The following is a 72,089-nucleotide window of genomic DNA, read 5'->3' on the forward strand; positions in this document are numbered from 1 at the left end:
ATACTTGGCCTGATGAATGAGAATCCCATCCTCCTTTTGCTTTACTTCTAGCCCTAATAAGAACGTCAGCTCTCCCATCATGCTCATTTCAAACTTCGCCTTCATGACGGTCTCAAATTCTCTACACAACTCCTCGTTGGTTGACCCAAAAATGATGTCGTCGACGTAAATTTGAACCAGCATCACATCTTCTCCGATTCGTTTAGTAAAGAGGGTCATTTCAGTTGTTCCTCTGGTGTATCCACACTTCAACAGATAAGTTGACAAAGTCTCGTACCAAGCACGTGGAGCCTGGTGAAGACCATAAAGAGCTTTGTCCAACTTGAAATAACGACCAGGAAAATAAGGATCTTCGAACCCTGGGGGCTGACATACGTAGACTTCTTCCTTTACCTTCCCGTAGAGAAAAGCACCTTTTACATCCATCTGAAAAACCTTGAAATTTCTGTATGATGCATACGCCAGGAATATTCTGATTGCTTCCAATCTTGCAACTGGAGCAAAGACTTCTTCATAATCAATCCCTTCCTCCTGACGGAAACCTTGCACCACCAATCTAGCCTTGTTCTTGATTACCACTCCACAATCATCCATCTTGTTACGAAAGACCCATTTACTACCAATCGGAAACTTTCCTTCAGGTAAATCTACTAACTCCCAAACTTTAAGTTTGCGAAATTGAGATAGCTCTTCCTGGATGGCCTGGACCCAACTGGAGTCTTGAATAGCTTCTTCGATGTCACGTGGTAGGGATTGCGAGAGAAGGGCTGCATAGAGACCTTTGTTGATACTCGACGACTAGCCACGTGCACGTACTCCTTCTTTGACTGCACCTATGACATTTTCAAGAGGATGATTGTGATTTGTCTTGTATCTTGCATTTGTCTGAGACTCAATCTGCTGCGGATGGTTAGAGAAGTGTTCGTCCACGTAAATTACTGGTAGGTCATCTTCTTGAGTTGGTTCATCCACATTCGCCTGTTAGGAAGAAGCACCGTTTTCTGGGGTGTTCTCAGGCGAAGTGTCACCAGTTGCTTCATTCACAGAGAGAAGTGGATCAGCAGATGATGGAGAGAAACGGGTAGTGAACGGAGTTATACCAATGTCTAAAGAGTCAAACAGAGGTTCAACTTGAGCATCTTCAACAGGTTCTACTTCTGGAATATCGAAAGTGTTGAAAATCACACCCACATCATAGAACCAATCAGGGGTACTTCCAGTGTTGGTATAGTTTCCTTCTTGAAAATCAACATAATATGATTCAATCACCATCTTCGTTCTTTTGTTGTAGACTCTGTAGGCCTTCTGTGTGGATGAATATCCCATGAAGTAGCAGATATCACCCACTGCTTCGAACTTGATGAGATTTTCCTGAGTGTTTAGAAGAGTGCACGAACATCCAAATAGTCTGAGGAAGTCAATAAGCGGCTTTCTTTTGAAGAGAAGTTCATAAGCTGTTTTTCCATGTGGTTTTACAATGAGAACCTTGTTCAGAACGTAGCATGCTGTATTTACTGCTTCTGTCCAAAAGATGATTGGAAGCTTAGAATCCACCAGCATGGTCCTTGCAGCTTCGATCAACGTTCTGTTCTTGCGCTCAGCAACTCCATTTTGTTGAGGAGTTCTGGCCGCACTGTATTGGAGATGAATTCCCTTTTCTGCACAGAAGGATATGAAGGTTTGATTTTTGAACTCGGAACCATTATCACTTCTGATCGACTTCACTTTTAATCTGGTCATATTTTCAATCAACGGAATGAATGACTTGAGAATTTCAGCTGTCTCACTCTTTGCCTCAAGAAAATAGACCCATGAAAAATGAGAGAAATCATCTGTAATCACCAAAAAGTAAGAGCTTTTAGCAAGACTTTTAACACTTATTGGACCAAAAAGATCCATATGCATCAACTGAAGAGGCGCAGTAATCGTATTCACTGCTTTGGAGTTGTGCGACTTCTTGTGTTGCTTTCCCTAGGCGCATGCTATACATTTTTCAGAAAAAGGAAATTCTTTTATCGGAAGTCCTCTCACTAAGTTTAACTTAGAGAGTATATTCATATTTTTGAAATTTACATGCCCCAATCGCCTGTGCCAAAGCAGTGACTCTGATTCTGAATCCTTTGAGATCAAACACGTCAAGTTGTCATTAGTCTTGGCATTTTTCATGTTGAGCACGTATGTGTTGTTTTGTCTTGGAGCAGTGAGCATGATCATTTCTATAGGAACGACATATTCAGGCTTGAGAAACAGGCATTCCATGTCATTGAAAAGCACAGATATTCCTTTATCATAGACTTGTGATACACTCATGAGATTGTAGCACAATTTTGGAACATAATTGACATTTTCCAACGTGAGGGCTTCGGACACCACATCTCCTATTCCAACGATCTTCCCTCCCTTCTCGTCTCCAACGAAAGACACGAAATCACCATCAATAAAGCGGAAGTTCTTCAGAAGTTCCTTCAAGCCTGTCATGTGTCTTGAACATCCGCTGTCGACATGCCAGATGTACTCCATGAGCACACAGAGCCATTTCTGGAGTTTATTCTGAAATGCAAGAATATACACAAATTAGTTAGATTTGGGAACCCAGATTTACTTTATCTTGGATCTATCGTGGTTTTGTCCCACAATATCTTCTTTTTGTTTCCAAAAATAGGGTTAAGTTATTCTACAAAGACTTCTAATTGTAAGAATTGTAAGAAGGATTTATAGAGTGACAAGTGTCCAATAACCTAAACTAAACCCATTACATCACCACCCGAAACCTAAACACTCACCCCCACCCCACCCCACCACCACCCAAAAACCTAAACCCCCTCCCCCACCACCACCACCCAAAAACCTAACCCCCGCCCCTCGGGCAAAAAAAAAACTATACCTCACCAAATAAACCCCCAAAAAACCTAACCCCCCCACCCCCACCCCCAAAAACCTAAAAAAAAAAACCTAATCCCCCCACCCCCCAAAAACCTAAAAAAAATATAAAAGAAAAAAAAAATAAACACCCACCCCCACCACCACCCAAAAACCTAAACCTCCACCCCCACCCCCAGGTAAAAAAAAGTATTTATTTTTTTTTTTTGGGTGGGTGATGGGTGAGGGGGTGGGGTGGGGGTTTAGGTTTTTGGTGGTGGTGGATGTTTAATTTGTTTTTTGTGTAGTGGGTTTTTTTAGGTTATTGGACACTTGTCACTTTATAAATCCTTCTTACACTTCTTACAATAAGGATCCTTTGTATTTGATCCTAATCCTCCAAAAATAAGCTGTTGAATTAACCAGATTTTTAATAGATTTCTTAAGATAATCAATTTGATCTATGAGATTCTTAACAAAATCATATTCTGGTTTAGAAAAATTCTTGTTTTTACAGTGTTTCGCTGTATGTCCTAAATGACCACAGCGAAAACAACTTTTACGTCTGGGTCTTTTGGTGTTAGAAGATGATGTATGTGATGAGAGTCTTGAGCTTTTTGCTTTCTTCATTTTCTTGTCAACTCTACTTTCATCTTCTGAGCATTCTTCATCATTATCGGAATCAGATGAACTTTCAGACGTTTGGTATTCATTTGAGCTTTGCTCTTCACTTGCTTCATAACTTGAATCATTGCAACTTTGATCTTCGCTTGAACTTTCTGAGTCTTGGTCTTCAATTGTCTCTACACTTGAACATTTAGAGCTTTCATCATTTGTTGTTTGATCTTCACTTGAGGTTATTGGGGTTTCTTCACTTGAGAATTCAAGGGTTTCACCATCTGATTTTTGCTCATCTTCAGGATTTGAAGTCTCCTTTTCATCTTCTGAGGCAGCGATGCTTGAATCTTCATTACAGTGATCTTCAGTGACTTTCTTTTCTGAATCTGTCATACCTGTTCGAGATGGAATAAATTCTGGAATTTCCTCTGTGAGGAATTTTCCAAAGCTATTCTTTTTCAATTCTGGCAAAAATACAGGAGATTCACAAACAGTTTTATCATCACAAAATGCGGAATTTAAATCATGACATTCAGACATAATATGTTCATGATCACGGGTCTCAAATGTAGGCGCATGGCCCTTACAGTCATCCGAAGATTTAAATTTAGGCACACGGCCATTACAGTCATCTGTCCTAATTAAATTATTACATTCATCCCGAATATTGTTTTCTTAGAACAGTTCCAGGCTAACCAGTTAACAGTGGAATAACTGTCGCCTGAATAACCTATTCCTATTTTTGAACCGCCGCAGTCTCCATCCTCATCGCACACATCTTCTTTACACATAATTGGATCTGCATTACTTTTAGAAAAGTTAGCGGTTGTGTCGTTTTCGCAAAAGTTGTTTTGTTCTACAGAGGCCTTTTCAACGATGAGATCATTTTCGGGATGAGGACTTGGAATAGGCACATAGTTTATGCTATGAGGTGGAAAGAAGAGTTTTCTTTCATTTCCTTGCCTGTCCTTATACCCAATCCCGTCTTTCACATACGTTGGTCGTTGGCAGTTTTTGATGTCAGTAAAGGCCTTTTGACTGTCATTCCATTTGTCTATGATAATTTGCAATTTATTCTTTTCGTTGAAAGCTTTTTCTAGTCTATCTATCAGATCGTTAATGATAAAATCTTTTCTAAACACAAATTCTTTTAGAGTTTGCATTTCAGCTAAAGTCGAGTTCAACTTTCTCTGATATGCAACCTCGTTCTGTTTAAGCTCTTTGTTAAATTTTAAAACTTTGTCTTTTTGTCTCTCAAATTCTAGATTTAGAGACTTGTAATGTGCCACGACATCAACACATGCTGGTGTACATAGCTTTACTTTAAAGCTATGTGGAATACTATTTACCAAGTCTTTGTCAGCTTTTTCTTTTGAAGATTTTGTTTTCATTGCTACGGCTGAGACTTTTTCTTTATCTTTCTTCTGGTCAGATGCATCCTTAGGAATCGGCTCCTTAGCTTCTTCAGACTTCTTTTCTTTCTCAGGCTCTGGGGAGGTGAGAATGCTTTTTAGACCCTTGTCAGCAATGTTGTCACCTTTTGGAATTCCAGCTGTTGGTTTCTCAAACTGCTTTGATGAGGACCCGCTTGAGATCTTTGCCATAAGAGCTTTGTTGACTTGTTCCGTGGCTTCAACAATTTCTTCACTCCAATCATAATCTTCAACAACTAAAGCTTTTGGCGTGCTAGGAGACGCGTTGTTTTTGTTTTCTTCGATAGTGATTTGTTTTACAGTAGGAGTAGCTTCATTCTTTCCTTCTTTCAATGAGGGGCAGTCACGCTTGAAGTGGCCCAGATTCTTGCAGTTGTAATATCTCAGTTTGGATTTGTCAAAACCAGCCTTTCCAAGACCCAAACGTTTCCCGGTCTTGTCCTGAAATTTCTTCAACCTTAAGGTGATCAAGGCCATCTGCCTTTTCAGATCCATCTCCTCCATGTCATCTGGATCAACTTGATACATGTCTTCAGCAGTGAACATCTCCTTCTTGAGCTCTCCTGACATCAAAGCTTCATAGCTACTCAGAAACATGTTAAAAAGTGCCACGTTTTCAGTAGACACCTTCAACGCTTGTGTATCACCAACCGTGACAGACTTCTCACTAGGTTGTGGAGCTTTTGATGCGCTTGCGGAAACGTTAGTGTAGATCAAGTCAGAAGCTTGTTGACTGATGCCACCTGTAGCAAGGAATGCCACATTCTTCATTCCAGCTGAAATTTGATTGGTCTTTGGGGTGTAACCAGCAGTGTTCATTTCTCGTTTGTTGACATCCATTTCAAAAGCTCTTAGAGTGTTAATTAAGTCGGACAGAGTGACAGGATTTGGATTATTGAGGAAATCCTTCTTGATCATCATGCATTGCAAACTCCATTCCTTAGGGAGTGAATCCAGCAGCTTCTTAATAGCAGCACAGTTAGTGACGGGATTTCCTGCCTTCTTCATTTTGGTCATCATATTCAGAAAGCGACTGATATGATCTGAAAGACTTTCTCCACGAACTCCACAAAACATGTCGTATTGTTTCTGCACCATGTCTCTCTTGCTTTCAATCAGCTATTCATTTCCCTCGTAATACTCAATCAATGCATTCCAGAGTGCATTTGCAGTTCGGTGTTCTTCAAACATGTTGCAGTCATCAGTTGATAGAGCCATGGTTAAGGCGGCATGTGCACGACGATCGCGCTGAATTAGGGCCTTGTCTTCGTCAGTGAAGGTTGTGGCGTCATTGTTAGCAAGTACCACATCTCCTCGAACCACCGTTGGAATGTGGGGCCCAGCGGTGACTGAGAGCCACAGATTGTAGTCCGTGTATTCGAAGAACGACTGGATGCGGGTTTTCCATGTACTGAAATCTTCAGCTCCTTTCAACGCCTAGTAGTGGTTCCGGTCTCAAGTTCAGCCTGAGCAATTGGACTTAGCTGATTCAATGACATCTTGGCTTGTTTTTGATAGGGGAAAGTTGATCGGAGGTTTATTTCACTGATGAGTCTGCGGGTGAAACAATTTCGCCAGTGAATGTTGTAAATTCGCCAGAGATCTTTGCTGGTCTTCTATCTTCGCCGGTACACGGAGATGTCCTGCACGAGCGAACAAGCTAATTCCGCTGATACAAGTAGCACACACGTTAGTTTGGCTTATTTTGCCGTATACCGTGATAACAATGCTGTGGTTCTATATCACAGTTCTCGAAGTCGCCTTCGATAATTTCGCTACAGGGTCACTTGACACTATTTCGCCGACAATCAATAATTTCGCTCGAGTTTTGATCGTCGAAATTAATGATTATGCGATGTTCTTCAAAAATTGTTCGCTATATTCGCTATATTCAAAAATGTCGTCGCAATATTCAAAATCGATTTCGCTGTCTTCAAAAATTGTTCGTTGTATTCAAGTTAATTTCCCTGGACAGAGGGTCTAACACGAACTAAAACCCTCTAATCACTCAAAAACAGCTCAAAAACCATGTTTTGATGCATCAAAATGTCCAAAATGACTCCCTAATCATATATTAACAACATCCTATCGATTAAACACACCAAATCAATCCATTTTAAGTCCAAAAATTTGAAAAACCTTAAAACTTTGAAAACCTTCAAAACTTTGAAAAATCTCAACAAGAACACAACAACCAAGAGCACTAAGGCTCTGATAGCAAATTGTAGATCCCAATATCAATCCGGATCACAATGGTTGGTTGTTTTAGTCCAAAACACCTATTGATTAAGTGTTTGAACTATGAAAAAGTTAAGAACAATCAAGAATGAAGATGAAGCTAATGGATTGATGAATACAACAAGTGTTGTATTGAATCCAAACAAGTATATAGATTAATAAAGCACCTTGGAATACAGATTTGAGCACAATATCAAGAGATTTAATGTAAACAACACTTCATTCACCAAAGAGCCAAAAGCTTGGCTAGTGTTACAATGCTTGGGCTATATATAGTGCCTGACTTGCCAGCATAATTATAATTATGCTGGAATCTTAACTACACCAAGTCAGGATTTCTACTTCCATGAAATTACAAAATAAGCCCCTATACTATTTAATTAATTACAAACAACTATAAAACTAATCCAGTCCAAGTATGAACGATCTCAAAAGTTCCAACAAAAATTCAGAAAACACCCATCCAAAATTAATGAAAAAGAAGCTTTTTACATATATCAAAAGAAAACACATATAGTTACCGGAGCCTAGATCAGAAACGGTGGACCCCCCGGCCTAACACCACGACCACCGCCACCGCCACCGGAGACGGAGGCAGAAGGGGAGGAGCAAACTGTAGGATCGATTTCGGACCCAAACGAGTCGTTCAGAAGAGTTCTCGGATCAAATCAAAGGCGGAATATAAAGATTTGATCTTCGTTTAGCTTGTTATACACTTTACAAGTTTCTTTTATTGATTAACGTGACGATACAATGGCTGGAGACAATTTGGCAGCACCTTGGCTCCAAAATCACAAAGTTACAAATGAAATGACTAAGTCACCTATTTATAGGCCAAGGCTTATAAGGAAGTTCACCTTATTTACAATAATGTCACCTTGCCTTTTTCTATCTAATATTATAATATAAAGTCTCGTTTTCTTCAATTTCTTCGAACTCCGTGACCTAGTTCTATCATTTCTATTACAAGACACGACACAAGACGAAGTCAACAGACATATGCACCAACAGTCTCCCCCTTGGATGTTGACGGAGTCTTCAGTACGAGATGTCAGTACGTCAAAACTTCAGTCTTGATCAGTCTTCTTACATTCTCCAAAATATTTGACGCTGAAGCATCCTTCAAACTCTCTCTTTTTCTTTAAATACCATTATCAGCTATTCTTTTAGAATCTGAGTCTAGCTCTTTCACTCTTCAATCTCCCTTTTTGCTAACAGACTCCCCCTTAAGTTGTTCCGGGATCGCAGTCTGGAATTAGCTATCGCCTTGAGATCGAATCCTGTCTCAAACCTGTACACATCTCTACCAATTGTAAGATAAACAATTTTGACGTTAATAAATTCTACTTAACCTCTTGAATTCATATTATTCAAAAATTTTAATCCAAATTAATGAACCATTTAAACATATCAAAATCATTTCTAATCTCAAATAAAACTTTCCCAATCCAATGTCGTTCAACATGTTTAGCACTTGGGATTTTGAAAATCAGCTCTCCAACCTCAGTTGTCGAAAATCTTTTTGAATTTTTCAGAATTTAAAACTAAAACACAATATTTTTGGATTTTTGATTTTAAAAAGAAATGCAATAAAGAAATATATACAAACAATATTTTTGTGAGTTTGTGTAAGAGGATCATATCAGTTCATGAGACATATCACTAGCACTGTTAAGCTTTAATCATTTTAAGTTCTAAACGATTTACGTTGATTGACGATATATTTGTCCTCTTAAACTCAATCTAAGAACTTTCGAAATGCTTACCGATACGTTAAGGTATATTAATTTTGCACTAAATTCTTATGGACCCCACAATCTCAGCATATCCCCTCATCATGCAATACACTAACGCAAGTAATGCCTTTAAACTTTCATCAACTGTGATATGTGCGAAAACAAAGCAGAATGTTTAAACATTAACAATTAGGTCGATACTTCCGTATACGCAGAGAAAGTCCAATGTTTAAACAAAATAAGAAAATAAAAACAAGTTGAAATTGTTTAGGCTTTAACCATCAGGTCGATACTTCCGTATACGCAGAGGTGATCCAAAGCTTAAACGAAACACCAAAGAAAATAAAGCAGAACATTTAGGCAATAACATCCAGTTCGATACTGACGTATGCGCAGAGGATGTCCAATGCTTAAACAAAATAAAGAAATCAAACAAGTTTAAATCTTTGTAAAATGAAATGCACAAACACAGTGATTTTTCAGCAAAATTGTGAAAGTTCACAAATTTAACCACTTTTTATGCTCTTTGCATTCAGCGATTACTGAGTAGGCACACAATCAAGAAGGACAAAACTAAGTACTATGCTTTCAATCATGTTTCCCACTAGAACTAGGCTTTTTCATTTAAGTTTGTATCGTTATCGCAAATATACTAGTCTAGCTGAGCCTATTGTCACATCTTTAATGAGACCGTTTATCACATTTTAACTTTCCATTTCTTTAGCGTGCTGTGATAGTCCACTGATGTACTATCATTTTCACTTTTTTTTTTACAACAAAACTCATTTTTGAATTTTTCCAATGTTTTTGACATTTTCAAATTTTCAATTTTTTTTTAAAATTTTTCTCCCCCTAAAATCAAAATATGTTTCAATTTTGATTTTTCTGGGAAAATTTGAAAACAAACTATACAGATAAAGTGACAACATGATATCGAATCGCTTTAATTCGCCATCCACTTGGCATAAACAATCAGAACTCCCCCTGACAACAAACTATTTTCCCATTATGATTTCAAAACACTTAAGTTTATTTTAATCAAAATGGTTTTTCCGGAAAATTAGTTTTGTATGTTGTTTCACAAACATGGGGTTTAATTCATCACACTGTTTTCAATCACATGTAGGTTTATCACAAAAACAGTTTTCAATAATCATACCACTTGTAATATAGTCAAATCAAGTACAACTTAATGTCCTTGATTAACCACTTGTAAGTCGAAATATCATAGTTACCAACCTGTGAATTTCTCAAGAAAGATGCCGATTCCTACTCTCCAATTACCAACCTGGGAGTTCCGGCAAGTCAGGTTTTTCATTTAAACAGTTTCACCCAAGCCTGACGGTCCTTGGGTGCTTTTGAAATTCCTTTTGACAATGATGAAAAATTTTCATCATTTATTGTCAAACCGGAATCACCACTTTTTACCTCAACCAATGGCTCCTCTGGTTTTGACAAACCAGATTCATTACCTGAACATGGCTCCTTTGACTTTGATGAGTCAAGATCATTGCCAACAACTGGCTCTTTCAGAAGAAACAAATTCATCACCAGGAACTTTTTCTTTCTTCACACTCCATTCTGTCCTCAGATTTGCATCTGATGAATTCGTTTTGCTTGATTTGTCATTCTTTGGAGAGCAAGACGATTTATCAGAACTCTTCTCTGATTTTCTTGTTATATCCGAGAACAAAATCTTTTCAAGTTACTCTCGTGCTTTCTTCCTCTTCTTCCTCAGTCTGTCTTTCTGCCCTTGTGAAAGCTTCACTTTCTGTTCTGGAATTTTCAGTTCCTTGGACTTTTCTTTGACTTTGACTGGTTTTTTTGCCATTTTCTGAGATTCAGCCTTGGATCTTTCATTTGATCTCATTGGGCAATCTCTAGCAATATGTCCTTTGATTTGGCAGTTATAGCATCTCCTCATCTCAAACCACTGATTCTGGCAGTTAACAGCAATGTGTCCTTGAACACCACAAGTGTAACACACTCTGTTATCGTACCATTCACCACTTTCACACCAAACGCTCAGATCATAACATTGTCTGGCTTTATGGTAATACAAAGAGTTCTCGGATCAAATCAGAGGCGGAATACAAATATTTGATCTTCGTTTAGCTTGTTATACGCTTTACAAGTCTCTTTTATTGATTAACGTGACGATACAATGGCTGGAGACAATTTGGCAGCACCTTGGCTCCAAAATCACAAAGTTACAAATGAAATGACTAAGTCACCTATTTATAGGCCAAGGCTTATAAGGAAGTTCACCTTATTTATAATAATGCCACCTTGCCTTTTTCTATCTAATATTATAATATAAAGTCTCATTTTCTTCAGTTTTCTTCGAACTCCGTGACCTAGTCCTATCATTTCTATTACAAGCCTCGACACATGATGAAGTCAATAGACATATGCACCAACACAAACGATGACAAACTTCGTCGCCGGAGCACACCTGTGGGTCACCGGAGCACACCCACGACAGCGACATCACTACCGACGTTTTCTGATGGTGGTTGACGATGACGGTGACGGGGGCATCACTACGGCGACGGGGCATAACTACCGACTGCTGTAGGTGGCCACTTCTGCCGTGAGCGGCGGCACTTCTGGGATGAGAGGAGAGATGAAGGTTTCAATTGTGTGAAGATGATGAAGATTTGAGAGAGATGAGATGAGAGATGAGGGTTTCAATTTTGTAAAGAGAGAGAAAGGTCTGCACATTTAAAATAGAAAGAGACAGAGATTGAGATGGATTTGACATTTAAGTAAATTTACCAAAATAACCTTGGGGTTTTAAAATAATAGTGTATAGGTGTTAAAGTTTGGTTGGTGGAGAGGAGTTCTCGAGGTTCTTACAACTGGGGATGGTTTTCATTTTAGCGGCTCCCTATATATCTATACTATATATATAATGCATATTGGAAGGGCAGAAATGGTCATTTGCCACTTTTTCAACATGTATAAGCGTTTAAAGCTTATTGTACAATCCGATACAGATGAATTTTCAAACCCCCTGAAATATGTTGGGCAGGATTTTGAAGCTTGCACAATAAAGGCGAGGAAAAGTATTTTTGAAATTTAAATCACACCATATTCTATGTCTTCTCTCACCTCTTTCTCTGTAAACATCAACACCAGATCCACAAATTTACCCATTCTTATTCTTGTCTATTGATTCCAAATTGTTGAGCAACGATCATTAGTAAAGGGTGTCGCAAGTTCAGTCAGCAGCAGTACTATCTTAGGCAGAGGTGTAACCGTCGGTTATATGACAGATCTGGTGGCGGCTATGGTAGATGTGGTACGATGGTGGAGCTGTTCAAGAGTGATGTCAATATTGATAAGATTTTGGTTCGGATTCATGACTACATGTTCGATTTCATTCAAACTAGGCTTTAGTAAACGGAGATTTCGGCAATCTAGGGCTTAAACAAGCTTTCTCCGGCAACGAGGTAATAACACTCAGTGGTAGAATCGTTTATTTTTTCTGATTTCATGAATTCTTGGCTCCAATATCATAAATATGACGTTTGATGGTGGTTGTTCTTTACTTTTCAGATGCCGAAGGGGGATGTGCCTTTTTTATTACTTTTCTCAAGAAATTAAAAAGAGTTTCTATAAACCCTAATTTTGAAGAAAATTTAGTAGTTCGGTTTGGATACAAGTTTTAAAGTTGGGGTTTTGTCATAAACTAGCTGTATATGGATATTTGAGGGTCTAAATTTCTAAGCATTGGTAAACTCGGAAGATTACAGAGGCAGTAAGTGTATATTTGCATGTTCATCAGTTTACAACTGATGCTCAGTTGTAAACTGAGCTGATTTTGTGGTACCTTGGTTTTGGAAGTGATGCTCTTGTAAGCTCCTTAAACTTTTTGATAAAAAACAAGTTTAGTGAATCCAAGGGTTTTGTTTTTGATTTGGTATGTCTAAATTAGATGTTTCATATAGTGTTTTCCTGGTTGAATCAGGGGTTTTGTTTAGCTTCGAATGTGATGTCTTCGTTCTGCAGTTATAGATCGTTAAAGCTAAATGGCTCTCTCCTTGCAATCGAATGGTCAACAATCCGACTGATGATAAGATTAACCAATCTTTTACTGAAATTACTAGCAAATCTAACCAATTTTTTGTTTTAGTTTTTGCCTCGTGAGTAAATTGGATGCTTGGTATGGTACCGCTTTTGAAGAACCCAATGTAAGTTACCCTTTATAACTGAACATTTAGATGTGGACATGTGGTTATATGTTAAATGGTGGTCCATATGTTGAATGGTGGTCCTCATGCTGATGGAGATTTTAACAATACTGCAGTCAGTATATATATTTTTAAATTTTTATATATCATGTGAAGTTGAATCAAATTGTTATTTTATTTTATTCGCGGCTAACCCTTGATTGATTGTAGATGTTTGTTGGAGGGCTAGACCTAGCCATAAGTGGATTTGTAAAATTTGTCAACATGTACATGGTTTTCTTTTATTATATTTGCTTTATTAATCAAAAGGTCGCTGAACTGACCCATAGAGTTAATAGCTTGTGACCAAAAGGCCATTATTTGTTTTAGAGAATTTTTACCATTATTTGTTCTTGGATTGGGTTGGGCTATATAAGATTGAGTTAAAATTGTAATTGTACTCGGCTAATTAAAAAAAAGAGTAAACTGTCATTTTGGTCCCTGTGGTTTGGACACTTTTGCCATTTTAGTCCAAATCTCAAACTTTTTATATCTGGGTCCCTGTGTTTTGCATTTTGTTGCCATTTTAGTCCAAAATTCAAAAACCCCATTTTTTGACTTTTGCAACCTCCTATTTTGTCTTTTAGTTCAGGGGCATTTTGGTCATTTTGCTTTTCATTTAACATTTTCTTAATTAACATTTTCTTCCCCAAATAAATCATCATCATCCCCAAATAAAACCCTAACTGACTCTCTCTCTTCTCTCTCTCTTCTCTCTCTATAAACAACATAAAACCCCAAATAAATCAACTACCGGACAAGCTGGTTAGATTGAAAATGTCCATCCGTGATACCGCGTGAAGAATATTGGCTGTCACGTATACATACATACATACATACATACATACATACATACATACATATCCTGGATCTATCTGTTCTCCACAGTATCTCATCCTGTAAAAACCCTAAATTCAATCCATTATGGTTTCTTCTTCAACAAGTATGAAGATGTTGATCTCGTTTCTCTTTCTATGCTGCCTCTCCACCTGTTTCTCCTCTCCTGTTTCCATTTCAGGTTTGTTTGTTTGTTTCTGGTTTCTGATGTGGTTTTATACTGTTTTTAGGTCAAATCAACTTCTAATCTTCGATTTGTGTGTGCAGATGGTGTCTTCACATCTGACCCTTCAATCGGACGGAATCTTCTTCAGGCTAAGAAACGTTTGTTCTTTAATTCTTCTTCTTCTTCTTCTTCTTCTTATTTGTAGTTAATTTTGTTTCGATTATTGTTTTAGTCTGCTATTTGTGTTGGCGGCATTGGGATGGTGGTGGTTGGGATGATGCGGTGGTGGGGGTGGGGGTGGTGGTGGTGGTGTGGTGGTAGTTCAGAGAAGAGAGAGAGTAGCGATTTTAGTTCAAAGATGCGGTGGTGGATGATGATGAATCGCTGAAGTTCAGAGATGCGATTTTAGTTCAGAGTGGCGGTGGTGAAAAGGGGGAGGAGGTGGTGGCGGCGGTGGTGGTGGTGCTATAGAGAGAGAGAGAATAGAGGGAGAGGTGGGAGGTGGTGGTGCTATATATAGAGAGAGAGAGAGAGAAGAGAGAGAGAGCTGATTATGCAGATCTGGGTTTTATTGTTAAAAAAAATGAAATTTAAAAAATGATCAAAATGCCCCTGTACTAAAGGACAAAATAATCAGTTTTCAACAGTCAAAATATAGGGTTTTTGGATTTTGGACTAAAATGGCAACAAAATGCAAACCACAGGGACCCAGATGTAAAAAGCTTGAGATTTGGACTAAAATGGCAAAAGTGCCCAAACCACATGGACCAAAATGGCAGTTTACTCTAAAAAATTATGTGATATTTGGCTCAAACCAAATTCAGATTTTTGAAAACCGAACAATTTGGCTCGAACCAGATTCAGATTTTTGAAAACCGAACTGAATACCGAATACCTAGTTTGAAAAACGGTTTTAAACTGAACTGAATACCGAATACCCAGTTTGAAAAACGGTTTTAAACCGAACTAAATACCGAATACCCAGTTTGGTATAACCAAACTTTCGTGTTTTTGACCTGAAACGCTTTTATCCAGTTTTTTGACTTTTCTATGCAGCCGCCTGCATAAGAGCTTTGGCCAGAGATTTACATGACAATGCGTGGACGTTTCGCGATATGTATCGTGGTGAGTCGAGCTTGTTTTTTTTCTTAAAGCAAGGTGATCCATCAATAGTGTATCTAATAAACGCACTAAAGAAATACTGAAACTTTTTTTTAATAGAAACCCCGACAATATCATTCCACACAAAAATGGGCAATTACAAAGCAATAGCAGGTAGTCGGGCAACAAGTTGTCTGTTAGCTCGTCTAATACCCAAAAGAAGCTGCTGTTTTTCATCCCTGTTGTTATATAATTATAGATTAGATTAAAAGTCTACTTTTTGGTAAATTTTAATAAGTGTAAGCCTTTATTCACGCAAAAGAATGTTTCGGTACTAATCTGCAAAAACTCAGATGGTTTTATCCCTTTATCAGGTATTAAACTGTGATTGATTGATTGATTAAGGTTCTGTTTTTTTTTCAGTTTCTCGAGGATTTTATCAACGGGGCAGAAGTTTCATCTCTTTTGGACTGCATTTGTCTGACAGCAGGACCTTTGCATGCTCTTGCTGTTGCAACACGTCCTGCATGGGCTACTCCGGTTTCTGCAGTTTCTAGTGCGGCTTCATCTGTCCCGACACTATCAAGAGCAAATGTTAATGGGCAGATGCCAAATGGTACAAATCCAAATGTTGGTCATGTCTCTGGTCCCGGTACGGGTCCTGGTGGAAACCCTGGTGCATCTTCCATGTTAACTGCTGCTACTGTGGCTAGCCGAGGTGGCCTGGGAATCGTTCCTAGTTCTCTGTTACCAATTGATGTATCGTTTGTTCTTCGTGGCCCGTATTGGATTCGGATAATTTACTGGAAAAATTTTGCGGTTAACATGAGGTGCTTTGTGGGTGATCAAGTTTGGTTGCAACCTGCAACGTCATCGAAAGGCGGTCCTACAGTTGGAGGCTCGTTACCCTATCCACAGTTTCGGCCCTTCATCATGGAACATGTTGCTTAGGAGTTTAACGGTTTAGACCCGAATTTCGCTGGTGGTCAACCATCAGCCTGACCAACTAATTCCAACAATTTGGCTGCGTCTCCTGGTCCGCAACTCTCAGCCACAAATGGCACCCGAGCGGGCCCTACGGTAACGTCTCGCCCAGGAAACCAATCTGTGGGATTTAACCGTTCTACAAATGCCGTGTCAGCATCACCAAATTCACTCTTAATGCGCAGAGCTACTGTGACAGTTCCTGCTCATGTTAGAGGAGAGCTGAATACCGCCACTATCGGGCTTGGGGACGATGGTGGTTACGGTGGTGGTTGGTCCATCTGCTGATAATACAGTTGACAGTCACAATACACCTACAAATACAGAACATCAAGAGTTGCAATTCATTCTATTTTGTGACTAAAGGTATTATGTTGACTGTAAATGATGTATATACTTTGTAAATGATATTGTATTAAATGATATGCACATGTGCATTATACTTACTGTAAATGATGTTGTATTAAATTATATGCACATGTGCATTATGCTGATTGTAAATGATATTGTATTTAATTATATGCACATGTGCATTATGTTGTAAATTAGACTATGTCGTTGATTTATGGATTCTGAACAAGAGCCTTATGGAGAACTATCCAATTATGTGCAGAATGTCAGCAAACAAATTGTCTTGGGTGGCGGACAACTACAAAAAATAGGGGAGGTGACTGTGTGGGATTGGCAATGGAAGAACAAGCCGACAACCGGGGAGGCATTGGTGGAGTTTATGCAGCTTTTTGCACTGCTGAGAGACACCAGAATGAAGATGGGTCAAGATGGGTGGGGTTGGCACTCGGAAAATAAGTCGACTTTTAATGTTAAAACCGTTAGAGAGGATTTGTGTGTCACAAGCGGGGACCTGTCGAGTGGCTTTGTAATGACCTGGAACGACTGGGCTACACCTAAAGCCAATATTTTAGCATGGAAAGGCGTCGAAGGCAGGTTACCGACAAAGACGGTGCTGGAAAAAAGGGGTAATTCAGACCAGCAACACATTGTGCCCGGTTTGCGAATACGAGCAAGAAACTGTTGAACACATTCTCATTACGTGTTTGATGTCCATAACGCTATGGTGGATGGTTGGAGCATGGTTGGGAGTAAAAGATTTTCCTGTAAGCTGGAGATTCATAAGAAGAAAAAAAAAAGGCAGTTAACTGCATAGTGATGGCTACATTATGGATCATATGGTCGAGCAGAAATGAGAATGTATTCAAAGTCGTGCAGATTTCAAATGCTAGAAGACTTAAACAAGTCAAGGAGTGTACTCTGTTGTGGATGAAAGTCATAGCCAAAATGGAGAATTAGAGCCAAAATGGAGAATTTAGTGACTGAAGAGTGGTACACTAGTGGTGTGAATGTAATAGAAAATTAGGAGTTTATATGTTTATCGTAAGCGTACTTCTTGAGTTCCTGGCTGGAGTCCTAGTTTGAATATATGGCATTTTGTTCTGTTAAAAAAATGTCGTTATATATAAAATGATAATGCTCGTGTGCATTATATTGACATGGTTACTGTTTCGCACAATGCATATGTGCATACATGTTTACTGTTTCACTCCACGATAACATCGTTGCTGTTTTGACCAATGCACATGTGCATACATGTTTACCATTTCATTACACATGGTTATTGTTTCGAACAATGCACATGTGCATGCATGTATATTTTTTAATTACATGTAATCCATTTTCCTTACATATACATCAACATATGTAATGTGGTACCACATACGTAATAGGGTACCACATATGTAATATGATCTAAACAAAAATACAATATTTCAAAATGTACACATGCATTACCGACATGTTTATTGTTTTTTATTAATGCACATGTGCATTACTAACATTAACACAGTTACAACAAGTAAATATAACACCCTCATCATAAGAATCACATAATCCGATCAACAATCATTATTGCACATATGCACCACCAACATATATTATACCAAACAACATAGTACATCCTAAATTAACAAATATAACCATCTGTAATACATTATACAATACCAATATGTATGTTATTTCAAACTATGCACATGTGTAGTACCAACATTCCCTCTACCAAACAACATAATACATCATATATTCACGAACGTGATCATTCGCCTCTGATAACGACAGTTTTTTGTTGCTATCTTCACCCTCAGGTTCTTAGGTTGCAAGTCTTGAATTTCTTTATCTTTGTTGAATATGCAATCAAACTTCTCACCACTCCCTTTATACATCTCCATATGTCGCATAGCGAACAACCTGCAATATGTGAAGTAATAAAGGGATTTCGTTTACTTGTTCAATTTTTTCACAGTGATTTCGCTCACTTGTCCTCCTCTTTATGCTTTTTTTTCTTCTTGTGCACCTACATGTGATATATTTAATGTGTTTACATAAATGATATCATTTAACATGAAAGTAATAAAGGGATGCACATGTGCATAAACTCCCAACTGCATCATCGAATATTAGTCAACCTTTTTACCTCTTTGTTTAACCGTTGCGTAATCATCTTCCATTGCATTCGGCATTTATTTGACTCTTCATCCCTTGATTTCAAAACGTAAGTTACCTTCTTTGATTTTTTTTCCGTTATCGATCTACGATAATAAAAAAACAAAAAAAAACATATGATTAACAAACATACAATCTCAATGACTATGTGCATTAACATTAACTTTATCATTACTATATACACTATGAACATGTGCATCAACATAAATTACATTGTTAACATATTCTGGCAAACTATGCACATGTGCATAACTATGCACATGTACAACAACATGAATGACCTTATTAACATATTCTCTCAAATTATGCACATGTGCCTAACTGCACATTTGCATCCATATCACTGACCTAATTGAAATAATCTGGAAAAATATGCATTTGTGCATAACTCTTTGTTTAACTGTCGCGTAATCATCTTCCATTGCATGTCGCATAATCATCTTCCATTGCATCCGATATTTTTTTTGACCCTTCATCCATTGATCTCAAAACAAAAGTTACTTTCTTCGATTTTTTCCCATTGTTGATCTACAATAATATACAAAACAAAAAAAATAATAAAATACTAAAAAATAATATCAATAATCATAAAATTATTTTATTATCATGTTCCGTATAAGCATATTCTGTATCAGCCTATTATGTCGTGCTAATGCACATGTGCATTAACTGTATAGATCATAAAATTATCTTATTATCCTGTTCCGTATAAGTCTATTCTGACTATTCAGTATAAGCCTATTCTGTCCTGCATTAACACCACATAACTTGTCGACAATCATAATTCAGTAGTAAAAACCCTATCATTTACCAAATCAACTTGCGTGTTGCCAATCATATCAAACATTATGCACATAACATCATTCCTTAATAAAAAAATACATAAAACAACACATCAGTACCGCATTACATATAGTTCATCACAACATTAGCCCTTCTGTTCACTAAAAAACATATATACCACAATTTTCAATAATGAAACAACTGTTTAAATGTAATAACCACATAATAACATGTCTGAATCGACGGTTAATAGTTGTTTTATCATATACGACTACAAAACAAGGTGTATAAACTTACAAATTCACGGAACGAATCGATAGTCCGTTAGACGACGTGTGTTCTTCCGATTATCCCTATCTGTGCAACAAACCTCGATGATTACGATCTTTTTGCCCTAATTTAGATTGGAATACGAATGTGCGATTGATGATTATGTTGTTAATGCACTGATATCGACTAATTTTGATGACGAACTGCTGGTATCTGATATCGTGGAGCGTATATCTTGATTTTGTAGGATGAATCGCACGGATTGACGATGATTACGATGATTGTTGGTTATCAGATGTATCGGATGTGAATTATTGATGTATTGTGATTTAATGTTTGTTTGAAATCCAAACTAGAAGATAATCAGGGACGTGAGGCGGTTATTTGATAGTTCTATGTATTTACAATAATGCCATGTGTTCACACTGGTTCTCGCGGTTCTCGCAATAAAAGTGGTTCTCGCATGAACCATACCCTATATATATATATATATATAGGAAGGTTAACGTACAATAACTCTTAACGTACGACCTCACGCACGTTATAAACTCAAAAACCCAAATCACGCATGTTGAAAACAATAATCACGCATGTTGAAAACATTAATCACGCATGTTAGGGAACAAAATCACGCACGTTGTTGTACGCGATATACGTTAAGCCTTATTGTATTTTACACTTTCTCTCTCTCTCTCTCTATATATATATATATATATATATATATATATATATATATATATATATATATATATATATATATATATATATATATATATATATATATATATATATATATATATATATATATATATATATATAGGGTTAGGATTGTGTGAGAAACACTAGGCTAATTGAGAAACTTGAGAATCATTCTGGACCACACATTTCCCTAAGCTTTTCATAATATACACATATATATAGTTTAAAACTGACTATATACATATGTGTATAATTCAAGATTTGACAATATACATATATGTGTATAGTCAATTTTAAACTATACATATGTGTATATTACGAAAAGCTTAGGGAAATGTGTGGTCCAGAATGCTTCTCAAGTTTCTCAAATAGGGTGGACTTCTCTTAGGAACCCTATATATATATATATATATATATATATATATATATATATATATATATATATATATATATATATATATATAGGTAAAGAGTACTGTACAATATTGCTTATTGTACATTACGTACGCTTCAATCTCAGCCGTCAGATCATCTTCCCGCATTTTAAAATCGCATGTTGTCTTTTTTATAACAATTTCGCATGTGATAATTTTGATGAAATAGCTGTTGTTTTTTTATAACAATTTCGCATGTGATAATTTTTGATGAATTCGCATGTTGTTTTTTTGTACCAATTTTGCATGTGATAGTTTTGATGAAATAGCATGTTGTTTTTTTTGTAACAATTTCGCATGTGGTAATTTTGATGAAATCGCATGTTAAAAAAACTAACATGCAAAATTGTTACAAAAAATCGGACGGCTGAGATTGTAGCGTACGTAATGTACGATAAGGGCATTTGTACATTAACCTAACCCTATATATATATATATATATATATATATAGGGTGGGAGTTAGCTACAAAGTCCATTTTTCCTACAAAGTATAAAAAGTCATAAAACACCATAATGTCAACCATAAAACATACTCAAAACCGCCCAAATAAAAAAGTGAAGATTACTAAACGCCATATTTGTGGGTTTTGTGTTGTGTTTTGGATGATAAGGCTTTGATTATTAAATGACTAACATTAGTGTGTTTTATGTTGATTATCCTGTTGTGTTTTATATTCATAGTTCTAGGATGATGTGTTTGAAGTTTTTTTGGATTGTTATGGTTTGGATATTGTGTTTTAGTGATCTTCACTATGTTATTTTTGGTTTTGAGTGTGTTTTATCGATGAAATTGTGGTGTTATATGACTTTGTACACTTTGTAGGAAAAATGGACTTTGTAGCCGAACCCCACCCTATATATATATAGTGTGAGGTTCATTGGGGAACACTAAAAAAGTGGGGAACATTGGGGAACCGACTCAAACGAACTCTGATTAGACTCATTCCAGCGGTGTTGAAACCGTCTCGTCGAACCCTAACTAGGATCTCTTAACCCTAAACCCTAAATCATAACCCCTAAACCCTAAATATATTAGGGTTTGGCTTTTAGGGTTTAGCTTTAGGGCTTAGCCTTAGGGTTTAGCTTTAGGGTTTAGAGTTTAGCTTTAGGGTTTAGGGTTTAGCTTTAGGGTTTAGCTATAGGGTTTACCTTTAGATTTAGCCTTTAGGGTTTAGCTTTTAGGGTTTATAGTTTAGATTTTACGTTTTAGCTTAGGTTTTAGCCTTATTTTTTAGCATTAGGGTTCAGAGTTTAGGATTTAGGGTTTAGGGTTAAGAGATCTTAGTTAGGGTTCGACGAGCCATTTCCAACGTCGTTGGAATGAGTCCAATCGGAGTTCGTTTGATCGGGTTCCCCGTTGTTCCCCACTTTTTTAGTGTTCCCCAATGAACCTTCCCCTATATATATATATATATATATATATATATATATATATATATATATATATATATATATATATATATATATATATATAGGGGATGGATCATGAGAAAACTAGTTTAAATGAGAAAACCAAAAAACTAACTAAAAAGCCTAAAAAACATACCCATTTTTTTTTACAATTTTTTATAGAAAAATCGTTACTTTTTATGTATGGAAAAAAATTTTCAAAAAAAAATTTTTTTTTTTGGTTGTAGTACACATGTGCATTAATACGGAAAGCCTAAACCACTTAACCCACCCCCCACCGACACTCCCAAAAACCTAAACCCCCCACCCCCCAAAAACCTAAATTCACCCTCCCACCAAAAGCCTAACCCCCCTCCCCCCACCCCCCAAAAACCTAAACCCCCCACCCTCCCGAAAACCTAAAACTAAACCCTAAACATAAACCCGAAAAAAACCTAAACCCCCCACCCCCACCCCCCAAAAACCTAAACCCCCCTCCCCCCCACACCCAAAAACCTAATCCTAATCCTAAACCTCCAAAAACACTAACCCTAAAAAGCTAAACTAGACTCAAAAAGCTAATTTTAAGCATGTAATGCACATTGTAGTACATGTTGTACTGCACAGGTGCACTACTATAATAATAGTATTGAAAACAAGACGACATCATAAATCTTTTTTTATGTCATAAAAAATATGCTCGAATATACTTGAATGAAAGATAAGAAAATTTGTGATCTTATGGTGCCATTTTTGTTTTAAAATGATAACGTATGGAGAAATGGGAAATGTTTGAAAAGTTATATATTTTTTGTTCCAATTTTACCCCTCCTTCATTAAAAGTCCCCCCCCCCCCTCATTAAAAGTCTCCCCCTCCTTTTTAGTGGCTTTTAGTTAGTTTTCTAGTTTTCTCACATATATGTAGTTTTCTGATGATCCTCTCCCTATATATATATATATATATACATATATATATATATATATATATATATTGGCCGGTTATTGGACAAATTACCTTAACGTACGATGCGTAAGATGCAATATCAACATGCGATTTTTTTGAACATGCGGGTTTGGACTTTTTGAACAACATGCGAAATTTTTTTTAACATGCGAAATTGTTTTTTTAACATGTGATTTCTAGTTTTTTCCACATGCGAGATTTCCTTTCTGGGCTTATAATATGAGAACTTGAGATTGTATACGCTCGTACGTTAAGGCAAAATGTACAATACACTTTCACTTATATATATATATATATATATATATATATAGAGAGAGAGAGAGAGAGAGATAGATAGATAGAGAGAGAGAAATGGGATCTGGAGAAAATGATTGGAAGTCTAAGCGATTTTTTTGGTTCGATGTTTATACCCAACTTGATTCGAAACGGGACATGATTGAATTGGGTGTTTTAAACGAAATTGTTTAAAATTTTAGGTTTCAAATGGACACGAATAAGGTCTGCAAAATGTGTGGGATTCAATTCTAAAATGATTAGCCGGTGAAAGTAAGGTGTCGGTGGTGGTGGTACTGGTTGCTTAAGAACGTAAGGTACAAGATGAAGATTAGGGTTTGTACTTCACTATAACAAGGTTTTAAAGGGATTTGGTGCCACGTCATAAATGCCACATAGGAAAAGGAGTGAGACGTAAGATAAAAACATAACTCGGTTAGTGTTTGGTTAACGACGGGTTGACAAGACACACTAAGTGTTAAGTTGGAGATGACAGGCGTCAAAGTGATAGTTGAGGGTGACAGCAGCCAGTAGCCAATTGTTTTTTTATGCTGCAGTTTTTATAAAAAAATAATGTCGTATGAAATAGTTATTAACGTTTCAAAAAACATAGGGAATTAGAGGAGAGATAAACTATTGTCTTGAATTAAATAAAATACCGTTAAACAAACTCAAGCGTCTCTTTTTTTGTTCATTTCCACCCATTTAATCTTAATCATTTATTTTAAATCTAATGGATATTATTGCTTTCTAACTTTCCTACTAAAACGTCATCACCACTTTGGTGGGTTGATAGAGACTTTGTGCCTTTTAGGGAGAGAACATGGTTCAATTCCTGACATAGGGTAAAATTTGATATAATTTAAGAGTAGTGTTATGTAATCTTTGCCGTTTAAAAAAAAAAAAAAAAAAAAAAAAAAAAGCTTTCCTACCGAAACAATTTTATTATTATATTCTGTTATTATATTTTGACCCTGTCTGTTAAATCCAACTTTTCTTCAATTAATCTACAGTACACAATTAATGATTTCATAATATCTTTTCTGCTTTTATTTATTAAAATTAAATAATTTTACAAACAGCCAATGAGCTTGTGGTGGAGTGGTAAGGGAGAGACTTGTGTTTCTAAGAGACTCAAGTTCAATTCCTGCTTCTCCCCATTAGTTTTCAGCGGCACCTGGTGATAATGGGAGACTAGACGAGTAGGCGGCGATCGCTAGTTCGATCCTTGAACTGAATGGGTTTTACCTCACCGCACTGTCGTGCCTTTGGGCGAGTGTTCACGGGCTTCTGCCCTAGGTGAGGGTTTTCCCTAGTTCGGAGACGGGTGTATTCCGATGTGGTGAATTTCGCAAGTAGCCCATTTGAAGGATTCGTTGGCCGTTAAAAAAAAAATAATAATTTTACAAACAAGTCGATAAATCAAACTCATAACTTGACTTCCAAACGAATAATCTCCTGGTCCCCACCGTCCTTGACACGGCTAAGAAAAAAATAGTAATAAAGATGATTTACTTGACATTGCTTTCTTTGCTTTTTCATACATTTAGACTAAACGAGAGATATTTCTTTTTGCTGAATTTCTGAATCTGCTGGGTGTTATACTATTTGCATATTAATATATAACTAGAGGAATTTCTTTGCACGATGCAACGCAAAGATGTATATATTACAACATAAAAAAATAAATAAAAGAAGGTTTATATACAACAGTATTAGGGTTAACTCACAAAAGTGGTCTTTATGTAACCAACAAACATAACGTTGTGAAATAGGAATAGAAAATTATTTTTATGTAAATATAAAGTAGTTACACGACACAAACAAACAACCATATCCGACAGGCCACCCTTCCCCACACGGCTATAAGACTTCCATTTGCCACATTTTTTCTTATATAAAAAAATACACAATAAAATATATGGATATTTCCCTTTCACATTCACATATGGCGAACTTTATTGCCTTTGCCTTTGTGTGCACTATTTCCCTTGCCTTCGGTACAGCAAAATCCCAATCTAATGTAACCAGAGGTTCTTCTTTAAAGCCTACTGGTGCCACCACCTCTTGGTTGTCGCCATCGGGGTTATTCGCCTTCGGTTTCTACCCACAAACGCGTGGCTACGCGGTTGGTATATATATGGCCGGGATTCCAGAAAGGACTGTAGTCTGGACGGCTAGTCGTGACACCCTTCCATTCTCAAGTAATGCTACTTTGAGATTCACATCTGATGGAAAGCTCTCCGTGGAACAAACACAGGGTCAGCATATCAATATAATTGATGCTGGTGGTGCTTCTTTTGCTTCCATGCAAGACTCCGGTAACTTTGTGATCTACGATTCCAAAGGGAAGAGGGTACTTTGGCAAAGCTTTGACCACCCAACCGAGACCCTTTTGGCCGGTCAACATCTCCAGCCCGGCCAAACGATGTTTTCAAGTGCCTCGGAGACAGATCAGTCGATTGGGGTGTTCAAGCTCAGTATGCAAACCGATGGGAACCTCGTGCTGTACCCAAATAGAGGGACCGAAGATCATGCATACTGGGCTACCGGCACATACACAGCTGGACCTAACGTGACACTAAATCTTGATTCTAATGGTTTTCTTTATCTGTTGCAAAATTCTACCTTCTTTATCAATAATCTTACCCAAGGAGGAAATGCGACAAAAGATGAACTGTATCTCATGAAATTTGATGTGGACGGTATCTTTAGATTGTATTATCATAATCTGACTAACATGGGCAGCAATGGATCTGCCATATGGGCGTTGTCACCAAATAAGTGTATAGGGCCGGGTCTGTGTGGCATAAACGCGTATTGTTTGAGCATGAATGATAATGCAAGATGTCAATGTGTACCAGGGTTTGAAGTTGTGAATCTAGAGCGTTGGAGTTTGGGCTGCCTGAGAAAGGAGACCGTAGAAAGCTGCAACATTCAAAATGCAGGTACCACAATCCATATGACAAATTTGGATAATGTTCGATGGGAAGATGCCGCATATATCATCCCAAAAGCACCAACACAAGAAGAGTGCTCCTCTGCTTGCCTAGAGGATTGCAACTGTGAGGCGGCACTGTTCAACGGACAAGAATGCAAGTTGCAGAGGTTCCCGTTAAGATACGTGGAAGTAACTGATAGCGAGTCCAGTGTTGGGTTGATTAAAGTATATACATCAACTCTAAATAATGGAACAAATCCAACTAATAAATCCATTCGTGTCAAGAAAGTGGGACAAAAGGATATCATGATTATTGGGGCTTCACTCATCTCATTTGCTGTACTTGTTTTACTATTTTCTGGAGTAATCATGTATAGAGCTCAAGTTTGGGCATACAAAAAGATATCTGAGAATCTAAGTGTCCAGTTATTCGAGGACACGGGGCCTCGGGCATTTTCTTATGCGGCGTTAGAAAAAATTACAAATGGTTTTGAAGAAGAACTGGGTAGAGGATCATTTGGGATAGTTTACAAAGGTATCATAGAGAGCTCCATGAGACAGGTCGCAGTGAAGAGATTGAAAGAAGAATTGGCACAAGAAGGAGAACGAGAATTTCAAACTGAAATGAAAGTGATCGGGAGAACACACCATCGCAACCTAACAACGTTGCTCGGTTACTGCTGTGAAGGTCCCGAAAGGCTACTGGTTTTTGAGTATATGACTCAAGGATCACTTGCAGATATACTATTCGCAGCCACAGAAAGCAAGCCAAAGCCGTGTTGGATGCAAAGAATAAGAATGGCAGTTGATATAGCTCATGGCATCCTTTACCTACATGAAGAATGTGAAAACCCAATAATCCACTGTGATATTAAGCCACAAAATATACTTATGGATGAGTATGGATGTGCCAAGATTTCTGATTTTGGGTTGGCTAAACTACTTGAACATGATCAAACTAAAACTTCCACCTTGATTAGAGGAACAAGGGGCTATGTTGCGCCTGAATGGCACAAGGGGCTACCGATAACAGTTAAGGTGGATGTTTATAGTTTTGGAATTGTTTTGTTTAACATTTTATGTTGTCGGAGGAATGTGGACGACAATCTTCCTGACAGTGAAGCCATTCTTCAAGACTGGGTGTACGAGTGTTATGCAGCAGATGAGCTATTGAAGCTGGTGGATTATGATGAGGATGTAGAAAAGAGCAGGCTCGAACAAATGGTCAAAATAGGGCTTTGGTGTGTTCAAGAGGAGCCATCTCTCCGCCCTTCGATAAAAAGAGTGGTGTTGATGCTTGAAGGGACCGTCCAAATACCAACACCTCCCAACCCTACTTCATTCCTCAGTGTCGTTTAGCTTACAAAACCAGATAAAAACATCATTCTATTTTCAGATTACGTTTGGTTTACCAAGCAAGTATTTAAAGGAAACTATTAGAGCAGACTGTTAGATTATTATGTAGTTTGTTTTGAGTTTTACAGTTATATATAACCTTGCATCATAGCAGGTAGTCTGTTCCAACAAGTATTTTTTATCAATAATCTCACATTCTCACTAGCAGCTCATCAAGTGTTTTCCCCTCTACTTTTTTCCAGTTTTTTGTTTATTGCAAACAAATATGCTACCATTGTTCAACAACAGAATAATAGTTACAAACAATGGAAAACGAAATAACAATTCCAACATCAAAAATATAAATTAAAGAGCAACAATAACCATAACCATCTGCTTTTGTAAATCTGGTTTCAAAACCCGTTGAAAATTTTTACAAGGAAAGGAAATCCTATTGCAATAAATCTCAACAGCACAGAAGAAGGTAAAAAGCAATAGCATAACAGGTATTACATCCACAAAACAAGTACCACCTTCATATTACTGGAAACTGGCAGAGGCTGCTCGAAATTAGCAGTATGGCTGCCCATATTTAAAGGTTTAAAATATTTATAATCGTATGAAAAATATTAAATTTAAAAGGCTGTAACTAAGAGAAATCGTCTTCCTATCAAATCCGTTTTACTCTGAGAAATTGTCTTATCAAATTTCTGTAATATTTCAATTACAATTCTTCGAACCCAACACCAAACCAAAAAGTGTATTGTTCGAATATAAACTTAGCATATATATTTATTTTTATTATTATGTAATATTATTATAATTATTATAGGTTATTATGTTAGTGGCGGTTATCACTCTTAACCGCCAATTAGATAGGTATATATACGAACATTATGTATCATTTTATAGTTAGCAAGATATTTACAGAAATATCCAACTTTATGTGCATCTCTATTCTCTGCATATACAGATACATATTCATATCAAACACACAGTAATATGACGATGATGATGATGTTAACGGTGATAGAAGTATCACCGTCTTCCGCTGTCAATATGTATGAGGCACATTAAACCGAACATGATACAAATAGTCGTTTGTTGACATGAATGCGACTTGTTTATCGTATTATAAAACTAAAACTTATGAATTCGCACCCTAAAAACTATCTAACGTCAAACATTTGAAGTGATATATGATTATTTCGAAAAAACCACATAATAAGGAAATTGCAAATCAAAAGGTGTTCACTGTTCAGTTTAGAGTTTCTTCTCATTCCATTTTATTTTCACCACTCTTGTATTATTGGGAGTGATATCTTGAATAGCATCATCCATTTCCTTTTTTGGTCATCCTAGAACCATGGTCGCAAAAGTCGCTAAACGCTCTCTAGTCGGAGTTGAGAGTACCCGAGGAGTACTTGACCTAGGCGGAGAGTACTCAGGCGTCGGCATCCTACCTTATAGCGATTACTCGGGAAGTAGTCGACGTCCGAGACCTTGTTTTACAACATTGCCTATAACATTAAATAAGAATATTATAACTCAGCAATGAACAAGTGATTTGAGAATTATGAACACAAAAAATTACATGAATCTTCTAAATGCCATTCTTGTATGCATAATAATTTAGTAATTTGGTGATATGGATTAAAAATCTTCTACCAATACCAAAACAAGATTTAGAAGCACTTGTTCATTGCTGAGTTATAGACAATGCATATCTAGCAACTCTACCAAACTTTGGATAAGTACACGCATGTGCTTGTAAGAAAATCAGTAACTAATTTGATATTTAAAAGAAGGGTGTTGCTAAATGCACTCCCATTTTTTTTAATTTTACTGGTTGCACTCTCCCCCTGAAGTTTATAAATAAATACAATCATCCCTTGTATTTTCTAATTTTTGAAAATTTGTATTAAGAAATATCCCTATTTTTCTAAGGGTTTATCTAGTTGTCATAGTTTGAATATTTAGGTATATACGTAAAATTCTATGGAAGAAAAAAAACTTGCACTGATTGAAAAAAGAATATTAAGAGAGAGCTTGAACAAAACAATTTTTTTCAACTTTGATTTTCATCATAGTTGTTCTTGGTATGTATTCTAACTAAAAGTCTTCATTATCTTTTCAAAAATTTCATCAAAAGTTTTCGTTCTATACCAATTAAAATTGATGTACGGTTTCAATGCGTATTGTTTGAATTTCTTCAAAAGTTATCACTGTATAATTCAACTTTGATGTACGTTTTAATTCAACATCCATATTACTTTTTTTTAATCAAAAATTGATGTACGATTTTAATTCAACAAAACTTTTTGTACATTGTAAAGTTCCTATTAAATTTTAATTCTTAATACATCATAAAGTGATTATTTATTTATATGTTGGAAATTGCTTTCGGGTTTGTCTCTGATACAACATATTGGGAAGTTATGTACAGTTTTCGTATAAACCGGTATAAGGAGCTAAAAAATCCTAATCCAGACCGAACTGTACAATATGTTGGTTAAACTTCACTTGTAATTTGTTTCGGTTAAACTTTATTTGTTTTAGTTAAATCTTAACTTTAATTTGTTTTAGTTAAACTTTATTTGTTTTAGTTAAATCAAAGTTGAAAAAACGGGTGTGGTTAAATGCACCTCCACCTTTAGTGTTATATTCGGATTCCACTTGAGTAACAAGAATTTAAATAAAATAAGTGTAAACCATTATACCTGCACTTCCATCATAGAGCATTTGTGTTGGCAAAATATTTGAATGCATCGGTCAACGTAAAGACCACCATTTGCACCAACATATTAATTTTATAAATGCATTGATCAGCATAATAACTTTATGAATTAAGGATTTATTGGTGCCATAGTATGTTTGAATCGATCAACATAAATAACTTTAGCAACACCCTATTTAAAGGGATTGAACAAAGGACATAAGGATTTTTTTTTTTAAAAATAGAAAATATAAGGGTGGACTTTAAAAATTATAAAACTGATATTTTTGAAAATGAAGGTATAAACAGTAAAAGTGGAGGTGCATTTAGCCACACCCTTAAAAGATTTGAGCATTATTTAGAATTTATGATAAATGAATTTTGTGATGATAAAGGTGCTACTTTAACAACGGTTAACCCTATGTTTTATAATAGAATATTATTGTGTCATTATTGTAATTATTGTAATTACTAGTTTCCAATTATACGAGATTCCAAATTGATCTCCTTTGTATTATTTAAACCCTTGAATGTTAATGAGAAAATCAAGGTTTGAGAATTATCTCTTCTAATATGGTATCATTGTAAAACCCTAACCCCCCATCCCTTCCCTGCCGTCACCACCACAGCACCTCTGCTTTTTTTTTCTTATCCTACTGCACATTGATCCCCCGTCCTACACCCTTGCTACCCCTTTTGTCCTGTTTCTGACCCAAACCAGTTCTCATGGCCGAGAAGATACACCCAACCATCACCGTCAACAACATCCGAAACTCCATACTCGTCCTCCTTGAATCCGAATCCAGCCAATATGGCCTGTGGTCAGAACTATTTCAAAACCACTACCGTGCTTTTCAGGTCATCGACCACCTCTCTCTTCCTCCCACCACACCAGCATCATCCTCTTCGGAGGCTGACAAAGACAAAGACACAACCTCAAAACCTACGGATGAACTCTGGTCTCGGCTCGATGCCATTGTTAAACAATGGGTCTAAGGGACTATTTCTAACGATCTTCTCAATACTATTGTCATCCCCAACACGTCGGACTATGATGCTTGGTCGGCTATTGAGGGTCTCTTTCAGGACAACAAAAACTCTCGTGCCACATATCTCATGCAGAAATTTGCCACCACTTGTTTAGATGGTTTTCCCAATATGTCTGCATATTATCAAGCCATCAAGTCCCTTGCTGACCAACTTGCTAATGTCGGTGCCCCACTTGATAATAAACGCCTTGTTCTACTCCTCCTTGCTGGTCTCACGGATCAGTACGAAGGCATATCCACCATCCTCCAAAAAAAAACCCAATCCTTCTTTCTATGAAGCACGATCACAGCTGTGCATGCTAGAAAGTCAAAGAGCCGAGAAAGTCTTGTATGCCACAAACCTCGCCAATCAAGCCCTGACTACCACCACATCTAAAATCCCAACCCAAACCACCTCCCACCCGACCAACCAGACTCTGAACCCAACCCTAATCCCACTCGCGGCCGAGGCCGGTCACGGGGACGTGGCCGTGGCCAGTCCTCTTGGTCTCGGGGCTACAACCCTGGTCGTGGTCAACCCTACGGTGCGTGGACCTCCCCTACTACCTACACTTGGACCATTCCCAACCCGAACACCAACTCCTCCTCACCACCACCCTGGCTCTCCTGGTCCGCAGCTACACCACCTCCTTGCCCTTACCCCACCACTACCCCACCACCGCATACTAATCCCAGCCAAGGCATTCTCGGCACCCGTCCTCATCAGGGTCACCAGGCTACATACCACCCACTGACATCCAGCAGGCTCTTTACACCATGTCCCTAAACCTACCGGATTATCAGCATGGAGTCATGGACACGAGTGCAACTATCAGCATGGACCCCAATTCAGGTAATTTTGGTACTATACTTAATAATTGTATGAATGAAAATATTATCGTTGGTGATGGAAAATCCATCCCGGTACATGGACATGGACCACAAACCTCCCCCCCCCATATCCACCCTTCGTCTTAAACCGTGTCCTTTATGCTCGTAAACTTGTTAGAAAACTAATTTCAGTGCGTCAATTCACTAGAGATAATTCTGTATTTGTGGAATTTGACCCGTTTGGTTTTCTTGTGAAGGACTACAAGACCCGGATTCCTATAATCTGGTGCGATAGCAGCGGTGACCTCTACACCTTCTCCAAGGACTTCCACTGCTTCTCTACCTCCACCACTGCTGCTTAGTCCTCTACTTTATGGCATCAACGCCATAGCCACCCAGGCCTGGCCCTACTTCGGTCTTCAAAAAATTCTAATTCCCTTGTTTTTAAGACTTTAAATAAGAATGTTTGTGAACCTTGTTTTTTGGCAAGAGCACTTGGCTCCCCATTTATTCATCTAATAATATTACATTCCAACCATTTGAGATTATGCATAGTGATGTTTGGACCTCCCCAGTTTTAAGCTCCGGAGGTCACCGTTATTACGTGTTATTTTTAGATGATTATACAAACTTCTTATGGACGTTTCCTATCTCAAACAAATCACAAGTCTTTGCCATATTTGAAATCTTTACCAAACTTGTCCACACCCAATTTAATCGCACCATTAACCATTCAATGTGACAACGGAAAAGAATATGTTAACACGTCCTTTAAGCAATTTTTTGATAAAAATGGGATACTTTTCCGTCTTTCCTGCCCCTATACTTCGTCACAAAATGGAAAAGCGGAACGCAAAATCCGCTCCATTAATAACATCATTAGAACCCTACTTGCTCAATCCTCTTTACCCGCCAACTTTTGGCATCATGCCCTTGACACCTCCACCTACTTAATTAACATTACTCCCTCTAAAACACACCACTTCAAAACACTTACCCAACTACTTTACCACCAGATACCGACATACGACCACTTACGCGTATTTGGGTGTCTTTGCTACCCACTCAAACCTTCCACCACTATTAACAAACTTGAACACCGTTCTTACCCGTGTGTTTTCCTCGGGTATCCCTCCTCCCACCGTGGTTATAAATGCTACAACATACAATCCAAAACCATCACCATATCCCGTCACGTCCTTTTTGACGAGTCTACCTTTCCATTCACCAACCTCACTCACACATCTCCATTCAACTCGTACAACTTCCTCACTGATCCCCTACCTACATCCCTATGGCCTTCAGTCTCTTTTCCTTCGAACCCACAACAGCAAAACCCTTCCCCACCTATCCCTTCTTCGACCCAGCCCAACATCCCTACTACCTCAGCCCACTTAACACCTCCCACCTCCACTACTACATCACCGGCCCATTCAACATCTCCCACCCACACCAACACTTCACATACTCACCTACTCAAGACGCCGCCCAGTTACCTCCACAACCTATACGGCCCAACATCCACAGCCCAATACCAACACCTCAACCTCCCCTGCCCCTCATCCACCGAACCCATTAACCACACCCGACCTAACTCAACCGGCCCCACCATCCATCGTCTAACTGACCCACACGCGCACCATGCGTACTTGGGCTATGGACGGAATTGTCAAATCTAAACGACTTTTCAACCTACACACAACTAACATAGTCCCCGTTCCCAAAAACTCGTCCATGGCCTTGTCCATACCAGAGTGGCATACTGCCATGACCAATGAGTTTCACGAACTTCTTTAATAATAATACTTAGGAATTGGTTCCACACCAACCACATATGAACATCATTAGAAGCATGTGGTTACTTAAACATAAATTCAGGTCCGACAACACTCTTGAACGGTATAAAGCCCGGTTAGTTTGTGATGGACGTTCTCAGCAGGTTAGTATTGATTGTGGGGAAACCTTCAGTCCAGTGGTTAAACCGGCAACCATTCGTACTGTATTGACTATTACACTATCAATGTCATGGCCGGTCCACCAACTAGACGTTACTAATGCTTTTCATCATGAGAATCTCCATGAAACCGTGTACATGCACCAACCAACATTTCACCGACTATGTTCTTACCTTGGGATTTGTTCAAAGTGGTTGTGATGCGTCCTTGTTCATCTTACATCATAATGGCAACACCGTCTATCTTCTTCTGTATGTAGATGACATCATTCTGGTAACATCTTCGACATCTCTTCGTCAGCACCTCATGACTTATCTCTCAACAGAATTTGCAATGAAGGACCTCGGGGCATTAAGTTTTTTTCTTGGGATCTCTGTGAACCGAACTCAGGACACTATGTTCCTATCTCAGCAGACCTACGCCAGTGACATTATAGAGCACGCGGGTATGTCGTCTTGTAAACCCGCATCCACTCCAGTTGATACAAACTCCAAACTCAGTGCAACATCAGGTACCGATATTGAAAACCCTACACTTTACAGAAGTTTGGCAGGGGCACTACAATACCTCACTTTCACTCGGCCCGACATCAGTTATACGGTGCAACAGGTATGTATGCACATGCACGCGCCCAAAACAGATCACTCGAATGCTCTCAAGCGTATTATCTGGTACATTCAAGGCATAGTCTCTTACGGTCTAACTCTGTCATCTCACAGGGATCCCGCACTTCTTGCTTATACGGATGCTGACTGTGTTGGTTGCCCCGACACTCGTCGCTCTACGAGTGGTTATTGTGTCTACTTAGGAGACAATCTCGTCTCCTGGTCTTCTAAACGCCAGCCAACCATCTCCCGCTCTAGTGCCGAAGCTGAATACAGAGGAGTGGCTAATGTTGTTGCTGAAATCTGCTGGCTTCGCAATCTACTCTTGAAATTGCATCGGCCCCTTTCTAAAGCTACTATTGTTTACTTTGACAATGTGAGTGCTATCTATCTCTCCAGCAATCCTGTTTAACATCAGAGAACAAAACACATTGAACTTGACATCCACTTCGTGTGCGAACAAGTTCAGCGCGGTCAAGTTCGTGTTCTCCACGTTCCTTCTCGTTACCAAGTTGCTGATATTTTCACGAAAGGATTACCGTGCGTTCTGTTTGAAGACTTCCACTCCAGTCTCAGCATACGGTCAACTCCCGCTTCGACTGCCGGGGTGTAATAGAATATTATTGTGCCATTATCGTAATTATTGTAATTAATAGTTTCCAATTATACGAAATCCGAAATTGATCTCCTTTGTATTATTTAAACCCTTGAATGTTAATGAGAAAATCAACGTTTGAGAATTATCTCTTCTAATATTTTAAAAAGAAACAAACAAAATAAAATGAAAATAACAAAAATAAAAAGAAACAACATTTTGAAATTGATCATAAAATTAAGAAGTTTATGAGAAAAAAATTAATTAAGGAGTTATTAAACCTAAAAGAAATAATATAAAATAAAAAGAGAAGAATAATATGCTCATATATTCTATAAATTTTAGTTGTGAATAGTAGTTTAATAAAGTTATTTTTTTTCCTATTAGTTTAGTTCTTTTTGTTTTATTTATTATTATTTACTTTATATTTATTAGTTTAGTACTTTTTAATTTATAATTTATTTACTTTATTATAATTAAAGTTAACTATTAACTTTAGACATGTTTACTTTATTAGGTTGTTTACTTATTTTTACTATCGTTTAGATTAAAACCTACATAATCTATATTAACCCTTCAATATACTAGGTTACAAATTTAATAATTTTTTTATTTAACTTATTATAGTTAAAGCTAACTTTAAACTCTAAACATGTGTTACTTAACGGTGTTGATTACTTCTTTTTATTGTCGTTTAGATTAAAGTCTGCATGATCTATAATAACTGACGGATATATCAAATAACAAATACATTATCGCCATCACCCCGCCGCGAAGCGCGAGCTTCAATACTAGTTTATTTACAAAAGAATACTAAGAAGCGACTTGAAGTATTGAATTCCATGTTCTCGCTTCACAGCAATGCAGTGAATCTCTTTCACGAACATCCAGATTAGTATTCTTCCCTGAGGACGACCCTTTTCTTACTTCATATAATCAACTTGTACTACAAGAGGGGCTGGTTTTGCAGTATTTGAAAGGAAGTTCTTTCTCCATTCTTCAAACGAATCAGGTGGAACATCAGATGAGTCATGATTCTTCAATCTTTCGTCGATCTCATCCATGTTATCTTTCAACCAGTCTTCATCAAATGGATTGAGCTAAGTACCGTATTCTCTTACGTATTTCGACTTCTCGGCATCGCCTTCGAACACTATTTCATCAAGACCATCCAAGTTTGTTGCTTCGGGTTCACTTGGAGTCTTGTCAATTGTAGCATCATCGACTACTTTCATATCAGTTAACCCCAAAATCTGTTCATCTGTCATCTCAGAAATGAACTCTTCGTCTTCTAAGTCTTCTCGACTAACCGGAGGGCATGCTTGCAAGGCAATATTAGCTGAGCTTGACGCTACATTCTCACCAGCTGTAGAACTTTCAGGAGGACACACTTGCAAAGCAATACCACTTTCCAGCTATTCTAGATCATCCTTTGATCCACCTGAAGTGCCTTAAGTAGTCTCACTCTGCTGATGCTGATAAACAATAATCTAAGTTGAAGGAGAAGCCCTATGTGGCTCAGAGGAGGCTGACGCATCAGGGTTACCTTGGTCTTCGCTATCATGATCAGGCTTTCGAAGAATCTCTTGTTCTTTGCATCGATCAGACCATAAAATGTTCACCCCCTTTCTACTTATCTCGAAGGCAGTCTTATTAGATTTGAAACCATCCACCAGTGTGGTGTTCCTGCTATCATACCATTCCTTCATGAAATCATGCCTTTCAGCCAGACGATCTGGAGATTGTTTCACGGCAATACTTTGTTCCTTCACTCTCTTCAACTAAATACCGCGAGCATTGTTAGCTGCACGATCTTTAACAACTGCCTTGCTGGTTCTTCATCAGCAACTTTCAGACGTTCATTCTCAGCTTAGAGTTGCGTCATTTTAACTTGTTGTTTTCCAACAGTTTCCTTTAACTTATTAATCTCCACTTGCTGAGCAATCACCGTGTTTCTATTTGCCACCATAAATTCCGAATTCAGATTGATTTGTTCTGCAGCAGCTTGTAATTGTGAAAATAGAAAGTTTACCTTTTCATCCGGTCCCATTTCTGAGAACATTCTGCCACGACGTTCTGAGCTTCGCTGATGAGCTACAGATCGTTGTTGATGACTCGAGGAAGTTCCATGTTGTGGTTCAGCTGGTGGAGTCACAACAGGAGTCTTAGTTGTAGTGGTAGCCGTTGGAGGTGGTTCAGTTGCTGTAGAAGGTGAGGTCATCACGGCTGTAGTTTCCTCCGCAGTGAAGGCAAACTCAGGATTGACATTTCCTTCGTGAACAGGCTCAGTAACGGTTTCATGTTGTGCAGCGCCAGGCTTTGCTGAAGATGTACCAATGTTCTTCTTCATCTTTTTCCTTTTACGTATAGTAGTCTTCTTCTTTTTCAGACGCTCTGCCTCTGTGTCGGAAGGCATGTAATCTTCATCCTGATCAGTACGAATCCTCCGCATTTGTCTAATGCCACGCTCGTCTATGTAGTGTTCATAACCCGGTTCAGGCGGATTATCGTCTGACTCAGATTCATCGGTGTCACCACTATGAGCACTCGCTCCACTTGCACCAACATTTCCGCCATCACCACCTTCACCAACTTCGTCATCACCTCCATCACCATCATCTTCATCGTCAGTATCACCGAAAATGTCTAACTTCTTTCGTCCAAACTTATCTTCTATCATCTTCTTTAATGTTGGTTCTTCATCATCAGATTGACTCTCGTCATGACTATCATTTGCCGGTGCCACGTAATTCTTATCCCCTAATGCACCAAACATCTTCCGAGGTGTACTTTCTGGGTAACATTTAGCAGCTACACCTTTGAAAATCTTCAATGAATGCTCTATCATTACATCAATCTTTAGAACATCATTTGCCTCCTTTGGAAGATCAGGATGTTGCACGTTCATAATCATTTGCAGGAATCTTGGATACATCCAAAACTTGTTACCACTAGCTCCTGTTCTCCTCAGATTCTCCTTCATGTCCGATAAGAGATACTTTGAAATATTGAACACTTTGTTCAATACCAAGGCGACCATCAAGCCAATCAAGTCATTACTCGCCATGTTATAACCACTTCGTCGATTGCTCAAACACTGAATGAGGACATGTAACAGGAACTTGTAACATAACGGAAACATTGTTTTGTTGATTTGTCCTCCGAAGATATCATCAATACATTTCATACGTAGCAAACCACTACGCTGGCACATAGTTGAAATAGAATCCGGAGCTTCTGGATCATCATTAAGTTGCAAAACAGTGTTGAGAATTTCAGCAGACACATCCACATTATGTTGCTTTACTTACCCCCGGATGATTTCTTTTTCACCAACCTGTATAACACTCGCGGAATCCCAGATTCTTTAACTCGCGTACCCACCTCGTAATTTCCTTGAAATCAGTCATCTTTCCTTCTAGATCCAGGTACACAACCATATTGTGGCGAGGTTCAGACATTTTCTGTTCCGGTTTTATCTGTCTTTTTCGTAGCAGGCTTCCGTTTTTGTTCCTTAGGGGCCATTCTACACATAAAAACGTCCACAATAAGATAGATAAACAAAAACACTTGATACTTCAACTTGAACATGTGAACAGTGGACAAGACACACTATGAGAAACCCAAATTTTCACTAAGTGTTTATCACACGAAGAACCTATTTTACACTAAGTGACTACTGGACGAAGAACCTTCATTGGACCAAGAACTTGTATCCACGAAGAATCAAGTTCTTCGTGACTATGACCCATGAAAAACCTAAGTCAACAATTAATCCCATTCTTCGTTGACTATAATGGTTCTTCGTCAATCAATCAGCAAAGAATGGTTCTTCATCTAATTTCACAGAAGGAGGGTTCTTCGTCGGAGTTCAAAGAAGAATGGTTCTTCGTCTGATTTCAACGAAGAATGGTTCTTCATCTCATAGGGTTTTTCGTCCACAATGAAAAGCGGTTTTTCATCTGTTGGCTATTCTTCGTCCCCAATTTCACATTCAATTCAAGTGTAGTCTTTTAAGAGCATATTGACAAGAGCCATTTAAAACAAGTGACAAAAGAATCAATACAAACCCAAGTTTACAAAAACCATCTTAACAAAAATCAAAAACAACATCTTGACATTAAATTCAAAACCCCTTGTACAAACAGTTAAAACCTCAAATAGTCAATTTCATTCAAAACTTTCAGTCCATTAACAAAATATCAAATAACTATTCATCTAGTTTCTGATTTTTCGTCAAGAACAGAGATTTCGAACAAAGAAAAACAGTTAAATAGGGGTTTTAACATGAACATTTTGAAGAAATTTGATTCATTATATTTGACACCCACAAATACACCTGTTACGGATCTTTAAATGTCACAGGAATATCAAAAAATCAAATAAAACATGAACAGATTTAGTAGTGGAGTTTATCAAACATCAGTTATCTTTTTCTCTCAAACATTCATCGAAGTAAAACAGAAGATTCAAAATGATGATCTTGATTTTGATTAATGCCTTTATCTCAAATAATCACTGAAACAAGATGGATTTTGTTTTAGGTTAAATTTGGTTTTTCGAAGATGAAGATGAAGGGTTTGCAGAGAGAGAAACTAAAAGGGTGATTTTGAATTGTAATAAGATTAACTGACAATGGACCGCCTTTTTACACTCTGACCCCAAGAAGAACCTAGCCTCACGAAGAACCTACAATGAGCCGACGAAGAACCTTGATGGGCTAAAACAGTGCAGCCCAGTTAACTTGATCCACGAAGAACCTAAGGTTTTTCGTGAAGACCCAAAACAGCGAAGAATAGCCACGAAGAATAGTTCTTCATTGACCAACACTATTCTTTGTTGGCCAACTTGGTTCTTCGTTGACCAATAAGCACAAATGTCACCAACTTAGAAGAAAAATGAACAGATTGAACAGACTTTGTTTTATGATTACCAGTTTTTCCAAAAGGAGTTTTTATGAAGTTATGATGTTAAAGACATGTTGGTTTTGGGCTTTTTCCAGGTAGAAAACATTCAAACTTCAACTTCGGCTAATAAAAAAACAAATTATAATAAAAATAAAAACTAAAATCTAAAAATCTCATTACAAAGAGGTAAACTAAAACAAACATTAAGAACATTAACTACCTATACACTAAGTTACCAACCTTTTTCGAGTTTCAAGGTAAGAGCATCATACCAGCTTACGGTCTTGTCAAAAACAGAATATTAAGATAAGCATCCTACCACAATTATCGGTATTGTTGTCCACATTAGCTTAGCTTATCAGATCTAATCACGATTAGGAGATACGATTTAATGTTTGATTTATACTACTCGTAGGTGTTCATCCACTCACGACACATTCCCGTATCAAGACATGCACGAGAATTCATCTTACCGGTGAGTATACCATTTATCATCTGTTTGAACGTATATATTGTGAGATACTCACTTATTTTTGATTGAAAACAAGCCCTATGTGATTAAATCAATTATTGATGAGGAACTTGATTTTCAGATGCATGCAGGGCACAGGAGCAAGTCCGTGAACAGGTTAGTACCATCGTACCGACAAAGAGACGAACTTGACTCCCTGATAAACTGTGATATTTTATCACTTATTCATTGGGTGGATGTGATATGTTTATCACTTATTGAGGTCGTATGCAATATTTACACGTATGTATGGTATCATGGAGGATCTTGACTTGCGTCCCCGTTATTTTTCGGTAAAAGATTCAACCATGATACCTAGATGATAAATCAGCATAAAGTCCGCATATCTCAGAACCTCGGCATACTATCAAACGAAATTTCTGTACCAAGACCATATGCCAATGAATGGTTCCCACCTGGTTTGCAGTTCGTTATGTTTATAACAACATGTACGTTTTAATCTGATTATGAGCCTACCGATGCATCATTAGTAGAGCTACTTATCGTTTTTCATTTTCCATTTTTGACCGTATTTGACAGACCACTGGTGTATCATCATCTTCTCTTATCTTTCCAAGAAACGCATTTTTGGTTTTTGGGTTTTTTAATGTTTTTGTATTTTCAAAATTTTTTAATGTTTTTGGATTTTCTCTGAATTTCCCCTTAAATGTAGAAAGTAAATAACTAAATGACATATTTTTGGATTTTTGCAATTTTCTGATGTTTTTGTATTTTTCATTTTTCAAAGAGTAAAGACGGAAAGCAGTACATAAATAAAAAAACATATTTTTGTTTTTTTTTTGTTTTTTGATATTTTCTGATGTTTTTGTATTTTCTTAAGATTTCTCCCCCTAAAATGCAAAAAGTAAATAAAGTGAAAATCTTTTTGTATTTTTAGTTTTTTTTAAAGAAAATATTTACAAAAACGATGACCAAAAGAAAATAATTAAAACGTGATTTATCAAAATCTTTTGTAAACAGGTCGGCAAGTTGGTGATCCGTGTGGATTTTAACAACATCGATAAGTTTCTTTTCTTAACAATCTCGTATGAAATGATACTTAATCTCGATGTGTTTGGTCTTTGAGTGCTGTACAGGATTACGAGTGATCTATAAAGCAGCTTCATTATCAACATAAATAGGAGTAGTTAGGAATTCAAAACCGTAGTCGCGCATTTGCTGTTGGATCCATAAAACCTAGGAGCAGCAACTAGTGGCCGAAATATACTCAGCCTCACATGTTGAAGTGGCCACACAGGTTTGCTTTTTGCATTGCCACATGACTAGGCGATTCCAAGAAACTGGCATCCCGTTGATGTTGACTTTGCATCAATCTTGCAGCCACCATGATCAAAATCACTGAATGCTATCAAATCAAAGTTATCATCCTTAGGATACCAAAGACCGGTGTCTAGACAACCCTTCAGATAATGAAAATTCCTTTTAACATCCATCATATGAGAAACTTTTGGATTGGACTGGTAACGAGCAAGAAGACATGTTGGATACATAATGTCGGGCCTTGAAGCGGTAAGATAAATGAGAGATCCGATCATAGCACGATAGAGAGATGGTTCCACATGTTCACCCGTTCCGTCAGGAGCAGTCCCATGATTTTGAGCCAGAGGAGTTCTCGCAGGCTTCGAGTCTTCCATCTGAAATTGTTTCAAGATATCCCCAACGTACTTCTTCTGATGAATGAAGATCCCTTTCTCAGACTGATGAACCTGCAAACCCAAAAAGAAATTCATTTCTCCCATAGCGCTCATCTCGAACTTCTCTTGCATCACCCGCTCGAATTCCTTGCACATTTCTTCATTTGTAGACCTGAAAATGATATCATCAACATACACTTGAACCAGCAGCAAATCCTCATTTCTTTCCTTGATGAAGAGAGTACAGTCGATCAACCCACATCGAAAACCATTCTGCAATAGATAGGAAGACAACGTTTCATACCAAGCCCTTGGAGCTTGATGAAGACCATAAAGTTCCTTGCTTAGAAGCCAAACTCTGTCAGGATGAATCGGATCTTCAAAACCTGGTGGTTTCTCAACATATACTTCTTCCTCAACCACACCATGAATAAATGCACTCTTCACATCCATTTGATAAACAGTGAACTTCTTGTAGGATGCATAAGCCAAGAAAATCCTTATCGCCTCAAGACGTGCCACTGGGGCATAAACTTCATTATAATTAATACCTTCTACCTGATTAAAGCCCTGGACAACCAATCTCGCTTTATTTCTCACAGCAACACCTCGGTCATCCTTCTTGCACTTGTAAACCCATCGAGTACCAATCTTCTTGTAGTTCGCGGGCCTGTTAACCAATTTCCACAAGCCCAATTTCTGAAATTGCTGAAGTTCCTCTTGCATTGCTTCAACCCATGAATTGTCTTTCATCGCCTCCTTCCATGATTTTGGCTCAACTTTACAAACATAACAGGCGAAAGACCAATCATTGATGTGTGCAAAATGCAACATATAAATTACATCAAATAAGGCATAAAACTAACCCTTTTTTAGTACTAATGTTGGAAAAAGTGTGTTTTTGTCTTCCTTTGGAATTTACACGACCAAATGAGCTTAAACGAGTAAAAGGAACAAATATACAGCAAAAACCAACATAAATACAAAGAAAAACGTGATATGCCCAACCCCTCGACAGCATCCCCAAAAGCAAAAATAAGAAACAGAAGACTGACCACGGGCCGTGCCCACTGGACACGGGGGCGTGGTCAGGTGTCTACAGAAAGGACAAAACTGTGGAAGCTTCTATGCCCACCACGGGGGCGTGCCCAGCTCAGCACGGGTCATGGTCAACGCTAAGATACGTAGATCTTGCAAAATCTTGGTAGTACAGATACACTTCTGCCCACGGGCCGTACCCAGCGAACGCGGGCCGTGTGGAACCCTATACTGACAATTGCAATTAATGAAGGAAGAGAAAAGGATGGCCACGGGGGCGTGTCCACTGGACATGGGGCCGTGGCCGAGCTTCTATTCAGGCTATAAATAGGGGTGCTTGGCTCACTTCAAAGGCATCCCTTGGCAAACCAGTACTCTCCCACTTATCCACCACTCCACCACCACTACACCACCAACACCCACCACCATCATCCATCATCCACCTTTATAGTGTGTAGTAGTCTCGGAATCCAAGATGAGTGCTTGTCAATCAAAGGCCATGTTTGGCTAAGTCTCTTACATCACTTGGTGAAGACAGGTCTTTTATGTATTACTTTTGATTTTTAATCTTTAGAAACTTTTTATTTGGTTTTGTATTAATGACTTTAATAACTAGTTTCTAATGTTGAAGGTGAATATTCTTTATCATTTGTCTGTGGTGTCTTGGCATTACTTTACTGTCTGTAAAAAGTAAAAGATTTACACCATTCATATCTCTACGGTCTATATAGAGGTATGTTGGCTACTTGGTCGGGGGTTAAGGGACTGGTTTAGTAAGGTTCTTGCCTTGTTCAGTGTATAGATCCTACAAGGACCTGGGTCAAGCTTACTAGGACCTCCTTCAATACCCACTGGTATTGGATGGCGGGGGTGCGAATGGCTTGACCTCCTCATATGTAAACTACTATTAATATATTAAACCAGCTACTTAGGACTGTATCCCTGCTGACTTAAACCACTTAGCGGAGGGTAACGTCACCTTCAAAAGAGGGGCCTACCACTTTTTGCATTAATAACTTAATTAATTATCTTTCAATATTCCGACCCTTTGGGATTGTATCCTTGCTGACTCAAACCACTGGGTTGAGGGTAACGTCACCTTCAAAAGAGGGGCCTACTACTATAACTAAGATAATCTCTTAAAAAGTCCGAAAGTGCAAAAATCATCAAAGGATACTTAAAAGGCGAGTCGGATCCAAGTGATTCATCTTGTCTATCTATTTTTATTTTATTTTTATTTCTGCTTTTTTAGTTTTATTTTTCATGTTTAAAACCTTTTCTCAAAAATTTAGATTGATTAGACGTTGAGGATAAACCGGTACTAAAAGCTCTTGTGTCCTTGGACGACCTCAGTATCTTACCAACGCTATACTACGCTCACGATGGGTGCACTTGCCCAAGTGTGTGTTTAGTGTTAGTAGAATATCGTATTTTATAAATTTAAAACTTGACTAATGTGTAAAATGGGCCTAAAATATCAATAAAAATATATCACACCTAACGCACACCAAGTTTTTGGCTCCGTTGCCGGGGACACAAGGATTTTAAGAAAGTTAGGAATCAATGGTCTAATCATTTTTTCTTATTTTTCTATTTTTTTAGTATTTTTCTTAATTTTTCAGCTTCTGCAGACTTCAGCACGAGGCCGTGCCCACTGAACACGCCCCGTGCCTAATCTTTGTTAGTGGCAATCCTGTTTTAAGTCAGACAGTAGCTGAACACGGGGTCGTGCCCACTGAACACACCCCCGTGTCCAAACCCCAGTTACCTAAAACAGAACCGTAAAGATTTAGAATGTTACTTTCTGACATAAACATGAGTGATATTGATTATTTTTACTTTCGCTCCTCTTATGGTGAGTGGTGTCAAATATGTGGTGGATCTCATAAAGATTTAGAATGTTACTTTCTAAATTACACTCCCCACTATATAGACCCATCAATTCCCTGTAACCTTAAGATGGGCGAAAGTAAAAACAATCCATATCTCTCCCCCGAGTGCCCTCAGCCATTTCTTTTGAATGACATAATTTTCGAAGAATTATGTCAGTTCGAAGAAATAATTCTCCGGATATTAAACGAACTTGAGATGGATACAAGCTATTTATCACAAGACGATAATTAAGGAGAATTATCGGGGACGCATTCGGAGTCTAACAAGATCGTCGATACCGAAGGCACCTCTAACTCTTGTGAGGACTTGAGCGATAGCCGTGCCTGTGTCGATTGTGCCGTGAAGGACTCTCCATCGGTCTCCGCCGATGCGTTCATAGACCTGAGAGATTCGACGTATACCTTCTTTAACGAGAGCCCGAATAAGGGGAATAAAGGTCGGTTTCGCCCACCGGTATTTGGCTTAGGTTTTAACCTTTCCGATAACCTCTTGCGTTCTTGTCTAAAGCAAGGGAAATTAAGGTACCTTAGGAACTTCGGTGCTATTCCGTCCAGTAAGGAACCACCTGGTCCGGACAAATTCCTTAAAATAAGACGGAACTTCATAAAACTCTCTAGCCACGGGGCCGTGTCCAGGTCAACACGCCCCGCGCCCGCCTAAAAATTGACCACGGGGTCGTGTCTAGGCCAGCACGCCCCGTGTTCAGAATACAGACAAAATGTGTCAGAGTCTTGTCTGACCACAGGGCCGTGTCCAGCCGACATGGGGCCGTCGTCAGTGTGCTGTCGTTTTCTATAAAGTCAGCATGATTCCTGCACATTTGGACCCATTCCAAAGACCAAGATCTGCTGGGATTTTCACATATACCCTACAAGGTATATTCCAAAGAAGGTTCCCAACAACCATCTTGTCTTTACCACTTTTGTCTCTTGCTTTCTTTTCCAAAAACTCCTCAAACTTCCATTAAAGCTTGAAACTCCCATATTTTCAAGCTTTATTGTGACATTTGCTAGGTTTTTAACCAAGGAATCTTATCAAAAATAAATTTTATAACACTGTTTTAAGTTATTTTTGCTCAGAAATGTCTCAAAGTTCAGAAAAATAATTTAAAACTATAAGATTCCTAAGTTCAAAAATCTGCAGAATGGTGGCCACGGGTCTATGCTCAGCGAACATGGGGCCGTGGCCGGAGTTACTGTTTCATTATTTTAAACTTTTCAACATGTTTTCTTAGAATGTCGAGCCAGAATAGCGAAACCTCTTCAGCTCACTCGAGGAACAATCGCAGGGAAAGAAGGCCATCGTTAGAAGCAAGCCTTGTGCGTTACGTAATGGAGCTAAGAGAGGCACTCGATGAGATGACATCCGTGGAGGAAGTCCTAATTGACCGTATCAACTATCTATCGGTGGGACTAGAGAGTAGCTTCCAAGAAATCAACCTTTTGCACCAAAGGTTGAACGTTCTTGCAATGTCGCCTATGGAACCAATATTCCCACAAGAAGATTGGAACTTGGCACAAGAAGTTATTAATCCCACCGGATGGGATGACATTACGCCAGAACCTCCTCTAGGTGCCTTAAAAGAGGTTCCAATTGAAGTCGCACCTCCTCCACATGAGGAAGACAATGAGCCCGCTTTCCTTCTCCCCCGAGAAATAGAGGAGTGGCTTAATGATGTGTGAGGGGCACTCTCCGGAAAGAAGTTCTAAAAGCCTTATTCAACCGAAAGATTCATTTTTCAGGATTTTGTTGCTCTTATAATAAAAACATCTTGGCTAGAACTTCTTTGTGGTTTAAAATTTCTTGCATTCTAGGACCTACTTATCTACCTTAGTTTTTAGTATGCACTTTTTAATTTTTAGGAACTATGTATTTCAATCTTTAATGAATGATGGTTTTTTAATTATTGAATGGTGTTTGGATGATGTTGTAACGGTTGAATACACTCGAAAAGGTGGAGGTTACCATGCACAAAAACAGAGCCTCCCGACAATTTTCCAGCATTACAGCAAGTTCTAATAACAAGCCTACTATTAATAACCGGCTACTTGGGATTGTATCCCTGCTGACTCAAACCACTTAGCTGAGGGTAACATCACCTTCAAAAGAGAGGCCTACCACTTTTCGCATTAATAACTTAATTAATTATCTTTCAATATTCCGACCCTTTGGGATTGTATCCTTGCTGACTCAAACCACTGGGTTGAGGGTAATGTCACCTTCAAAAGAGGGGCCTACTACTATAACTAAGATAATCTCTTAAAAAGTCCGAAAGTGCAAAAATCATCAAAGGATACTTAAAATGCGAGTCGGATCCAAGTGATTCATCTTGTCTATCTGTTTTTATTTTATTTTTGTTTCTGCATTTTTAGTTTTATTTTTCATGTTTAAAACTTTTTTCTCAAAAAAATTAGATTGATTAGACGCTGAGGATAAACCGGTACTAAAAGCTCTTGTGTCCTTGGACGACCTCGGTATCTTACCAACGCTATACTACGCTCACGATGGGTTACTTGCCTAAGTGTGTGTTTAGTGTTAGTAGAATAACATGTTTTATAAATTTAAAACTTAACTAATGTGTAAAATGGGCTAAAAATATCAATAAAAATATATCACACCTAACGCACACCAATCATTCTGTTCCCCGAATTCTCTAATTGCCGAATACAAACCAGCATTCTGGTTGTTTCGAAGCTGATTACGTGTCTACACTCCACTTTGGACATATCCTATGATATTCTACCAAGGATGACTATCATGAGTTCGAGTTTCAGGAACATCGGGAACTCGAGCATTAATATCCAAATTATTGATATTCAAATCAACAACCGGGAACTCTTGGTGATGACAACATAGACTCAAACGGATTCTCAAAGATGGATTTTGAAGCGAGTATAAAAACAAATTCTATGGTTGGAGTTCCTATAGACCTTGATCAGGTAGACCTATACCCACCGGAAAATGTTTGCACGGATAGGTGTACCATTAATCAGCAGAATGAGATTGATTTGGGTCGTGTTCTGCCTAACTGGAGCAAGTTCAGCCCCCAGGATTCGCTGAACAGGATTGTAGCCAAAGACTATGGCATCACGGATGCTCAGAAAAAACGTATCACTGATGCCCTTTGTGGTGACTCGAAAGCGGTTAGAGCGGAGGCTCAAGAGGATTGGGTCGACGGGGAATGGGAATTTTTCTACGACAAATGTTTGGAGCTTGACTTGGACCCGGAATTTTGCGTAGAAGATGTCTATGAGGATGAAAGTGAGACGATTCAGTTCATGTCAAAGCTCGCGAAAACGGGTAAGTATTTCGATCTCGTGGTTGCGAAACCTCCAAAAAATAAGTAATTATGTGTCTTCCGTTCTTATTCGAAGGAGTTGTTTGCCGGATTTTGGCTTTGTGTTTTTATGTTTTTCGATTGTTTTTCGGGAGTTATCGGAAGCTCCTCCTGTTTGGAACTTTTTGCTTGCTTCTATTTGGGCGATGGGTCCAATTTTTGTACAGCCATATCACGATCAGGGAGCTGGGAAATTGCTGGTGTAGCAACAATTATTTTTGGTTTTTGTCATCCGGAAGTGTTCACGGGTGTGGTCACTGGGTCCTTATCTCGGTCAGAGTTTTGGCTTCCAATGTTGACAGCAGGTCTTATGCTGTGCCGGGTTTAATTTGGCCTCTGAGGTTGCGGTCCAGGTTTATACATCATCCCCAGTTACGGGTTTTTGTCTTTTTGGCTGGGTCTGTTATTTGTTCAGGATTATGTATTGGTACTCCAGGTTTCAGCTCCCATCTTCTATGTTTGCTTGTTATGGTCGGCTGGAATAACATTCAGGCAGTGGGTAATTTTATTGATGGGCTTTTGTGTTATTTGGTTGGGCCGTCCAACACTATGGGGCCTTTAATTCACTATGATAATTTGGATCAGATGTTAGGGGAGGCCTATTGTGGCGTTATTATGGCTGGCCAGTTTTGGAAGGCCTATAAATGGACTAGAGAACTGTTAGCTGCTGGGTGCATTCAAGAAAAAAGCCCAACTCGTTGGGCCCTTGAAGATTCCATGCGATTTGAAGGCCCAATCTGTCTTGGGTTATTTTGGTTTAGACTACTAAGTTGTCATGTAATAGTTTTTTAACTTTATGTTCTAGTGGTGTCGGTGTAGAAAAGGATATTTTTTCTACTAGGATTTATCTTAGTAGACATAGTATGGTTTTCGGTTTTGTTGGTACCCGAAGCATGTTTCGGGTGTCCAAGTGGTATGGGGGGGGTATGCCCCTCCAAAAAATACATGTAAAATCTTTTCTATTTACAATTTTGCCGGGCGAAAGCTCATTTACCCAAAAAAAAAATCAACAACCAAATCGATGCCTTGAGTCGCCGTAGATGTGGATGCATTGCCTTCCGCGTTGTCTTGATTCTGCACCTGAGAAGTTACTTCAGAAACACCTTGAACAGGAGCTTGGACAGGAGCTGAAGTGGCTTCATTTACATCATGGAACTCCTCATCTTCCGATGAAACATTATAATCAACTGCATCTTCAAACTCCTCATTTTGAAAAGCATTATTAACCGAAGTAGACTCTTGTCGTTTAACAATAATTGGTCGCACTAATGATGAGTCAACTGCAGTATCACCTCAAGTAACATTTGTGCTGCTGCAGACACATCATGCAAAGTTGGTAGATTAAAGGAATCAACCAGTCCATCATAATCAAACATCCAAGGAGCACGCGGAGCTCTCACGGATTTAGTATACCTTTGAACCTTAACTTCATCCCATTCTTCAATCCTTTTAGTTGTCAGATTCCACACCCAGAAATTTTAAGTAGCATGCCCAAGAAAGAAACCTTCGATAGCCCTTGGACCAAATTTGCCATGTGGATCGATCATAGTGCATGGAGCTCTAAAAGGTTCTAAGTAAGACACATCCAGTTTCCTTTAATGTAACAATTTGAAACATGTTTACCCATGCCTTTTAACAGTAAGAACTCTGTTCAAAGTATAACATGCGGTAGCCACAGCCTCCCCCGAAAACTGAATAGGAAGCTCTGACTCTACTAACATAGTTCTCGCAGTCTCGATAAGCGTTCTATTCTTCCTCTCAACGACACCATTTTGTTGTGGAGTATAACGAGAACTGTATTCATGCAGAATTCCCTTAGAAGTACAGAACTCGTCCATAACCTGATTCTTGAACTCAGTGCCGTTGTCACTCCTGATTCGCTTTACTTTCAAAGTGTATAAATTCTCAAGTAAAGTGAGAAGATTTTTGAGGATTTCAAGAGTCTCACTCTTGTGTGCCATCACCGCTACTCATGAAAATCTTGAATAGTCATCAGTAACAACCAAACAATAAGCATCTCCAAACGTGGTCTTGTGCTTCATAGGTCCAAAGAGGTCCATATGAAAACGTTCAAGAGGCATGTTGACGGTGTTGACTTTCTTGATCGGATGGGACTTCTTCGCTTGCTTTCCTTTTCGGCACGATACACAGACGTCTTGTAAATGAAAACTCTTGATTGGCACACCACACAAGATTATTTCTCACCAAATGATTCATTTTCCTCAAGTGAATGTGTCCCATACGTCTGTGCCAAGTTATGGACTCCTTTTCAGTGGCCTTTGAGACAAAACATGTAACTTTTGCAGACGAAGTAATAGCTTGGCTCATGTCAAGAATATACAAATCATTAATTCTTGGAGCCGTCAACAGAATCCATTCTTTGGGGATTTTGAAATCGGGTTTCAGCACATAACAACCGGTATAATCAAAATGAACCGTGAACTTCTTGTCACAGACTTGCGAAACACTAAGAAGATTGTGATCAATTTGACGAACCTAATTGATCTTGTCAAAACTAACAACGCCATTGGAAATCATTTCTTCTCTAGTGATGTAACCGCCTTTATCTCCAGCAAAGGCAACATAACCTCCCCTAATGCTTTTCACATCATACATGAGCCTTAAGTGGCCTGTCATGTGCCGGGATGCTCCACTGTCAACAATCCAAAGACTATTCACAGTTCCTCCTGGAACACCCTGCACAATACACTACACGATCAGTTTGAGATGGGGACCCAAGCCTTAGTGGTCTTGGGTCGACCCTTATCATCAAGAAATGTAATTTCTATTTTTTGATGATTTGGAAATGGTGTGCCTCCCCCTGAAACTGTACCGGTTTTAGGTTTCCAAGATTGCTGTCATTTACCAAATTGATTATTATTTACAGATTTAGACATTTCTGGTTTTAACGAGTTTGATGAACTTGGTTCCTTTTCCACAACATTCGGTTTTAACGCTTTCTCGATTACCTTGACATTTTTACGTCTTTTTTTTGCTCTTGTTCCTTAACAGTACGTTGTCTTGTTTAGATGACACAGGACGACGTTGGTAATCCTTTTCAGGAGGGGCATTTTCAACAAACTTTGGTTTTGGTGGGTTTGTACAATTTTTGATTATATGACCAAACTCCCCACATTTAAAACATGATCTCCTTTCAACGAATTTACGAGATTCTGTTTGATTTCCCGATGTTGAACTTGTAAGCCTTGAGGTACTTGTTACATTATCACACCCATTTGTATGTTAAGTATAATTGTTATCACTGTTACATTTCAAAATCTTGACTTGTTGGACAAAATTAGTATTTGATTTGTTTTCAAAAGTCCCAACTTTATCTGTACCGCTTGAGGCCACAAATTTAACATCCTTTCCCATTTTCTTGTTTCGAGCTCCTTTTGATTCAAATTTAGGTTTTTGAGCTCTTTTACCTGTTGTTTACTTTAAGAGGTGATTGGTTGTTCCTCGGTTGGCAATTTTTGATTCCCGTATTGTTTTCTAACTTCAGATTTTGGAATAGGATAACACAGAGTTACTATAATTCTCGGGATCGACTTACCCAAAAACTTACTGGTAGAATCTTCCAAAACTCTATCAATCATGGATGGATTGACGTTTTTAATTGTGAAATCCTTGTTTGGCTAAATTTTATCATCACCAATCAAGGTATACAACACATTATCGCCTTTATACGTAGACACAGGTTCCTCGACTGATTCGTTCGAATCAATCTCTTGTTTTGTAACTGATTGCACAACAGGAGCAACTGGAGTAGGAGGATCACACAAGATATGATTCTCAACTAGAATTTCTACTCCTTTCTTCTTATCAAGAGATTGATCTTGATCAGTCACATCTGATTCCTTTGAGGAATCGTCCAGTTTGAACGCTAATCTTGCTGCAAACTCTTCGGGATTAAGAGTTACAAATGGTTCAAAACGTGGCATTTCCTCCTCGTCAGGCAATTTGGTATAATTGTGTCTCAGCGGAGGTGGACACGATTTATAACCAATGCACTTAACATCCCCTTTCAGCTTTTGAACTTTGATGATATGATCAAGCACATATCGGGAGTTAAAATAACTCTCCAATTTGAGCTTGATTGCATCATGCTCGCATTTGGAAATGGCTAACTCCTTTTTTGTTTCTTCAATGATATTAATGTAGTTATTAATACCCGTTTGCTTGTTCAAAATTGTTTTTGTTAACTCAGACACACTTTTCTTAAGCGTTTCAATTATAGATTTGAATTCTTTTTCATTATGAGTTAAAGCCATATTTGCCTCCTTGCATTGCGAAAGATCAATTACCAACCCTTGATTGTGACTAGTAACTACTTCAATCTTACGTTTCAATTCTCCACAATCATTGCATACACTAGGAGTTTCAGTATGTACCTGACTAGTCGAAGCTGCAACATTTACCAAAAAGGCAGTTTGATAAGAAAATGATCCATCCTCAGTGATGAATTTTTCCATTTCCTTGGATGCAACTTCAGCTTTCCTTATCAACACAGATTTCTGGCTTTTCAGCTCCTTAGCTTCTTTCAGTTCCTCAGCTTTTTTCGGCAAACTGTCAACCTCAGCATCAAGATTTTCCTTTACATCCGAATCTGAACCATAACCACTCGCATTTGAACTTTCCTCATCCGAACTACCGCTATACCCAGAACTGTCATCATCCTCAGAAAACTCCTCTTTGTGAACATGTTTGATATACTTGATGATCTTAGCATAACAAGTAGTTCCTTTATTTCCCTCATTTCCCAGTTGAACTGACCAATCACATCCTTCATCTGCATGAACTACTAAGGCCCTGTTTGAATTTGAATGCCCAAACTGGTTTAAGTTACCCAGGTTGTTAACTGCTACAATGCTCCTTTCGTTGTTCACTTGATTTGCGTTGGATGAGCTTGGTTGGTTTCGGAAAGGATTTTGATTTCCTTGTCTGCTGGCTCGAGTGCATTATTGTTTGAAGTGACCTTTCTCACCACAATTGAAGCACGTAACTGCATCCTTATCAAAACCATACTTAGTATCATGTCTACTCTCCAAGCTTGTTCTACCCATTCTTCTCATGTAGTCCTTAGCTCTTCTCACTGCACTTGCAAACACCCATTTTATATCCATCAGGTCCATTTCCTCCATGTCTATTTGTTGATAGTCTTCATCTGTCAAATTAATGTTCCCAATTTGACCGGCGACTAATCCACAATAAGCACTCACCTTTGTGTTTAGAAGTTCTATATGTTCCCTAGCACCCTCCACACTGACTTTGGTGAAGTTTGATGTATCAAATCTGACGGTGTTGGGGTTTGAGTGTTGAGAGTTGTTACCGTAAAAGGCTTGTTAAGGGGCTGGTTGAGAAGGTTGTTGTTGTTGGGTTTGTTGTGGAGTAGCTTGTGGGAAAGGAAGATAGGCTTTCGGATCAAAAGGTTCACCATAAGGGTTTGTAAGAGAACCAAAGGATTGAACTGGCTTGGGTTGTGGTAGGAAGGCTTTTGGGTCAAATGGTTAGCCATAAGGGTTTGTATTTGACACAAACGCGGTTTGAAGCTTCGGTTGCTAATTGGTACTAACTCCGGTGTTAATACCTCCAAAGTACATCTCAGGATTTTGTGGAACTGGAATTCGTTTTGCCTTTCGTATTTCTTCTTCATTCTTGTTCTCAAGCTTTTGAACGGATTTATAAATAGTGAGCGCATCTAGAACACCGGTATGCTTTAGAAAGTTAATGAATTGACTCCATTTGGGTGGTAAAGCATCAGCAAAGCGTTGGATCATCTCTTGTTGTGTTGCATTAACCCGGTATGAGTGCATCTTACTAAGCAGATGATAGAACCGAGTAGCCATGTCGTTGAGTGTTTCATTTTCCATGAACAAGAATCCTTCAAACTCCTTCTTCAAAAGATCGTGTCGGATCTTTCTCTTTGCTGCATTCCCTTCTCCTCTAGCTACCAAGATATCCCACAAATTCTTTGTAGTTGTACAATAGGCGAATTGATGATAGATATCTCTATGAGGTGCTTGAGTAAGGATGGCAAAGGCTTTCTTCTCAAGATCATACGCCTTCTTATCATTGTCGCTCATTCCCGCCAAAGTAAGTGGATTTGAACCCGCTTCTTCGAGAGCTTCATTGTACGGTGTAGTAAAACATGTCCACAACTCGGTATTTTGCCCTAGAACGTATGTATGAAAACGACTTTTCTATGATGGATATTCATTCATGTGATTCAATTTTGGTGGACGATTATTGCTTCACGTTTCACTCTCGCTTAAGAGAAGATTTTGAATCAACTGATTTTGATTTCCGACATATGCCCATTGATTTGCGGTAATCTCTTGTTTGGGCATTAATCCCTTGATCAATTGTGAAGGATCTTGGCTTGTACTCGAGCTATCACTCCAATCCCTAGGATTTGTACTCATTTTTAATTGTTGTTTTAAGATAATTACTTGAAAAACTCAAATAGACAACTATGATAAAAATAAAAGGCTTCTGTGAAAAACTACAACTGTTGGAATCACGAAGAACCAACTCCACGAAGAACTGATCCACAAAGAATTGGCTCCAAGAAGAACTATTCTACGAAGAATGTGCTCTACGAACAACCTATTTCAATGAAAAAAAACCAGGGTTCTTCGTTAACAATGGTTCTTCGCAGGGGTGGGTTCTTCGTCGGAGGCCAAATCACGAAGAAGGGTTCTTCGCCCTAAGGTTCTTCATCGATGTGGTTTTTCCCAGGGAGGTTTTTTGTTGAATGGTAGGTGAAAAGTTACTTTAAAAAGCAGAATCTTATCCCTGAAACTTAGAAAGTTGTTTGGTGAATGACTCAAAATGGTTAACAGACAAACATTTGAAAAATTCAATTTTTAGAGAAAGTAGAAGAGTATCCTTCAACAAAAGGAATATTCCGGTGACATCTCCGGTCAAACCCTTGCCAGAAAAGTTGTCGAGCTAAAGATTTGCAAGAAATTTCAAGAAAAACAGTATTTTAGTATGTTTCCATGTATTTTAACAAGGTTTTTGTAAAAAAAAATCAGTAAAAACAACAAGATTTCTTAAGTTTTTTAAGCCATTTTCTTACAAAAACTCAAAAATCTTGTTTTAAGCTCAAGAACGCTTCCAAGATGCTTCACAACTTGCTCAAACAACTCACTATGCTTCGTTTTCAACAAGAAAGAGAGCCAAAGCTCTGATACCACTTGTATGTCCACTTGGAGGATCAAGAAACCTACTTCCTTGTTGTTTGAACACACTTACAAGTGCAGAATCCTTGTAAGAATGCAACCAAAGCAAAGTATAAAGCACACAAGTAACCAAAGATTCACTATCTTGATTAAATGGAAGAGAACAATTACAAACACATACATACAGTGTTTACAGACTCACCAAAGCTCTCTTGAACTGTTCTGCACAACATATGTTGCTATATATAGACCCCAGCCCAGTAACATCATGAAGAATGTTACTGGGCCAACGAAGAATCTCAGCCCACAAAGAACCAAGGTTCTTCGTGAAACATCTCTACGAAGAACCATATCAGCCACGAAGAAGGTTCTTCGTGATGTTCATATCCCACGAAGAATGGTTGTTCGTGGGAGGCTGCAAACAGCAAAACACTTGCAGACATAAGTGCAGAAAACAGTTAACACATGAGAAAGCTTGTAGACTACACATTGCAGTTGCATTACATACCAAAACTATGAACATGTCGTACCAAGTCAAGATAGGAGGATATCTTGACTTGGTCGACTTGACCAAAAAGTTACAGACTCGATAACCAAAAGACCGTACATTACGTTACATTACAAACATAATAAGAACAAGTGACAGGCACAAAAACTGCACCAATAGTTTATGCGTCTTTGGGCAAAAAAAACGCCCCATTATTTGACGATTACGCACGATATTAGTAGTTGTTAAAAAATGAAAATAGTTGTAACTTGTGCATCAAGGTAATCACTCATAGCTATAGTATAGATTAGTTGTTATTTTCTTCTTAAATCACTTGTATATTAAAGCATTATCGACTTGTACCATTTAATCCATGCGTTGATATTAAACAAGACAACTACCGAAACGTCGAAAAAAATGTGTAGGTCCTCATGTTATCTTTGGATCTTTTTAAACAGTATACTTTTAAGATATGTCAAGAATACGTAAAAAAATTATAAGTTTGTAGTGGAAGGGTGAATTGTAACTAATTATCTATAATTTTGTTAAAACATCAGGGATTTTAGTGTAATAAGTTTAGGGGCTAAAAAGTAAATAGTGTTTAAAAGACTAAATTAACCTTATTTTAGGGGTTTTCTATAAATAAAGGAGGGGGTTCTTATTTTTGGCTATCTTAAAATATCTCTTTCTCATGCAATATAATATAGTATAGAAAACATGTTTTCTAATATCTATTAAGAGTATGTTTGGCATGGAGCTTTTAGGAGCTTCAAGCTTTAAACTTTTAAGAAAAAGCTCCTACTTAATAAAAAGTCTTGTTTGGTTGAAGGAGCTTTAAGCTTTTAGGTTAGGAGCTTGAAGCTTTTGGTTGAACGCTACTACTAGTAGCGTTTAGAAGGAGCTACAAGCTTTTAGGGAAAAATGACTATTTTAACCTCTCAAAATAAGAAACTTTTTAATGCACCAACTTTCTAAATTTTTAGTTATGTCCATTTTGGTACTTTTATACATTTTATTAAAAGCTCCAGCTACTCTAACAAACACCAAGTATATCTAAAAAGCTACAACTACTAGCTACCAGCTACAACTAACAGCTTTTAGCCACCAGCTTGCAGCTTTCAGCTACCAGCCACTAGCTACTTTCCCAAACATACCCTAAATCCAAATTTTCTTCCACCAATCTACAGTACACAATTAATGATTTCATAATATCTTTTTTGTTTTATTTATTAAAATTAAAAACCTTTTTTCTGTTTTTATTTATTAATTAAAATTAAATACTTTTACGAACAAGTTGATAAATCAAACTCATAACTTAACTTTGAAACAAATAGTCTCCAAGGCCCCCACCGTCCTTGACACGGCCAAGAAAAAAAATGGTAATAAAGATGATGTACTTGACGTTGATTTCTTTGTTTCCTATTTCATACATTTAGACCAAGAACAAATGGGAGATATCTCTTATTAAATTTGCTGAATCTGTGGAATGTTATACTATTTGCATCAGAATTGTCATCGAAATCACAAAAAAAAAAAATTTGATCTTGTTCGAGATAAAAAATTTAGGCCCTATTCGTAAATCTTCATATAATATAAACATATCAATCAAATATATAAATACTAAAAACGTATAATACTACGATAATTGTTATGAAATAGATAAAAACAAATTAACAAAAATAGGGTAGCAAAAATGATCAAATGGACCAACTTGCTAAGCAAACAGTGTGGTTCTTTTAGCGTTTTTTGAAGCAAAGCTCTCGATCAACTTCTTGTAATCCATAGTATCTAATATTTCACTTTCAATAGAAATTGTTGCCTACCTGTTTAGCCTTTCTTGTGACATTGTGGAACGTAAATAGGTCTTCAACAACTTCAACTTTGAGAAACTTCTTTCTGCCAACACGGTTACCACCGGAATTGTCAACAACACCTAATATGCATTTATAGCATTAGAATAAGTAGTATTGCGTTGGAAGATATAGTCTAAAACTTCAAAAGGGTTGTCAATGTGTCTCCGTAAAAATGTATTAATCAACTTTAACTCCGTATAAAGGCCCTTATTTTTGTTTAGACTTGTCACTTGAGCTTGTTAATTGGGTCATTTTTTTAAACTTTTAAACAGACCCTTATTTAAAAAACTTTGGGTCTTTTAGCAAGCCCTTATTTATATAAACATCCAGAATTTTTTTAAATATATGTATATAATTTTTAAAAAAATTTCGAACCCTATATTGATTTAGGCCCTGATCACAGACACCTCCAACACCCCTAATAGACAGCCCTGATTTTCATATATAACTAGGGGAATTTCTTTGCACCATGCAACGCAAAGATATATGTTTAAAAAAATAGAAAAGGTTTATATACAACAGTATTAAGGTTGCCACCCTTCCCCACACGGCTACTAAGAAATGATATATATTACAAAAAAAGGAGTAAATTATGTTTTTGGCCCCTGTGGTTATGTCAGTTTTACTATATTAGCCCAAAATAAGAATTTTTAACGTATCTGCCCCTATGGTCCCTATATCTAACCATTTTGGCCCCTAATTCTTACCAAACCCAAACTCTGGTTAACTTCTTGGTCACATGGGTTGCACATGATGGGTAATATGGTAATTTCACCTCCCCCTTCATCATAATTTCTTTTTAACCCACATTTGCAGATTTCTTCATCACTTCTGCATCATCTACCCTCTTCAATCATCATCATCTTCAATCAGAACAAGCAATCAATCAATGTCAAGTGAAATGGTGTCCAATTTTTTTTAAACATATTATCCAGATACAAAACTCATGGATTTGTAATTTGTTACCGATCACCAATATTATCGCTTTATAGCAGCAGTTAAGTTGTTATTATCCCTTTATGTACAAAAATCTTGGAGGGGGTTAAATCTTTATATTTTCTGAAGGTGAAGAAATTATGAAAACGTACCCGCAACTCTTTTAGATACGGCAACAACTCCCAGATCCCCATCACAGCAATATCTTCCATTGGAAAAAGGGATTTCAATCCCTGCTTTGCCATCATAGATCTGAAATACGACAAAATTAATATATGTGTTTAACTATCTTCCTTGGGATATTAGACTTTATTTTCTAAGATTTGTATTTTGTTATGTGGATTTTCATCTTCAGGTTTGTATTTTGTTATATTTTTTTTGACAATTTTGTGTTAGGAATTTAGGGGGTGTTTGGATGTTGTTTATGTGGGGATGATGATGATGATGATCTTGGTTAGATTTTGTGTTTGAAGTTTATGTGGGGATGATGATGATGGTTGAAGATGATGATGTTCGTTAAAGATCTGGGTTAGATTTAATTGAAGATATGGGGATGATGATGATGGTTGAAATGATGATCTTGTTACCCAGATCTTCAAAAACATCTTCAAACCACTAGTTTCATCTCTCTCTCTCTCTCTCTCTCTCAATCTCTCTGGTAACTACACACGAAGTGTGTGTTATGTGGGGTGAAAATGGAGACAAAGATGATGATGTTTGGTTGAAGATCTGGGAGGTGAAAATGGGAAGTTGGGGTTAGTGTTTTGAGAAAGTGGAGAGGAAGGAAAGAGATGAAGATGATGATGTTTGGTTGAAGATCTGGGATTTTTTTTTTCAAAGTCATTAAAAAGGAGGTGAAATTACAATTTTACCCATCATGTGCAATCCATGTGACCAAGAAGTTAACCAAAGTTGGGGTTTGGTTATAATTAGGGGCCAAAATAGTTAGATATAGGGACCATAGGGGTAGATACGTTAAAAATTCTTATTTTGGGCTAATATAGTAAAACTGACATAACCACAGGGGCCAAAAACGTAATTTACTCAAAAAAAAGTTAAATTTCATTTTAGTCCCTGTGGTTTGGGTTATTTTAACGGTTTATTTCGAATATTTTATTTTTTGCATGTGGATCTGAAAAGGTTTCAACGTTGGCATTTTAGTCCACTGGGTTAACTTCATCATTTTTTTTTTGTTAACGAGAACAGCAACTCGGTCATTTTATATGTAATTCTGTGAACTATAAAGACAATTCGATCATATAAAATGACCGAACTACCTTTTTCGTTAACAAAAATAATGGATGAATTTAACCGATTGGACTAAAATGGTAACGGTTAAACCTTTATGGACCCACAAACAAAAAATGAAACATTTAGACTAAACTGCAAAAATAACCAAACCACATGTACTAAAATGGCATTTAACTCTAAAAAATATAAAAGCTTTATATACAACAGTATTAAACCATTGGGGTCAATCATTTTGTCCTAAAAGAAGTAAAAATCTGAAAACTTCTAGCATAACTATTTAGCGAATCACTAATAACCATAAATAATTTCTCAACTCAAAAGTCTAGCAAATGCTCGATCAAGTAAATCACTAATAAGTAGTTAGCATATTATTTTGCAGTAGATTATCATAACCATTTAGTAATCTGCTAATAAGTATAAATCGAGTGTCAACTAGACACTAATTACTAGAAACACAAAATCAATAATAGGAGGATATGTGATAAATAGCAAAAAAATATAAAGAGAGGTATTTTAGTCGATCTCTTTTCATCTATTCTATTTATTTTTTTCTGTATCTTCAAAACCTACCATCTTCAACAATTCTTTCACTTTCTCTCTCTAGAACTACTACATCACAGTGCAATTTTCTTTATTAATGAATGATTTAAACATTCAATCAGCGTTTTCTTCAATTTGTTTGAAGAAACCCAATTTATTTTTATACAATTTCTCATCTTTTTTTCAATTTGACATAATGCGACGGAACATGAGAAATAAGTTGAAACAAGTACTTCTCTTCTCAAATTTCTCAAACATTTTTTAGTCAAAGTGAAGATATCTATAACTCTAACATTCTCTTGATATATTCATGCGTTTGACAACATTATTGGTTCCAATTTCATTAAGAAATCAATGATAAAAAGTTGCACACCAAGTGTTTGACAAAATTTCTCAAATAAAATTACAAAACAGTTTTCAGTTTAAACTTTTATTTAGAATTGTGTTTTACAAAAGAATGAAAAAACATATGTTTGGTGTGTTTTTTTTTTTGTTTATTACGTTTTACAAAACAATGAAAAAACACCGTTTTTTTTTTCTATTACATTTTTCAAAAGAATGAAAAACACTTTTTTGTGTCTTTTTGTCTATTACGTTTAAAAAGAATGAAAAACATAGTTTTTGTGTGTTTTTTGTCCATTGCATTTTAATAAGAAACATTTTTTTTATATGTTTAGGCCATCGCATTTTAGGAAAAAAAAAACTTTTTTTCATGTTTTTAGTCCATTGCGTTTTAGAATAAAGAAATCTTTTTTTTTTTTTTTTTTGTGTTTTTAGTCAATTACCTGTCAATTGCGTTTTAGAATAAACCATTTCTTTTGTGTTTTTAGTCAATTACCTTTTAGAATAAATATTGTCTTTTGTGTTTTTAGTCAATTGCGTTTTAGAATAAACATTTTCTTTTGTGTTTTTAATTCATTGCGTTTTAGAAAGAAAAAAAAAACAGTTTCTTTTGTGTTTTTTGTTCATTGCATTTTAGAATAAACATTTTCTTTTGTATTTTTAGTCAATTGTGTTTTAGATTAAACATATTCTTCTGTGTTTTTAGTCAATTGCGTTTAAGAATAAACACCTTCTTTTGTGTTTTAGTCCACTGTGTTTTAGAATAAACATCTTCTTTTGTGTTTTTAGTCTATTGCGTTTTATAAAAAAATCACATTTTTTTGTGTTTTTAGTCCATTGCGTTTTAGAAAAAAAAAACAATTTCTTTTTTGTTTTTAGTCCGTTGTGTTTTAAAATAAAGAATTTCTTTTGTGTTTTTAGTACATCACGCTTTAGAAAAAAAAAGCATATTTCTTTGTGTTATTAGTTCATTACGTTTTTAAAAAAAATAATTTGGATTTAAATAATCTCAACTTTCTCAATTTGGCCGATAATAATCCCAATTCAGTTATTGGCCGGTAATAATCCGAACTGGTCCACTTTTGGCCGATAATAGCCTGCGTTAATTATATCTTAACGCAGTTAAGTCTTTTTTCGGAATTACAAACCGATGTTTTTGGGTTTTTGATTAGAACGAGGATATGAGTTGATTGATGTAAAACTTACCTCGAAATACTATCCTAAACGACGAAAATGGTGCTTCAATTCGGGTGTTTAAACTTCCAATTAACAAAAATCAAGCCGTTTGAAGCGTCGTTTCGAGGTAAGTTTTACATAAATCGACTTGAATCCTCGTTCTGATCAATATCCATTAAACATCGGTTTGTAATTCGGAAAAAAGCTTAACTCCATTAAGCTATTTTAACGGCGAACTATTATCGGCCAAAAGTAGACCAGTTTGGATTATTATCGGCCAATAACTCAGTTGGGAATATTATCGCCCAAATTGAGAAAATTGAGATTATTTAAATCCAATTTTCCTTTAAAAAAAGACATTTCTTTGTGGTTTTTTTCCATTACGTTCTAGAAAAAAAGACATTTATTTGTGTTATTTATCCATTGTGTTTTTGAAAAAAAAAATCATTTTTTGTGTTTTTTTCCATAGTGTTTTACGCACCTGGGTTATCAAAAACTTTTTTTTTCAAAAGTATAGTAATAGTGTGCGCATTTTAAAGATAAAAAATGCTCGTTTTTTGGTAATATCGTATGAAAAAGTTATTAACGTTTTAAAAAAGGGAGGAAATTTGAGGAGAGACAAACTATTGACATGGATAGACTAGAATACTCTCAAAGATAGTCAAAATTACTTTCTAACTTTTACACCAAAATAGATGGTTAAAATTACTTTCTAACCTTTACACCAAAATAAACTTCCTAGTATATCCTGACTCTAATTATAAAATAAAAAAAAAACAAATAAATAAACATTGTTCATAAGGGAGAGGATAAAATAGGAAGTATAGTTTGTGTAGAAGGGTAGGAAGAAATAGGGTTATGACATGTGATAAAATTGAAAAATAAAGAGGAATGCTATTTTAGTCAATCTTATCCCATCTTCTCCTTTTTTTATTTCCTTGCAACTTGAAAAGCCACCATTTTTAAAACCCATCATCTTCAACATTTTCTTTACTTTCTATATCAATAATCACTACATCATACTTCGATTTTCATTATCAATCAATGATTTAAACACTCAGCTACAGTGTTCTTCAACTTTTTTTGAAGAAGCTCAGTTTAATATCATACAATTTCTCATTCTTTCCGCCATTTTGAAGCGAATCACTAGATTTGTTTGATTCGATCATTGATAAGTGTTTCTAGCATTCATATTTCGTAAATCTGGAAGACATCTGAAGAAATCGGCTTCGATCTGTGTAAGAAAATTTTGAATTGCGTTTTACGATTTGGGTTTTTGAATTAAGTCATTGCGTTTTACAAAGGAATGAAAAAACACTTTTTGTTTGTGTTTTTAGTCTATTGCATTTTAAAAACAACACATTTCTTTGTGTTTTTAGTTCATTGCGTATTAGAAAAAAAAACATTCATTTGTGTTTTTAGTCCATTACATTTAAAAACAAGACATTTCTTTGTGTTTTTAACCCATTGCGTTTTTTGGAAAAAAGACATTTCTTTATATTTTTACTCCATTGCGTTTTAGAAAAAAAAAACATTTCTTATATTTTAGAGCATTCACAGTGAAATCCTTATCCATATCTATATATTTACACTAAAAAACAACTATTCTTTCTCTCTATTTTTCAATTAAAATATATTTTTATGCTTTTATCATTACTTTTTCTATCTCATCCACTCACAACAAATTTTAAAAATATTAAAAAAGTTATAAGTTTTCCTTCTCCAGCAATTTCTTCCCATGTATTTACATATAACAGTAAGATTCTCATATATTTTCTCTATTCTCCACTCACAACCATTCAAAAACACTAACAACCATTCACAAACACTAACAACCAATCCTTATAATATAACTAAACCCACTCACGTATTTTTAGGGTTATCATTATGAAAGCTCTTAGGCTATTGCCTTTTAGAAACAATATATATCTTTTGTGATTTTTTTCTCATTGCGTTTCATAAAAAAACATTTTTGTGTTTTTTTTTCCATTGTGTTTTACACATCTAGGTTATCGAAAGCTTTTTTTCAAAAATATAGCAATAGTGTGCTCGTTTTAAAAACGCTTGTTTTATGGTGCAATTTTTATAAAAAAATTATACCGTATGAAAAAAGTTATTAACGTTTAAAAATTAAAAATGATGGAATTGGTGGAGATAAAAACTATTGACTTGAATAGAGTAAATTACCCATAAACAATATCATGAGACTCCATTTTTGTTTAATTTAACCCATTTAATTCAAACTCTTAATTATTCAATGGATAGTCAACATTGCTTTCTAATATTTCTACACTAATACAACTTCCTATGATATCTTGCCCTTCAAATAAATACCAAAAGTGATGAGTGATTCACAAATGCCAAGAGAAGATTCTAATTGAACAATTGTACTTAAAAAATGCTAACACTGGTTGTAAGCGTGATGTGGATGAAGAAAACAGATATATACCTCTGAATTGGACGGAGAATCCAGAATTTGCAATCTATGAATTTCTCTATTGGAATCGGTGTTTGACTGGATTAATCTTTTGCTTTTGGGGCCAAAAGTAGTGGGGGTATAATTATTATAAACTAGTGGATTGCACGCGCTTTACTCAGGACACTTTGTTTAAATCGTTTTAAATCGTTATGTTACAGAGAAAAATAGTTAAACATAACACATATTCGGTAAACTATCAAGCAAATTGGAACAGCCTAAACCGTACATTTTATTAAAATTATTTCTCCAAGTTAAACATAACTACATCTTGAGAAAACTATTAAGCAAATTAGAACAACCTAAAGGGTACATTTTATTAAAATTATTTTTCCATAAATGCAACTTGCAAGTTTGTACACACTTCAACAAAACAAACATTCAATAAACTAACCCTGCACTACTAGAAATGTGGCATTTTCTAACAAGCTTTTCCTTTATAATTGCGTAGCAAATTCAGGTTTGTTACATACACATTTGCAACAAAACCTTGATGTTGGAAAAAACCCTGTTGAAAACTATTTGCTACGCATTTACTACGCAATCTTTAACGTTTACGACAAAAATATGGTGTCGGAAATTTGTGACGAATTTTCAACGCAATTTCAGTTTAGAGCTTTAAAGTTTTGCAATGCACTTGTGACGCATTTTTCTGTCAAAAATGCGTTGCAAATATGTCCGAATTTGTAACACATTTTTTTGCGTTGGAAATTTTCGTAACAAATTGAGATATTTCTAGTAGTGCTCTGTCAATGAAGGTGTCACCAAAAATACTTCTAGACAAAGAAAATTTATTAGCCTTTCTTCCTTTTTTAACTTAGTGACTAAAATTTTGTCCCTAAAATCTGACATCACAACTATTTTAAAGGGGTGTGGTCTAAAACCACAAGTGAACACATGTCAAAGGGACCACACCACTCTAACCTGGTGTCCACATAACACGAGAGCATCCAGAAGGTCATCTGGTGACAAGAAAGATGATCATGCAGACAAAAAGGACAACAGGCGGTACCAATAGCAAGACGCCAACAACGTTTGCAAGTTCCTGGGAAGACAGGATGGCAACCAATACAAGTGAGTGCCCAGTTGGAACGAATAACTTTACGCCACGTCACCTCAGCGACAGACAACGTCAGAGGGGACAAAAAGGATATTCCTTCTGGTTGGACAGCTGGCAGGCACTGGCTAGCTAGCAGGTCTCCTCCTTCACTATTCTCCGGCTATAAATAGAGGACTTCACCTTTAGGTTTAAGGATTCGCTCTCTCACTCTTTTACTCTATACGCACACTTTTATCCTCAAAACAAATTACTTATTCTCACGTTGGAGGGTGGTTACAAGCAGAACCCCCCTATTATCCTCCTTGTAACGAGCTTATGATGTGTTAAGTGTTCTGCATGATCTTCGCAGCAGTTTGGACGAGACGAAAGAAGATTAACCTTTATTTGTCGAGGCACAAAACACAAGCTAATCACTTGATTAGTTTGGTGTTTCTTCATTGGCGTCCTCCGATTTTTTACAATCACTTTTCATCTTCTTTTCGAGCTGCTTTCTCTTGATCTATGGCTGATCAAGGAATCCCTTTTCCACCATTTGGTGCACACTCTCAATTGGGTACGGCAGCGGATAACTCGCACGTCCAAAACCTACCCACTGACGAGCACATCGAAGGGGAAGGCATAAACGTTGGAGTTATACCTACAAGTGGTATCGTACCACCCAAACGGTGACCCCAACAAGTCATGGTGTTGGTCCTTCAGCACCAGCGATATTAGGAATGCCTATGATGTCAGGATTACCCGAGGGGAAACTCTTGCATCTTGGTTTGCAAAGAGTTAGGAAACTTTGAATCTCATCTATGCGTAACTGTGCGTGCAGCAAGGGTAGGTACAAGCCGAGACGCACCAGTCTCCTGTGGTGACACCAGCACCAAGACAAGACAACTGAACTATGAGACGCTGCATCAGGAGCGCGTAGGAAGACAATAGCATGAAAGGTCATCATCACACCGAAGACAAAGTGAGCGCGACACGCACGACACTTATGATGACACAAAAAGTTACTATGACACCTACTCGCATCCACAACGAAAACCTCCGTTGAGTAGCCGACTTGGGCCGCGCAACATCAACGATGAGTGGGATCGAAACACTGATGAAGAAAACTCAACGTACCAACAAGAAGTAACATCAACAGTTTTTAACCGTTTGCAGAAGCTATGGGTAAGTTCAATGACTTAACTGATCCAGATGATCAGATCCAGCTGTTCACAAGTGTTGGTGTGGTGGCGAATGGACCATGCCTATATGGTGCCATCTTTTTGTGCAAACCCTGACAGGAGCGGCCCGCGCATGGTTCGATAGCCTCCCTACAGGTAAGATAAAGTCATGGCCTGGCTTTCAAGACAAGTTCCTTCCCCACTTTTTTTCCAACAGAGGTGCTATAAGTGTGATACATCTGAAGTCATGAACATTTGAGATGTGAAGATGAGGGCCTAGAAGATTTTATCCCTTGCTTTAACAAGGAGTGTTTAGAAATTGGGAGTGTTAGCGAAGATTTAATGCGCGCCCACTTCAAAAAAAAACAATACGATGTGATAGCCTGATCTGGACTGTCACAGGCATAGATGGTATGCCAGGGAATGGGATAAATTGATGGCAGGAGCCAAAATTGTGGCGCAGACAGAAGAGTCACTGACTGGTGGCAGGTCCAACCATTACTCTGAGGATCAGTATTTAAGAATCAACGCGCAAGACTCCAGCAGGCGTAACAAGAAAACAAAAACTCTTGCTGGAAGTTGAACCAGTCCAGTAGTTATGATAAAAACTCTGGCTCGATATGGGGAGGACGCGCGCGCCACAATTGATAAAATCGGATATCGAAAGGCAATCTAGAACAAAAACAGAAAGAAGCATTGGACTCCGTTGACAAAGACTCCCAAGGAGGTCCTTATGACGGAGTACCACAATTTAAAAGCTCATAATCCCATGTCTAACAAGAAGGGTCAAGAACCAAATCTGTACTTCGATTTTCACAAAGACACAGGTCACTTAACCGAAGATTGCATTAGTACCCGCACAGAGATCCAAAAGGCCCTTAAAAGTGGAAAGCTTGGGCACCTAGTGAAGAATGTGCACAAGGAGACTAGGCAAATACAAAAGCAGATGAAGGGGGTCAAAAGAAGGTTCGCCGATTAGAAACCCACATGTTTGATGGAGGACCAAGAAGAAGCGCAAAAAGTAAAGGCAAGCGCCCGTATGAAGAGTCTTGGCGCAAACAACAAGTGATATTCCCAGTGGTACGCAGGGGGCCTCGCGCCACACACCCCATCCTCATCACCGGAATTATAGGCCATTATGAGACAGATAATGTCTTCATTGACCCAGGGAGCACGACTAATATTATATAAGAGTAGCGTTTTGATAAGTTTGATCCAAAAGATAAAGTGCGTTTGGAACCGGTGGATTACCCCTTGTCTGGTTTCTATAATGAAACTGTGTTTCCTCTAGGTCAGATCTCTTTCCCAGTCACGTCGTCAGACAGGAACACTCAAGAACGACAGAGGTAAACTTCATGGTTATGCTCGTCAAGTTAAGGCATGATGTCCTGGTCGGTAGGGAAACTCAAGGTCACTTGAGCATGGTGACGACAACCCCACATTTTGTAGTAGGTTTCCCAACTGAAACGGGGGTGGCGATTATCTATTCAAAGAAGGAAGTGATGGAAGCTGACGAAGCTCGACTAACAAAGCAAGCAAAACCACTCTTCGCACAGAGCCGGAGAAATGGGTTTTAAACCGCAAATATCCTGATCAGACCGTGACTCTCGGTCTGGCAATGTTAGAAAACATTCATTCGTTGAATAGATGATCATTGAGCATTGCTTGGGTCTGAGCATTGCTTGGGTCTGAGCATTGCTTGAACACTTTTCCATCAGTCTAGCCGAAAGTATAAAGGAAACGTAGCCTTGGGTCTGAGAAGACCAAGGAAATGAATGAACAAGTCTGTGAGTTGTTGAAGGCTGGTATCTTGCGCGAGGTGCGATATCGAACATGGGTTGCAAACCCAGTGATGGCCGAGAAGTCAACAGGGGGTGGCGCATGTTTGTGGACTACAAGGATCTCAATAAGGTCTGCCCCAAAGATTGCTATTCTATCCTAGTGATAGACAAAAAGATTGACTATCTCTCACCATTTCGATGGAAATGCTTATTGGATTGATATAAGGGTTACCATCAAGTGCAAATGGCCGTCGAAGATGAAGATAAGACGACATTTCGCACCGAAATACGTATTTTCTGTTATACCAAGATGCCCTTCGGCCTCCTCAATGCTGGTGCAACCAACAAGCGCTTAATGGACCAAACTTTTGGCGACGATATTGGGAAGCATATCGAAGTGTACATCGACGTTTTGGTGGTCATGAGCCCGCAAGAATATCAAATGTTGAAAGATATTGAAAAGACCTTCAACTCATTACGCAACGTTAACATGAAACTCAACCTGAGCAAGTGTTCGTTTGGAATGGAAGAAGGTAAATTCTTGGGTTTTATGGTAACAAAAGGTGGATTCAAGGCCCGAAAAAGTGCAAGTTATCAAAAGGATGCCATTTCCACGCAGCATAAAGGAGATGCAGTGGCTAGCCGGCCGCCTGGCCGCGCTGAATCAATTCTTATCCAACCACGCCGCAAAATCCTTTCCATTTATAAGTACACTACGCAACTGTGTGAAGAACAATGGTAAATGAAAACAGAGGATACCTTTCAGCAGTGGATGAATTTTTAGCCAATCAAAATTTTTAGAAATAATGGTTTGGAACAGACTTTAAGGATTTTTGAAAACTTTTTCAATCAAAGATATTTTTAAGGATGGAATTTTGATTTTTATAAAACATTTTAATGCTTTTTATTCCTAGAAAACAAATTATTGCTTTTAATCCATGTTTAGCATGCCAATCCTAAAGATCAAGCTTTCAAAGGTGGATGTGTCTAAAGCTTTTGTCAACACATCTTCCAGTTGATCCTTAGTTGGAACATGATGCAGAGAAATCGAACCTTTTTCATCGCTATCCCTCACAAAATGATTTCTGATGTCAATGTGCTTAGGTGTTGAATGAGAAACTGGATTTTTAATGATGTTTTCAGTTGCTTGACTATCCAACATAAGAGGAGTCTTTAAGGCAGTCACACCAAAATGCAGCAACTAATTTTGAAGCCACAGGAGTTGGGCTGTACAGCTTGCAGCAGCAATATATTCAGCCCCTGCTGTTGATGTTGAAACTGCTGCTTGCTTTTTGCTTTACCAAGAAACCAAGCAATTTCCTAGAAACTTGCACCCTCCTAAAGTGGACTTCCTTGTAGTATGACAACCAGCAAAATCACCATCTGAATAACCTGAAAGCTCAATATTCCCATTAGCAGGGTAATAGATACCAAGTGTGGGAGCAACTTTTATTTATCTGAATATATTCTTTTCACAACTATAAGGTTGGACTTTCTAAGTGCAGACTGGGATCTTACACAGACATATGTATAACAACCCTCCTAAAATCCCTTAAAACACCCCTAACGTCCTAAAATACACCCCATATGTGAGAAACGGACCCGAACAACATTTATATTAATGAAAAACAAACAAAACAAATAATTTGGTGCCGTCGCGGCCCTCAAAAAACGAAGCGGATTCCTTCGCGGGGCGCAACGAAGTGTAGCTTGCTGATCACCTGTTAAGCCACGTGTCGTCACAAGTGTCAGCCCTACATGATGACTCACCAACCCTACGCCGACCTAGAACTCCCTCGTGGGCCGCGAAGGAGATAGAGGCGGGCCTCGCGGGGCACGAGGAATCCCTCAACCAGCTATAAAAGGAGCAGAGATCGACATTTCCAAATTGTTCAACTCTCAATTCTCTCTCTCTGTTTCTATAGGCTAAAACTATAGCCTAATACCCCCTAACAAGTAAAGCTCTACCTTGTTGTATGTATTATAACCCCCGATCACGTATTCGTTACTCTACTCGATTGATCTAGGACTCCGTAACACATGCCAAGGCTCTGCCTGACTTAGTTCGTTGGAGTTCTGTCTCGTGTAGTACGACTAAGGTGATTAGGGTTATCTTACTAACACGTGTGCATTGTATATTCTTTAGAAACTCAAGAAATAATCTAGAAATATTACCAGGAAGCTCATAGAATTTCCCAAATCTACAAGGTGACTACATTCTCCTTTTGAAAACTCTTTTTGTGAGTCCATTCTCTTTTTCTCACCGTCTGTGAGTCATTCTCTCTCTTTTTTTTCTGTAAATCTTTTTGTAAAACCTCAAATGTTTTCAATTATAATTAATAGTGATTGAGTCTATGTATTATACATTTACTTCCGGTATGTTGGGGTTTTGTATACATTATTTGGAATCCGTTACTATTGGACAAAGAGTTAGCCAATGAGTAACATGACCCACAAGTCAAGATTGACAGTACTGAATAAGTAACTGTGTAGATATAAACATTTTAATCGCTCTCAATACTGTAAAGTTATAAAATTATTTTGATTAAACTGGGATGCACTCGCAAGTATTTCTTGCTGATAAAATCTTTTTAAAACGTGTTTCAGGTAACTTAGTGTGAAGCCAATAGAAGCCAGCTGGAGAGCACTGAACGCTTAGAAAAGTGGCTATAAAAGTTATCTAAATAAAAAGGAGATTATATTTTCAATAATTAGGGTTTATCCATATAAATTGTATTGCAAACAAAACATAGATTTTATCCCACTTGTTTATTATAAAATATGGTGTTTTGAAACTCTAATAAATATTTCCTAACTACGGTCCTGATGAAAGTTTTCCGCTGTATAATTAATAAACACCGATACCATCTGACTGGTTCCCAGCTCCCGCTCCTAGGGTGGGGTCGGGGGTTGTGACAACATGTTACAAACATGATGTCTGGCCTTGATGCAGTTAGGTACA

General features: G+C 37.5%; 2 protein-coding genes and 1 long non-coding RNA gene across 3 annotated transcripts; 2 read left to right on the top strand and 1 right to left on the bottom strand.

The window, feature by feature from the left end:
* Nucleotides 1-25,462: 25,462 nt before the first annotated feature.
* Nucleotides 25,463-28,049, top strand: LOC110872923 (G-type lectin S-receptor-like serine/threonine-protein kinase LECRK3). Its single transcript, XM_022121830.2, has one exon. It carries the CDS (start codon nt 25,483-25,485, stop codon nt 27,832-27,834), a length of 2,352 nt encoding a protein of 783 aa, XP_021977522.2. The 5' UTR covers nt 25,463-25,482; the 3' UTR covers nt 27,835-28,049.
* Nucleotides 28,050-34,451: 6,402 nt separating this feature from the next.
* On the top strand, nt 34,452-35,357 carry LOC110870054 (uncharacterized mitochondrial protein AtMg00810-like). The gene has a single exon (XM_022119254.1). The coding sequence runs from the start codon at nt 34,452-34,454 to the stop codon at nt 35,355-35,357; it is 906 nt and encodes a 301-aa protein (XP_021974946.1).
* Nucleotides 35,358-58,200: 22,843 nt separating this feature from the next.
* On the bottom strand, nt 58,201-60,175 carry LOC110871146. The gene is made up of 3 exons (XR_002553512.2): nt 59,497-60,175; nt 59,116-59,271; nt 58,201-58,488 (listed from the first exon to the last, which is right to left on the bottom strand). It is a non-coding gene; the product is annotated as an uncharacterized LOC110871146 (long non-coding RNA).
* Nucleotides 60,176-72,089: the final 11,914 nt, after the last annotated feature.

This window comes from Helianthus annuus, chromosome 8, assembly GCF_002127325.2.
Source record: "Helianthus annuus cultivar XRQ/B chromosome 8, HanXRQr2.0-SUNRISE, whole genome shotgun sequence".
Lineage (NCBI taxonomy): Eukaryota > Viridiplantae > Streptophyta > Magnoliopsida > Asterales > Asteraceae > Helianthus > Helianthus annuus.

Coding starts and splice junctions, on each gene's coding strand:
- LOC110872923 (XM_022121830.2), top strand. CDS start 25,483: ATGGCGAACTTTATTGCCTTTGCCTTTGTGTGCACTATTTCCCTTGCC.
- LOC110870054 (XM_022119254.1), top strand. CDS start 34,452: ATGAGAATCTCCATGAAACCGTGTACATGCACCAACCAACATTTCACC.